Here is a 60948-nt window from a genome sequence, read left to right as displayed (position 1 = left end):
GCACAATACTGGTGTAAATTAGTTTGACCTTTCATGATTCCATCCTTCTATTAAAAAATGTGATGTTGAAGCCAGTCTTATACACAATCATTCTCTGTGATTGGTTCATGCTATTTTACTTCCCCTTAATTTGCTATGAGTCATTTGATTGGCAACTGTAGCTTTAATGAGACACAATACTGGTCCAATATCTGACGGTGGACCTTGGCACAACAGTAAGGTTGCTCCATTGCAACCTAGTGGTCACGGGTTTGAGTCGGGAAACAGCCTCTCCACAAACCGGGGGTAAGGCTGCGTACATTATGACCGTCCCCAGACCTCGCAGTGGTGGAGCCTCGTAAACTGGGTACGCCCTTTTTTTTAAAATAATGGTCCAATATCTCTATCCAGCCAAAATGATAGACTGATTCACCCATATGGCAACTAAATTTCACCTTTGAGAGTACAAAATCTGGTGATAACTTACACCATTGAAGAGTGTATAGATGTATTCTAAAATTGATGCTAAGATTGGAATACAGTTTTTCTGTATTTCAATTGATGTTTAAAATTCAAATCAGGGTTGAAAGCCTCCTTGACCTCATGGTTCTGCATGATACCTGTGGAGTAAATGGACTTGCTAATGTGATGCCAGAATATTTTCCCATTTGAGAATCAGAAAAAGAACAACTTAAAATGAAGAGTTCTTCTGAGTTCGAACATCAAGGTTTAGCAATCAAAAGCCGAACCGTACAATGCCATTTGGATTGACAAAGGAAAAACCGATTTCTTTTCCAATTTTGCTATTGCTTTTTTGCCACTTTGATGAAAGATACATAATTCAGATTAGTGGAGCAATGTTCAAATCAGAAATTACATTCATCAGCAAAATTGCCCATTTCCTTGGGGTTAACATAAAAAATAAGTTGGAGTAACTCACTGTTCTGTCTTGATGAAATGAATGGTGAGTAGCTTTGAAACTGTAAAGCCATGGAAAGAGTCGACCTCAAAGAGTTCTTTAAGCTTCTCATCACATATTATCCTCCTCTTATCAGATGGATCCTTCATGGACAAGCATAAATCATTGAAAACGAGTTTTATTTGAAAATGAGAGAAAGATTAAAAGATTGTAGGGTTGTAAATGGGTAGTCAAAAAACCAGATCGATCCAAATGTGCTTCTTGCTATGTGGATAACTGGAATTGAATAAGAATTAGGACAATGAAAGTTATGTGTATAATACTATAATAATCAGATACGAAACTTGACCGAGATATGTCCACTCCGATTACAATCTGTATTATAAGATTATATTATAATTATATTCAATATAATATATTTTGAATTCATTTATAGTTACTTTATTTTTTAGAAGAAAAGGCAATTTATACAATAAGAACTACTAAAAGAATAATTGATTAGATATGCCATTGGATTTGAGTTCAGATACTTAAATGAAACTCCCGTTAGATTTGCCATCATGATAATGATATACATATACTATAATTGAATTCGAATTCAGATATTGGTATATCTGCTTTAAATTCAATCAATTTACATTCCACACACACACACACACACACAGGAAAACTTCACATAATTTGATATCATCTTCTATCCACAAAATACTCAGATAAGCATAGCAGACAAAAGTGCCTAAGAATGAATTGACAGCATCTCTAATTTTATTAAAATTACTCAACAGACACAGCACTACTATTTAGCACCTCAAAGTGATTATTCTAGCTTCATCCCAGGAACCATGTTAGCCCAGAAAGTTGAGACTTCAGTGACGGATCCTATTTAGATGACCAATGTCCAATAACTTGATGCATAACCCAATCTCTGAATGCTTGATGGACACAAGCTTCCTTGCAAATTCCATAAAAAGAAGTCCGTGAAATGGCTGATGTGGACCCATAATCTAGCTCAATTCCAAAGCAACAATCAGAACTAGTACTGGGCCGATAACATGTACACCTTCCCTTATTCCCAGGATACATATCCTTTTCTTCACAAGGAAAGTTATGGAGAAACTTGGTTATTAAGTAGCTTTCCCCCCCCCCCCCCAGTCTAGCAGTTTCTCCTTTAAATTGTTCAATCAAATGGTCCACAAAAAAATTGTTAATTCATGCTACTCAATAATTCAGTAGACTCTCTTGAGCTGTATGAATCTGTAAGGATTGCATTGCTATAAGATGTAAGGGAACATTTAAAAACATACAAGTTTATGCAGCACTCTCATTGTGAGTCTGATATCATAGTTTGAAATTTTCCATAAAATTCTCTTTCTAATGCAGTCCCGGTTCAAATGTTGGTCCTGTTTTGGTGTCTATTGGGGCTTTTAATTCCTTGGGGTTTTAATTGCAATGGGCTGAAATATATATATATAGGGGGCTAAGGCTATCTTTGGTATCATTTATGTTTTTCCTTTTTCCAGTCTTGGTAACATTTTCATTTTTTTTTGATATCATTAATATATCATTAATAGCGTGTTTTTATTTAAAACAAATTAGAATAACACAAAAACCATAAAAGGCTCAGCAGCCATTTATGTGTTATGGCCAAAAATCATTTTTCTCCATTTATGCACTCAACATTAATGAGCATAGAGCTGCAACAGGGTTGGGTTGGGATGGGCTTTTTAAACCCCGGCCCCCTTAGCTGGGTCCAGGCCCGACCCGGCCCTGACTCAAGGCCTGAAAAAATCCAACCTTGATCCGCCCTCAGGGTCGGGACGGGCTGACCCTTATTGGCCCTAACAGTGAACAACCTTAGACATGAGGAGTACTAATCTGGGCCTTCTGAACTGGCAATGCCGCCAGGTTTGTTGGTTGATTAGAACTCACTAACTCAAATAAAGGATTTACCAATTACAAACAAAAATACTGGCACTCAAACATGTGCTAAAAAGATTTACGCACCTCATGCCCACCCTTGGAACTGGAAATATGTACAAAACATCATAGGCTTTGAGATGTCATATCGAATTCAACAGGAACAGTCAAAAAGGCCTCAACCCTGGTCCAGCCCTGACTCAGGGCCAGAAATTCCCGGCTCTGACCAGCCTCAGGACCAGGGTATCTCAGCCCAGACCCTGTTAAGGCTCGGGACATGCTCAGGCCGACAGGGCCAAACTTGCACCCCTAAATGAGCACGTGTTCTAACAGCTAAAAAATGGGGTTAAAATGGTAAAAACATATTCTAAACCATTTTCTTCCTACAACTCCGATACCTCCCCTCCATCAAAACATCCTAGAAACCCTAGAATCATCCTCCGCTCCATCACTCCAGACCCTTGGATTAATGATGGCAACAGAAATTACAATCCAAAATATTACAAGAAGCATCGTAAGAAGCCTCTCTCCAATAATGACGCTCGTCAGATTATCAAGGCAAAGCTCGTTACCTGAGTGTACTGAGGAGGAATTAAGGCTCCCGTGCTCAGACATCCAAATGGATTCAGAGGATACCAGATCTGATGATTCAGTACCTGGAAGACAATAGTGATGGGCATTTGTATGGGAAACACGTCGTTGCTGCGATTCGAATTGTTTGAAATCTCTCGACAAAGCCTGAAGGGTCATACAATATGGAAAAGTAATGGATTCTTTTGTTACGAAGTTCACATTCCGGGAGATGTGTGTCATGTTGAAGGAGCGGACGTGGTGGAGGCAGGTCTGTGATTTCTTCGCCTGGATGGAATTGCAGGTGGGTATTTGGTTTTCTATTTATTATGTAGAGAAGCTAGAGAAATGCTGTTACAATTAGACACAGTTTGATTTGGGTTTCCATTGATATGTTGAACTTTGTTCTGTCAATTGTTATGATGAGATTGAATAATCGATTGTACGAGAGCATTTGATTGACGCGCTTCACAGTTTCATTTTGATTGTACTTGACGTGGCTGAAGACTTGGTGGAAAGCATACAACGAAAGGAGGTTTTTTTTTTTTTTTTTTCAAAAATAAAATTTTGATTGTGATTGTGGTTCAACAGAGAATGTACTAATCATTTCTAATAGTTATCAGTCCGGTGTCATTGTCTACACAATCATTTTGTGTATGTATATCCAAGTTGGAAAGATCAAACTTGCTGGACAGACATTCTTGAAGATGCTTGAAGCAGGATGTGAACCAGATGAAGTTGCTTGTGGTACCATCCTCTGCCTACGCTAGATGGGGACACCATAAAGCTATGTTGGCATTTTACTCTGCTGCAAAGAACAGGGAATAGTACCCTCTATCTCTGTATTTAATTTCATGATCTCATCTTTGCAAAAGAAATCTCTGCATGGAAAGGTTATCCAGCTGTGGCAGCGAACCATTTCACTTATACAGTTGTCATTGGTTCATTTTCTAAAGAAGGTACCGAAAATAAGGCTTTTGAACTGATTGGGTGGAGAAGTCTTGATTTGTTCCTGAGGAGGCAACTTACAGCCTTCTTATCCGCTTAAGTGCCAAACAGGCACACACCGAAATAGAGATGAAGCGCTGATACTTTACAAGGACATGAGATATCAGGGGATAGTTCGAAGTAACTACACTTGTGCTTCACTCCTAACTCTATATTATAAAAATGGGGACTATTCTAAAGCTCTTCCCCTCTTCTCAGAGATGCAGAACAATAAGACGTTTGGGGTGCCTTTTTAACAGGTTTTGTTTTAAATCAAAATTATTTCAAATTTTACCCTCAAAAACCAGTGTGGGGTATCCTAAACATCCACCCGTCACCACCACCACCACCCACCGTGATTGTTCCTTTTCTGATCATGGTGAAAGGTTCTTGTTGTTAGGTGAAAAAGACGAGTGAATGCTATTAATGGCCAGATTTTTTTTTTTTTTTGAGTGGGATCAACTGGGATTGTTAGGTGTTCGAGCCTGAGAGAATTCAACGCCACTATTCCTTACCGAGCCTGAGAGGGATCAACCGCCCCTACCGCTGCAGCTTCTATCAATCCCCATTCGCTCCCTATGTAGATTTGTGGGTATAGCGTGACTGGAGCCAAACCCCTCCCACCCCACATCCCCTCACCCCCGCTGCCCCTCCCCCCCAACCATATGAACCCCCTCACCCACACCTCCCACTGCCGGTTGGCCATGGTCTCCGCAGTCCACACCTCCGCCCTCTCTCTCCCCTGCGGTCCACCGCCTTGCCATTGGGATCCTCCGGTCGAACTCTCTCAGTCTCTCTACACACAAAGCACTCGAATGGATAATATTTGTGATTCTGTTTCGCGTAAACCACGACTGGTTCGACTGAATCGGTGAAGTCAAGATCCCACCTTGCTGATCTCATCTGCTCAATTATCAACTTTACAAATCTCCGAATGGATTTCCCAACATAATGTAGAAATTATAATCAAGTGCTTGGGGTTTAAGCCTGACAAGTGGAGAACATTGAGGAGAACAGAAAGAGTGCCAATAGAACCACTTGGGCTTGGGTTTAGTTTCTTCGCTAATGCTCTGTTCTGTGCCTCGGATTCCTCTAGTTCCTCCCTGATTAAGGTAATCTCACAGTACTTTAGAATATACCCATGAATAAACAACAGTTTGAGTTTCCTTTCTCCTTCAGAATATATCCAAATTCCTCTCTCTCTCAATCAAATAAAAAAGAAAAAACATTGGTCTGTTTCTCGTTCACAATACCCCAAGCAAGTGTCCATAATTACAGGTGGGTGGGAGCGTTTTAGTTGGGGGCTACGAGTGTAGGGTGGGAGGAGGTGAGAGTTGTAGGGGGTTGATAGAAGTTGCAGCAGTAGGGGCGGTTGGCAGCCGAGGAGTAGGACTGAATGCATTGCATTCCATGTCCGTGGCTGCATGATGCGGTGCCAAAGTGGGGATATTGATCAAATCTAGAATTTCATATGTGGGAGGTTGCATGCAGTGGGAATAGAGGTGTGGCGGCATTTGCAAATGTGTTGCAGCAAAGGAACGATCATGGTGGGTGGGGGAGTGGTGGTGACAGTGACGAGTGAATGTTTAGGATACCCAAAACTGGTTGACGAGGGTAAAATTGGAAATAATTTTGATTTAGAACAAACTTGTTAAAAAGGCACCCCAAATATCACATTTCAAACTTAGGGTATCCAATACGTCTTTTTCACAAACTTAGGGCACCTCAAATGTAACTTACCCTAAGAATTATTTTGCACATAGGCATAACAAACCTATTTCTTATTCCATAATCTATTATGTCTACTAGTTACCAAACACTTTTTATTTTTAAATCGAAAATAATTTTCATTAATGAACTTTTACAAATAGATCATAAACAAAAACATAAATGATACTGAATATAGCCTATGTAATTTAGTTTAGAAAGTTCTACTATTTCTGGTCTCTTTGTTAGGAAGTTTCAATTTTTTCTAGAGCCCCAAAATTTTAATTTCTTTCTAGGTAGTTTACAACAACAACTCGGCCTTATCCCAACTAAATGGGGTTGGCCTTTCTAGGTAGTTTCTATTTTTTAAAATATCTGAGTTTTATTAATAGTTTAATACATGTAACCCTCCACACCTCCACCCCTAGCAATTGAGATGAAGAAATACAGTTTTTGATAGCTATCTAATCACCCATAGGCTAGGGTTAGAAAACCAATCAAATATCTAGAACCGCAGGTCAAAACAATGGCCAAACCAGATAGAAATCAACAACCAGATCAAAATGGATCAGATCTGGCCCAAGTTTTGGTCGAACTCGAAGGCCTAGTAGGTAGCTGAGGTTAGATCTCAAACTTAGCAGTTACAGAAAAACAGTAATTAAACCAAAGTATAGCTAGTGATAACCAAAATAGAAACATGGAACAGATTTAGTAACTAAGGAGCGAAGACAAGAATAGCAAGTGAACCAGAATTAGTAACATGCAGAAAATAGGAAGTAAAGAGAGGAGCACTGCTGTAGCAGCACTCAGGAATAGACAGAGAACTGCCACCAAAGCTTGGGATCGATGGACTGTATTGGTGATTATGTTGGCACTAGAACCTAGTTGGAAAACTGAGAAAAGAACTGACAGAGGTTAACTAACACCAAACAACTTAGGGACCAAACAGAAACAGGGAAACAAATATGTGCAAAAAGGGTAACCCTGAAAACTGACCTTGAAAAAGGAGAAGGAAGGAGAGGATATGGACTAGGCCTCTCACCTAGAACTTGACCAGCATCTCACCAGTTCACGCGGCTTCTCACCAAGGTTGATAATGAATCTCACAGATATCACATAAATATAATGCTAGGGTTTTTGTCAAAATCGTGGGGGGTTCTGGGCCCTTTCTCCTATACTTATATATTTAAGAAAAATAAAACAAGAGGTATGAAACCCCATGTATGGGATACGGTATTCCTTATAACCTAAGATTCTTTCAAAATAAAAACCTTCTAGAAACTTAAGAAAAATAGAAATAGACGGCAAATTTCATATAGGCCTCAAATCCATATTATGTGGGCTTATAGAATTGGCTCATTACAATAGAAACCCAAAAAATACTAAGCCCATGACCCATATAACCCATTGGGGTCTTAAAATTAAGTCTAGAACCAATATTGTACTGTAGGTTCAGGTTGACCCAGAAAACAGAACCAAACTCAAGAACAGGCTCTTCTTCTCTTCTATATTACAATCTGTTCTTCTATTTGCTGTTAATCTGTTTGTTCCTGCTACTAGTTCTCTTCCATTATTCTCTTTTCAGATCTATTTCTTTTTCATACCAATAACCTGTAATCTTTAAACATCTTAGACCTGGACCTCCCAGCAGCCTTGATTAGGGTGTCTGATTACAAAGAGCTATTCTTAGAAATTATTAAATAATGAAGAATGTACATCATTGGGAGAAACTTTTAGAGAAAGGGAAGACCGGCAATGCTTTAATAATACTAGAGGGCATCCAAATGCCAGTCATTAAGGTGTGACTCATTAACCAGCTATTCCAGCATATGGTTCAACCGAGAGGAGTAACAAAAATGAAATACCTGAAGATTGTTTTGTTTTATGTACTCCCACATTCTCTTTACAACATCAGCCCGTGACAATGCACTCTCACCGGTACCAATGAACTTCACCAAGGAATCAGAAAGTTGAAGGGGAGCAAGAAAACCAGAATTCCCTCCCTTTTGCCGTTTTTCTTTGGGTTTGGCATCATTTGGACCTGATTTGTAAGTACACATTTGGATAATTTGTTTTTAATTCAAGAGCAAAGAAGCTTTATCAAAAGAATAAGCAGAACTGTAACATATGCTGAATTGCTGATGACATCAGGTGAAAGAAATAAAAGATAAAATTTACTTTGTTAACCTCACCTTCTTTTCTCTCTTGCTTTCGTTGCTTTTCCTTTGGTGTTACTTTGTTAACCTCACCTTGTTTTCTCTCTTGCTTTCGTTGCTTTTCCTTTGGTGTAGACCTGGCTTGCGCTGTTAATTATATTGATAACCATTATCAGCAATATCTCAAGCAATTATGGATATGTCAATAGTACAGGATTAAGGGTGATGTGAGTATCATTATTTATTTATTTATTTTTATTATTATTATTTTTATTTTTTTTTATTTTTTTTATTTTTTTTTTTGGAGGGGGAGGGGAAGAACCACAGAGCACACCTGTTTGAAATATTCTATGAACAAACTAAATATGTTAAAAGAATCCAGGGACAGATACAAACAGTTGGGCTTGAAAATAGACAACTATATGAGAGTCATAGAGTGTCAATGATTCAACAATCCAATTAACTGCTTTGAATGTTTACTGCCTAAACGTGAGCCAGAATCCAGAGAGTAAAGAAGAATTACCATGACATGCCCTGCTCCAAGGAGTTTAGTCAGAGGAATTATGATGCAGAGGTACCAGTTTAGAAAAGGCATTGTAAATGTCCTCAACAAGACCTGAACTTTTCAGTCCAATTTGTGGATTTTAACCATTTTGTTGTGGGCCTCATGACTACAATCTAATGCAAACTCAACTCAACTCGACCTCATCCCAACTGAATGGGGTCGGCTAGATGGATCCTCTTTCTACAGACAGCTCTATTCAAAGCCATACTTGTTACTAGTCCTAGCTCCTAAGCTATGCATGTCTTTCTTCACCACTTCTCCAAGAGTAAGTTTAGGCCTACCCCTGACTCTTTTAGCTCTTTCAATCTGAATCAAATCACCCCTCTGTTCTGGAGCATTCAAATGCCTCCATTGCACATGTCTGCCACCACCTCAATCGACTCTCTCGTGACTTATCATGTATCGGAGCTACTCCCGAATTAGCTCTAATTTGTTTATTCCTTATTTTATCATTTCAACTACAGTTTAATGCAAAACTAAAAATAAATTGGGGTGCCACACAAATAAATGGTTCAACCACGACAAATAGGTGAAGAGGATCATTGAATCATGCAGTAATACAAAGTTTATCAGACTTCGATGATAGAAATTTCTTGATGGATCTTTCCTCAAATGTTTCTCCTTTTACCAGGTCAAAATCAGGATTATCAGGTACTCATGAAGTTGGTCGGTTCCATATTTTTGAGGATTGGGAGGAAAAGCACTGTCAGGTTCTCCTAGAGTCACTACCACGCCCAACTTCACATCACATGCCAACCTCTTTTCAGTATAATGTGGTTCCACTGCAAAAACTTTTCCCATTTTGGTGCTTGGGGGAACTAATTCTCCTTTGCAGGGATTCTATGTATTGCTTTCTAGAAGAAATATACCTTAAAAGACGCAATCAAGAACGGAATAACAATGATTTTAGAAAACTGGAAATCAACAGCAACCACAACGTAAGGAAAATTTTGCAGCTCTGGATAGAGAGGAAATTGTTCCCTTTCTTCGAAAGAAAAGTTCAACAGGCCACCCTAAAGGAGGAATTAAAAAGGTTAACGACAATGGAAATTTTCAGCTGGAAGCAGAAATCCGTTATCCACTTTGTCAAGAAGAGCCATAAGAGCATAGTTGACTTCAACAGAAAAATGATCCAATTTCATCACAAGAATTAGGTGGCTGATGAAGATGAGCAAGGAGGTATGTGGAAGGATTCAATTGTGAAGTTGAAAAGTTTATCAGGAATATTCCTTTCATTCTCTCTTTCTACAAATAGCCTGACATTCTCCCTTTCTTTATGTTGTTCTGTTTTGGCATACAAAGATTCATCATTTTTATCCAAGTCAATGAGGTGAATGAAGTCAAACATTGGAAACTATTTAAGACTTCTGGTTTCCGGATGAGTTTCAGGTTATTAGTACTCGAACTTAATAAGAGTCACAGTCCCTGGTTTCTCTATTTTTACTGGCTGCACTAGGCTGTGTTTGACAACTATTGCAGTAATACCAAATAACATTAAAAAATAGAGTTGACATCCAGATGCATATCTAACTCTATGAATAGAACCCAATAGAAATTAAAAGAAATACCATCTTCTGAATCTAGCGGCCAGATATGCTTTGACAGAGCCTTATTCATTTGAAACATGTTTATTTTATCTACCCGAAAAAGTTCATGCAGTGTTTCATCACAGATTATGTTCTGCCTATTCTTTGGATCTTGCAAATTGTTCTCACGAATGTAGGCCCAGATTTGCTTGACAACCTAGAACAACGTAAAAGAGCAAGAAAAGTTAAGAGCAAGAAAATTCCTTCATGCTCCAAAATGACCAAATGACAAAGGTTCAACGAAATTTCAAGTACTTTCTAAAAGTCTACCTCAGTTCTGGCCAATTCCGGTACTCCAACGAATTTTTGAAGTTGAGGAGACATAGTACATAATTTGGTAAATCCTCCTCTTTTTTTGACATCTTTGGTAGGTTTGCTTGACCTGCTTAATAAGATTAAGCAACACTTATTTAGCCTTCGTAATAGATAATAGCAATACCTAGTCAAGTAGTATTTCTGGCGAATTATTGAAATATACTATCAATAATGAATAATCTGCCAAAAACTAGAGTACATCAAACAAGTTTCTCTATAAGATATTAAACATATTATTTTCTCTATCAGATATTAAACATAGACAAATAAGAAGGTAAGCTTCATTAGTAACGTCTCAGGATGCACAAGTCATTGGCACTGATGAGTAGTGGATCTCGGCAGTTGGATTGTTCACTGTAAGAGGAAGGGCCTTAAACTTTAACAAGGTTGCAGAGTTTCAGCATGATCTTTGATTTTGATCACTCGCATTTCTTTATCAACAAACTGTAAACAGTACTCATTTTCTCACATACAGCCAATTAGCCAAATATTTTAAGTAAGCTACCATCTGTGGTATACTAATTAGCACCAATTACTTGTTGAGGAAAGGACCTCACACACTACTTCATATCATGGTTTTGATGATAACAAATAAACCCTTGTGTACTAACTCTTGTTCTAAATGCATAAGAAGTCTACATGCATGAGAAGCCCTCTACAAGAGCATGGCAACAAGTGAGGGGGAGCACCTAAGTTCAAGAGTACATATACACAAGCACTTCAAATTATTCTTGGAAGAAATTCAAGCTAAGCAATGACGTACCCAAGACATGAAGCACCTAAGACTTGAAGTACTTTTGAAGTTGTAATAAAGTTGTAAAAGATGTATTAAGGTCTAAATCAATGTATCGCACACACACACGCATGCATACATGAAGAAAAACCTTAGGAGGTAAAAAATAACCCAATTCCATGTGCCCATGCCAATTGGATATCACCCCATATTAGTCCTTTAAAGGACTTGCAGTATTCTTGCAAAAACTGCTGATTCGGTGTACCGGATCTGAAAACGGCATACCGGATCAAAATTATCACTACAGATATGGATCCAACACACCAAATCCAATTATAACCGTTGGGTTTTGACCGTTGAGTCAAAGGCTTTAATTTCAGTAATTGGGTGATCCGGCATACCAAATTGGGAAACGATATAGCGGATTAGCTCTGTCTTTTGAATCCGATCTTAAAACAGATTCCTAATTAATTTGAGCTACCTAGCCTATAAATAGGCACTTGTTTAAGCTCTAATTAATACTAATCACCATCATTAAGAGACTTCAATACAAGCTCTAAGTGCCATAGCCTCAAGTGAGCCTTCATTGATTTCAAACATCAAATCATCACAAAGCTCACACACTCAAGCTCCTCTACCTCATCTAGCTTCAAGCTCCAAAGGTGGAAGGGAGCTTACACACTTACTAAGGTTGAGGTAATCATTTTTCTAGTAATTTTTACTATATATGTTAATTGAGTTCCCTTGCTCGGAATCAAGATTGGTTGAATCCTCTTGCTCGGAATCAAGATTGGTTGAGTCTTCTTGCTCGGAATCAATAGTGTTGAGTCCTCTTGCTCTCAATCAAGATTTGTACGAATTCTCTTGCTCATTCTCAAGATTGTTTTTAGTGGAATTCTCTTTAAGGTGAGAGGAGTGGATGTAGGCAAGTTTTGGCCGAACCACTATAAATCTCGGTGTTATCTTTACAATTTATTTGTTTTATATTGATAGAATTTTTATTTCCGCAAAAATTTTTATTTTCCACTACGTTCACCTATTCACCCCCCCTCTAGGTGAATTCACATTTGGTATCAAAGCGGGAGCTCAAGACCTTGATTATTTTTAATCTTATTAAGAGTTAAAAGACCATGGGATCCTCTGCAAATCGAAAGATTGAAGGATACAACATTAATAGACCACCTTTCTTTGAAGGAGACAACATTAATAGACCACCTTTCTTTGAAGGAGAAGAATTTTCCTATTGAAAAAATCGCTTAAAAAACTTTGTGTGTGCTAATAATATTGATGCTTGGGAGGTCATTGAAAATGGACCAAATACCATAGACAAACCCAATGAAGAATGGACTATCGCTAAAAAAGCAAAAGTCCAACTTAACTATGTAGCAATTAGCTATATTCAATGTGCTTTGGGACAGAAAGAATACAATAGAACTTGCATGTGTGATACTGCTACGGAGATGTTTGACAAACTTGTTGTAACTTATGGAGGTACCTCGGAGGTTAAACAATCCAAAATAGATATGCTTGTGAATGAATATGAACTATTTAAAATGAAAAATGATGAAGATATGTATGCTGTGTTTACTCGTTTTACTATCATTGTGAACAAGTTGAAAGGTTTAGGTAAGATCTATACAAATGGAGAAAACGTAAGAAAGATCTTGAGATGTCTTTCCAAGGAATGGAGACCCAAAACAACGGCTATCAAAGAATCAAAAGATATTGACAAGTTGAGCCTAGATGAGCTATTGGGATCACTCCAAACTCACGAAATAGAACTCAAACTAGACACCAAGGAAGAAGAACCAAAAGAATCTAAGAAGAAGGTCGTGGGTTTCAAATCATGCTACGAAATTAGTGATGATGAAGAAGAATTTTCTGATGACGAGATTGCATATCTTTCCAAGAAGTTCTCAAGGTTCCTGAAGAACAAGGGCAAAACCTCATTCAATAAGAGATCTCTAAGGACAAAAAAGGTAAGAGTGTTTCCAAAGACTACTGATTCTTCTTCAAAAGACATTGTGTGCTTTGAGTGTAGAAAACCAGGACACTATAAAGGAGACTGTCCGAAAATAAAGATATACAAAAAGGCATACAAAGTCGAACATTCATTTGACTCAAGCAATGAAGAAGAAAAAGACGAAGAATCTCAAGAAGAAGAGCAAACCAACCTTGCACTCATGGCTCTTGAAGATGAAGAAAACCAAAATGAGGTAACCCCCACATCTCCATCTCATAAGGATAAAGATTTCTTAGAATTAGAAGAAGCATTTGAGGATCTTTATCAAAGTAGCATGGAATTGGCAGCCACAAAAAAAAATCTCTTAAAAGAGATCAATTCCCTTAAAGACCAAAACATGACTTTAACTTCTCAAGTTAACGACTTGAAGAAGAAAAAAAAAAGTTGTGTAAAGCCGTAGAATCTTTTACTAATGGTAAAAAGAACCTTGACATTTTACTTGGATCTTCATCCAAAGTACCTTTCAACAAGGGCGGGCTAGGCTATGATGTGAACAAGAGTTCAAATCAAACCAAAGACCCAAGTTCAAGTAAACTAGCAAGTAAAAGAGTAAAGAAGAACAAATACTGTAACTACTGCAGAAAGAAGGGACATTTTCTTGAGGAATGCTATTCCAAGAAGAAAGCCCTCAGGCTAAGAACCCCAATCCCAAAGGTAAGACTCTAAGTCCAAAAACCCCCCAAATTGTTGTATACAATAACTGCAACAAAAAGGGACATACAATTTGGGGCTATCATATGAACCAAGCATTTTATTATCCTAGAAGACCTTATAACGGTCAAAATAGGAGAACTCCTCCAAAGATGCAAAGACCATCTAAAACTCCACCAAAAATGCAAAAACCATCTAAAAACCAAGGATCATATAAAATACCCCAAAACCAAAGACCTTGGAACCCCCAATCATACAAAAATTGGTATGGCAACCAAAAGGTAAATGGAAACCAAGAGGAATGTATGATACTAACAATGACGGACCCAACACACAATGGGGACCAAAATTTTATTAAGCATTATTGTTTTGTAGGTGCACAAGAGCAACATGGAATGGTACATCGATAGTAGCTGCTCAAAGCACATGACACCTAACCCCAAAACTTTTCTCCGAGCTCAAGAAACAAAAAGGAGGATGAGTATCCTTTGGAGACAACAACAAAGGAAGAATCATTGGGAATGGCTCAATCAAGTTTGGAGGTACAATAATCTCAAATGTTAGCTTAGTTGACAACTTGAAATATAACCTACTAAGCGTAAGTCAATTATGCAACAATGGATATTTTGTGAATTTCAATGCCTCTACATGTGAGATTAAAAATTCTGATGATAATGTGATTCTTGAAGGATGTAGAAGAAATAATGTTTATACTTGCATATTTAGTGTAAACTCACATGATACATGCCTTTTATCTAAATTTGATGATGCTACCTTATGGCATAGGAAATTGGGACATATAAATGCTAAAATAATTAGATCCCTAGCTTCAAAGAATCTAGTGAGAAATCTACCAAAGTTGAACTTTGATAAGCAACACACATGTGGAGCATATCAAATAAGTAAACTAACAAAGGTTTCTCACAAGGCCATAAACTCAGTTGCTAATTCTAGACCTTTGGAACTACTTCACCTTGACTTGTTTAAACCTATCCAAACTACAAGTTTAAGAGGTAAGAAATATACTTTTGTTATAGTAGATGATTACTCTAGATTCACTTGGACCCTCTTTCTCAAGCATAAAAATGATGCATTTGAGGAATTTGTATCTCTGTGTAAGAGAATACAAAATCAGAAGGGTTATTTGATCACCTCTATCAAAAGTGATCATGGTGGTGAATTTGACAATATAGATGAATTTGGAGACTTCTGTAGAAAACAAGGTATAATTCATAACTTTTCGGCTCTTAAAACACCACAATCAAATGGTGTGGTTGAAAGGAAAAACAGAATAATTAAGAAACTGCAAGGACAATGCTCAATAAGTACTCTTTGCCAAAGTATCTTTGGGCCGAAGCCGTTCATACGGCATGTTATGTGTTGAACCGAGTTTTAATAAGACCTATACTTTTGAAAACTCCTTATGAACTGTTTCATAATAAACTTCTTAAAGTTGATTACTTTAAAGTTTTTGGTTGTGCATGTTTCATTTTAAACACAAAGGACAACTTAGGAAAGTTTGAAGAAAAGGCGGATGATGGTATATTCCTAGGCTACTCCACAAATAGTAGAGCTTATAGAGTATTCAATAAAAGAACTCTAGTTGTAGAAGAGTCTATGAATGTCAAATTTGATGAATCTATGGCCAAAGATAAATATAAAGACTTAGAAGAAGAGGAAGATGAAGATGAAGTACTTGAAATTAGGAAAAGAGTTGAAAATGTCTCTTTAGAAGAACCTAATGATCATGTACATCAACTTCCAAAGGAAATAAGGACTGTCAAAGATCACCCTCTTGACCTTGTTATTGGAAACCTAGAGAAAGGCATACAAACTAGAAGTAAAATTCAAAATGTTTGTTCAAATGTAGCCTTCATCTCTACCATTGAACCTAAGAATATAAAAGAAGCCTTATTGGATAGTAATTGGATAATTGCTATGCAAGAAGAGCTTATTCAGTTTGAAAGAAATCAAGTTTGGGACTTAGTGCCAAAACCTATGAACACCAAAATTATTGGAACTAGATGGGTGTTTAGAAACAAACTTGATGAAGATGGAAACATAACTAGAAACAAGGCTAGATTGGTTGCTCAAGACTATAACCAACAAAAAGGCATTAACTTTGATGAAACATATGCACCTGTAGCTAGACTTGAATCCATTAGAATGTTACTTGCATTTGCATGTCATAAGAATTTTAAATTGCATAAAATGGATGTGAAAAATGCATTTTTGAATGGTTTCATTAATGAAGAAGAACATGTCATCCAACCCCCTGGATTTGAAGATTCTAAGTACCCAAACCATGTCTAAAAACTCAAGAAGGTTTTGTATGGCTTGAAACAAGCCCCAAGAGCTTGGTATGACAGGTTGAGTAAGTTTCTTATTGATAATGGTTTCTCAATGGGTAAGATTGATACTACTTTATTTGTTAAGCATAAGAAAAATGATTTGATTATTGTTCAAATTTATGTTGATGACATTATTTTTTGTTCTACTAATGATGCACTTTGTCATGAATTTAATAAATCAATGAGTAGTGAGTGTGAAATGAGTCTAATGGGAGAATTAAACTTCTTTCTAGGACTCCAAATAAAACAAACTCCTAATGGGATTTTCATTAGTCAAACTAAATATCTTAAGGAACTCTTGAAGAAGTTTGACATCAATGGACAAAAATCCTCTAGCACTCCAATGAGTACATCTGTAACCTTGTCCAAAGATGAAGATGGAACTCCTGTTGACCCTACAAAATATAGAGGTATGATAGGTAGTTTACTTTACTTAATGGCTAGTAGACCGGACATAATGTTTAGTTTCTATGCTTGTGCTAGGTTTCAAGCCCAACCTATGCAATCCCATTTGAGTACTGTAAAGAGAATCTTTAAGTACTTAAAAGGAACTTCAAGCATTGGCTTTTGGTACCCTATGGACAATGACTTTGACCTAATTAGCTTCTCCGACGCCGATTTTGCCGGGTGTCATGTTGATCGGAAGAGTACAAGTGGAACTTGTCACTTCCTAGGATCATGTTTGGTTTCGTGGTTTAGTAAGAAGCAAAATTCAGTTGTTTTGTCTACCACCGAGGCCGAATACATCACAGTCGGACAGTGCCGTGCACAAGTGTTATGGATGAGGCAAACTCTCCAAGATTATGGAATCAAGTTGGACACTTCCTCTATCCAATGTGATAACACCAGTGCCATTAACTTCAGTAAAAACCCGATTTTACACTCAAGAGCAAAACATATTGATATCCACCATCACTTCTTGCGTGATACAACTCAAAGAGGTGAAATCCGACTTGACTTTATAGAGACCGAGAAGCAAGTCGCAGATATTTTTATAAAACCCCTGAGTGAGGAGAGATTTTGTATGTTAAGAAGAGAACTAGGGATATGTAACCCCTTTGAATAATGATCTGTATTTCTGTTTTTCTTGAAAATTGTGAAATTTGCTGAAAAACTCGATTTGGCATACCGAATCTAGAAACGGTATACCGTTTCCTATTTTTTCCAACAGATGTGAATTTCCCGAGAGGAAACGGCGTACGCCGGATCTGATTCCGTCTACCGAATCACCTTTTTCTGGCAGTTTTTTGGCCGTTTTCTAGCCATTGGAGACTAAGCTTAGCCTATATAAAGGGCACTATTTTCTAATGTTTTTCACATTATTTCACTCACAAATCACTCCCCTTGTGCTAAACACTCCTAATCACTCACTTTCACTCATCTCTCTCTAATCTCTCTCTCTATCCATCAAGTATGAGTCGTAAAGGAAAGCAACCAATGCCCCAAGATGCCCCTGCCCCACCTTCAAAAAGAGGTCGTCATGGAGGTCGATTTGCACCAATTCGTGGAGCCTCTTCGGCAGCAGGAGCTAGTGCAAGTAGACTCTTTCATAACGACGAATTCGTGAAACTTGGCCTCTCTTCCGTGATAGAAAATTTGAAGGAAGAGATGTGGATGTTCCCTCTTTTCAAAGCTTGCACCTTGAAGAAAAATTCAAGGATATTGGTTGGGATTCCTTTCTTCACCTTTCGGAACCTTGCTACCCAAATCTTGTGAAATACTTCTACAACAACCTCCGGTTTAGCGCGACGAAAAGGGATTTGAAGATTAGTACCTTTGTGAAGGGCAACCAAATGGACATTTCTATTGATGACCTTGCTAGTTTCTTCCAAATCTCTAGTGAAGATCCTTGTCTCTTTTGGGCTCCCAAGAGTTCTTCCTTTCGAGATCTCATCAATCATCAAGAAGTGTACCCCAACATCCTCGAAGAATATCTTGGAGATGAGGGATCGGTTCCCATTTCTCGCCTCAAGCTCATCCCTCACGTCATTTCATACATCATCCAATATAACTTCATCCCAAGAGGAGAAGATCGGAGTAAGTACTTGACCCCTCAAGCTTATCTCACCTATTATGCCAACACCACTACTCCCATGTGTCTTCCTTACTTCATTATGCGGTACATGGAGACCATTGCACATCCAAGGAGGTCCACAAACCTTCCTTATGGCCGCCATCTCACACGCATCTTCAAGGCCTTTGACATTGACCTTGATCGTGAGGTGGAATCTACTACTTCATTCCTCCCTATCACTCGGAATTCTTTCCACACCATTAACATTCCGGACTTTGATGAAGAATATGAGGAGGGTGACTCGAGTAATGAAGGAGAACGGCAACCAAGGAGACAACCCCGTCAACAACCTTGGGCATCCGAAGTTTTTCAAACTTGGGTTTCCAACTTGGAGGATTACATGGAGGAGACCAACACAAGAGTGATTGATCTTGAAATGGGACAACAACAACTCCAACAAGATGTGGTTTCTTTGCGTCAAGAAGTCTAAACAAGCTTTGAATCGATGAACTCTAAACAAGATCGGATCCTCACCGCGGTCCAAAACTTGACTTTCAATCTTGGCTTTCTATCTCTTGACACTCCGGGAGCCACTCCCCAAGCTGCTCCACCTCACAGTTTTACACCTCAAGGTTTTCGACCATCATTTCGGGCACCCTACCCCGGAGAATCGAGTTCTATTCCCTCAATTCCACCATTTCCCGGGATGGCTTCTCAAGATCCACCTAATCCCGAAGCCCCGTAATTTTATTGTTCATTTTTTTTGATAATGTCAAAAGGGGGAGAAAACGTGGAAAATGGTTGTAGTAATCTTGAAAGTTTTTGTATTCCTTAATTTGTAATCTATATATGCAATTTCAATTATGATTCTTAATTATGATATGCATTCTTACTTTTGTGCAAGATTACATTATTTTCCTTACTTTGTTCGATTATTTGTCATCATCAAAAAGGGGGAGATTGTTGAGGAAAGGACCTCACACACTCCTTCATATCATGGTTTTGATGATAACAAATAAACCCTTGTGTACTAACTCTTGTTCTAGATGCATAAGAAATCTAAATGCATGAGAAGCCCTCTACAAGAGCATGACAACAAGTGAGGGAGAGCACCTAGGTTCAAGAGTACATATACACAAGCACTTCAAATTACTCTTGGAAGAAATTCAAGCTAAGCTATGACGTACCCAAGACATGAAGCACCCAAGACTTGAAGTACTTTTGAAGTTGTAATAAAGTTGTAAAAGATGTATTAAGGTCTAAATCAATGTATCGCACACACACAAGCATGCATACATGAAGAAAGACCTTAGGAGGAAAAAAATAACCCAATTCCATGTGCCCATGCCAATTGGATATCACCAAGGACTTGCAATATTCTTGCACAAACTGCTGATTCGGTGTACCGGATCTGAAAACGGCATACCAGATCATATTGTCCCACAGATATAAAGTCACAGAGAGCAAACGGAATGATCCGGATTTGAATCCGACATACCGGATCGAAATTGTCACTACAGACATGGATCTGACATACCAAATCCCATTATAACCGTTGGGTTTTGACCGTTGAGTCAAAGGCTTTAATTTAAGTAATTTGGTGATCCGGCATACCGGATTGGGAAACGGTATACCGGATTAGCTCTATCTTTTGAATCCGATCTTAAAACAGATTCCTAATTAATTTGAGCTACCTAGCCTATAAATAGGCACTTGTTTAAGCTCTAATTAATACTAATCAACATCATTAAGAGACTTCAATACAAGCTCTAAATGCCATAGCCTCAAGTGAGCCTTCATTGATTTCAAGCATCAAATCATCATAAAGCTCACACACTCAAGCTCTTCTACCTCATCTAGCTTCAAGCTCCAAGGGTGGAAGGTAGCTTACACACTTACTAAGGTTGAGGTAACCCTTTTCCTACTAATTTTTACTATATATGTTAATTGAGTTCTCTTGCTCGGAATCAAGATTGGTTGAGTCCTCTTGCTCGGAATCAAGAGTAGTGTTGAGTCCTCTTGCTCTCAATCAAGATTTGTATGAGTTCTCTTGCTCATTCTCAAGATTGTTTTTAGTGGAATTCTCTCTAAGGTGAGAGGAGTGGATGTAGGCAAGTTTTGGCCGAACCACTATAAATCTCGGTGTTATCTTTGCAATTTATTTGTTTTATATTGATAACATTTTTATTTCTACAAAAGTTTTTATTTTCCACTACGTTCACTTATTCACCCCCCCTCTAGGTGAATTCACATTGCTTTCATTAAAAAAATTAAAAAAGAAAGAAAAGGAAACCAAGTGTCTAAAGACAAATCCCTAGCCATGTGCCTTGGAAACTCAAGAGACAATACAAATATATGAGCAACAAGAGAACCTGGCACAACCATGTGCATTGACAAGTTGATGTAGATCAAAACATGAAGAAAAGGCCAAAACACTGTTCACTTGAACAGTGTCACAGCCCCATATTTTGCCTTGGTGAGAACGCTACTAGAAGGATCCTGTGGGGCCCAAGACCAGATTGCATTAAGACTTTTTAGAATAGTCAATTTTGTCTATGCGTGGGGATTTAGAAGTTTAGTTTAGTTTCTAATTTCAGATTTAGAAAGTAGGCTTAAGTTTCTATTTTAGTTTCATTATTTGTAACCCAAGTCTCAGCCTTATAAGGGACTTTCTAATTTTTAGTTTCTATTTTGGAGCTCAATCCTTGAGCCTTTATATATTGTAACCTGTCCATAAAGGCACCCCACGATTTTATGAATTAATGAAGTTGCTTAGATTGCTTTGTGCAAGTTTTGATTATCATGTTGTGAGGACCAAGGGCAGGGAGTCTGTCTGGTGAGAGCCAAAACCTATGAAGGGTTGAGAGAGAGCCGAATCTCCTTATCCCTTTTCCCTTCTTCTCCTATCTTCTCTTCTTTTCCCATGGATTCCTATTAGAATATATGTACTCCAGAATACCGTGGGGGTATTCTGGTCCTTTTGGGGTATCTTTATGTTATTAAGTGTACTTAGCTTATGTTGGCTATGTGGGTTTTAGTCCCACATCGCCTAGCTTAGACTATTTGTAATTTCCCCTCTTATAAATAAAGGGGCTTACCTATCAATACAACAAGTCATTCCATTATTTTATTCCCTCTCTGACCCATGGTTCAACCAACATGGTATCAAAGCAGGCAGGGGTCACGGTATCGAGTCCCCCTGGGAGCGGGCAGGTGTTAAAAAATTATTTATCCACTCGTATCCCCCTTTGGATAGTCCGCCGTGTTAGAGCTCCTGTATGATATACATATTGTTTCCTCCCTTTCCTACAAGGTCGGCCTTTTAGAGGAAGTGGTTCTAACATGGTATCAGAGCTGGTCTGATCTAGGTTAGAGAAAAGAAAAAAAAAACCCTATTTCTCCCTACTTCTCCTCCATCGATCTCTCTCTTCTTCTCCCTTTCTCGGTTTTCTCCTTCTCCTGTTCTTCTTCTCAGCCTGTAAAGGGGCAGCACTAATGAGGTAAACATAGTATATCGATGATTTAGTTGCTGCCCCCCCCCCCCTTTCCTTTCAACTTTTTTTATTTAAAAAATCTGCTGGAGCCATATTTGCGATTTGGAGTTTCCCTCTTCTTTGGAGATCAAATCTCTATCACCTAATGAAGACTAATCCTCCACTTTTGAAGCATCCTATGCAGTCTTTTCCAGCCTTTTTCTGCCCTATTCCAAAACCTAACTTCCCTTTTTTCTGTCTCTCCATCTTTATTAAGTTGTCCAAGCACAATCCCCAAATCGATCTCACCTTGTCAGGGTTTTATTCAAAACCCTGACTCCAATCGATTTTGGGGCTTCCCTTGTCAGATGCAGCTAATTTTTCAGGGATAATTTCCTACCACTACCAGCCTTAATCGACCTCAGTTTGGCCACTATCTGATGGCTGGATTTGTACCTACAACAAAACCTTCTCAACCTGCTATTTTTGGTTACCTGTTAAAACCTGACTCAAATCGACATTAGGGTTACAGGTTTCAGTTTTTGCTGCCTTTTGGAGGGATGCTTACTCCACCTACAAGGATCACTCGACCTCAATTTTAGCCTCTTTCCAAGTGTTTGAAGACCCCCAACCCCAATCGATCCTTCTTTTCAGGGTTTTTTCAAAACCCTGACAAATATCGATTTTAGGGTTAGGGCTGATTGCTGCTATTGGAGTTTTTTGGGAGGTGTTTCTACCATCAAGAAGGACATCCTACTTCAACTATTCCTGACTTGACGAAGGTCTATTGCACATGATACCTGCTGCCCTATTTTTCTGCAATTTTTGGTGTTACCCCCACGTGAAGATCAAGTCTCAATTACCAAGGAGATTGGTTATTCGAACTGGAGATCCATTCCAGCAGTGGTGGTCAGCATCTATTACCAGAAGACATCACCTTTGACAAGTCATCATCACTTTGTTGAAGCCCCCTTCCCTACAATCGATCTTCCCTAACTATAATCGATCTAAGGGTTAGGGCAGTCCACTATTGCTGATTTTTTTAGGAGAGTTTTATAAAAATCAGAGGAGTATTCAGCCCCTACTTCAGCATCATTCATCAATTCTTTTTGGAAAAATTCAGGTTCATTCTTATGGCTTGGTTTCTCTAATTATCAACCTATTTTTCTTACTTGTTCCTATATGGCTGGCTGCTTCAACTACCTATGGATCTGTCTAGTTATTTATCTTACATTTGCTGGTTAGTTTGAGCTTTACTACCTACATGAGTGGTATTATTGTTTGGCTTTTGTAAGCATGACTGGTTGGTATGTTACTGCTGCCTTTATGTGGTATCCTGCTGCCCTATTATTGTGACTAAGTTTCCTACTATTGGTGATCGAATTTCTTTCATTCTTGAAGACTCGAATCTACTATCCTGGAGCTCAGTTTATTTGGGACTACAACAGTGTGTTCCACGGTTCTTGGTTGCAACTACGAACCTATTCAGTTATGTGAAGCTTTTCTGGTTCATATCTGGCTCACCTTGGAGCTTGAATCCTAGCATTGTTACTAATTCAGATCTGATCCAATTTTTGTTGAAGCTTCTACAATCCGTTGCTGTCCAGATATCTTCGTTTGTTCTTTTAAGCATGTGGGAGTTTATACATTAGGGTTTTTGCACACTTGATCCTCCTTGTTTGAAGATTGATCAAGCCTTGAAGAATGGAGCCTTTCCTTACTTCAAATCAGATCTGTATACTTGTCAGATTTGAATATTGGAGTTAGGAGTTTCTCCCCTGCAGGAGTTTCCATCAAAAGTGTTTGTTTGATCGTTTGAAGATGGTTGGAGATTTATATGTTGCATTACTTACTCCGTACTTCATTATCCCACTGCTTTTTTCTTCACCACCTCCCAAACCATACCTTTGGCATAACCCATAACCACCTTGGAAGTTAATGGTATTCTCTTCATTGTCATTTCTTCCTTTTCCATTACCCTTGGCAGCTCTTGGAAAATTCTAGAATATTATGTTTTGCCCTATATCTTAAATCATCCCTGTTATGTCCACGTGTATTACACGTGAGGGGGGGATTATATACAGAATACCTGCAGCCATTGCAGCAAGCGGAACTTGTAGGAACACTTGGTGCAAAACATAGAAGGTCAGAGGTTTCACCATTGCCAATGGGTATCTACTTTGTTATTGGGTTGAGTTTGCCGCAAGGGGGAGGTTGGTCTTAAAATTTTGAAGATGTTTGGTTATTGCCTGCCTATATGAGGTTCTACAGTTGGGTTGTTTTTCCACTGCTTGCTCTTTACTGCTGCTTGATACATCTGCTCGCTACCCTAGTCACTTATCTTCAAGATTATCAGTCCGAGATTCATCACTGGACAGCTGCTGAAGATTGGTGAAAGTTTACTGATCAAGTCTGCCCAAGTTTTGAACATCTAATTTTACAAGTTCTTGAAGGTTTATTTGGGAGCTGCGTTCATCTTGAAGTTGGATTCTGCTACAACTTATCTTTTCCCATTTTATTCAAGCTGGGCATTAGTACCTTGTATGCGCCAACTTGAGGGGGAGTGTTAGCATTGTTATGGAGTTTTTTTTTCCTTTAGTCCAAGCTAGATCATCTTTCTTTAATATTAGTATAATCCAGCTTGAGGGGGGAGTGTTAGAATATATGTACTCCAGAATACAGTGGGGGTATTCTGATCCTTTTGGGGTATCTTTATGTTATTAAGTGTACTTAGCTTATGTCGGCTATGTGGGTTTTAGTCCCACATCACCTAGCTTAGACTATTTGTAATTTCCCCTCTTATAAATAGAGGGGCTTACCTATCAATACAACAAGTCATTCCATTATTTTATTCCCTCTCTCTGACCCATGGTTCAACCAACAATTCCCTTGTGTACTATTCTCTGCAGCTCAATACCATTGCTGTGAAGATCAACCAAAGGCTGCTACCAGTCTCCAAACACAACGAAAGTTGCTGCTGCAGTTTTCCCCATTCGATTGAGGCTGCTGCTGCTCCTGCGATTCAGTCCTGCTGCTGCAACTTGTGACGATCATAACTCAGCAACCACTGATCAGAACTGGCTGAGGTTTGGAGGGCTAATCCCTGTCAAGGAGACCTACATTCGATCCCAACCTGATACCCTGCTGCTGGTTGGTTTGGCCTGTAGGCCTTAACCTACTATTTTGGTGCAACTTCTATATCTCTCAACCTCACCATCAGAATTGATTGAAACTCTCAGCAGTGCTTCCCCTCTAAAAAAAACATCACTCGACCTGAGTCTTGTTCCATTCTATTGGCTGGTTTGGTTTTTACACACTGATCCATACTCTCTATTTTTGCTATCTGTTGATAACTTGTGATCTGGGCATCCTATTTTGTTCTTGTTCGGAGGGTTTGCTGAATACTCTAGGACCTGCACTCGACCTTGCTATCAGCCCTATTGAGTGGCTGGATATTAAATTACAACCTAGGCCTTACATCTGAGTTTCGGCCCTTGCTTAAACCCTGCTGTTGGGGTTTTTTAGTTGACTGCTGTGAATTATTGTGGGTTTACTTGGGACTAAATTAACCTAATTTAGTATTACATTATTTGGTAATTAGAGCTATGGAAGAGGGGAGTTCTAACAATCCCAACCATGCTCCGTTAAATGCTGATGATGATCTTATATTAGCTGTACGACAGTTGATTGAAGAATTTGCGTCTATGAAGAGAGAATTCCAAGAGTTCAAGGCTGAATTCTATCCCGACAACCGTCCACCTCCTTTGAATGCTACTATGACAATGGAAGATATTCTGTAGATGTTAGACCAACATTTCAACAGTCCTAACGAGGAGGTCTATGTCAAAGCCATCAAGGTATTAGAGACGCTAATTGGGCCTCTAGAGCCTGTATGGGCACACTGGCCAATGGGAGAGCATGCACAAGCATCGACTTGGGCGGGATTTCTGCCTTTTCATGGGGGCAGCATGGCACTTTCGTGCGCTTCTGTGTCTAGGTGCAGGAGCCACGAGGGCCACACGACTAGTTAGCGTTCTTTTCCCCATATATATAGTGTACACTACCAACCTAAAGTCCCAAGTCAAACTACCATTTTGGAAAACTAAGGGTTCCACCATGTATGTAGAGCTTAAAATAGTCTGTCTTGCAAGTTTCATGACCTAATTAGGTCATATGGCCCCCGAAACCAAGGGCCGAAGTTTGAAAAGACAAAACATTAACTCGACTGAGATCTTGGCAAGTTACCGAGACAACTCGGTTTTTGGGCTGTGATCGTAACCAGCCGAGATACCGAGACCTAAAACCTGGAGAACCAATACATGACCAGCAAAATCAGAATTCCCTTCATTCAAAATCCTCAATCATAGGTTACATACAATTCCCTTCATTCCCCCACGATTTCAGCTAACAAACTCAATAAGAAATTAAAGGGTAATTTCCACATACCACCCCTGAGGTATGTCGAAAGTATAATAATACCCCCCAGTTTTGGAAAATTCTGCATACCCCCCTGAGGTTCACAAACGTTAACACATGCACCCATTCCGTCAGTTTATGACTAACAGTGTTAAAATTAAGGGGTAAAGTGACAAAAATGCCCCTTCAAGGAAAAAAAAAAACAAAACTGCAACTCATCTTCCCCAAATCGTTTAGGGTTTGAAAAAGGGGAAGATGAGTTGCTGGTATGTATCATGTTTTTCTTGAAAGATCAGACTTTATTCATAAATGGATTGAAGCAGCATCCTCAAATGCAACGTTAAAAGCGATTGATCTGGTTTTGTTTGCTGAGCTATACTCACATGGTTCTCTGTCTCTCTCTCTCTCTTCTTCGCTGCTCGAATATTATTCTCAGAGCAATTGAAAAATGTTCAGAAGAGTCCTCTCTGAGAAAAGGAAAACTGGATCTATCCCTGTATATCTCGATGTCTACGACCTCACTCCTATCAATGGCTATGCCTACTGGTTTGGCCTCGGCCTCTACCACTCCGGTGTTCAAGGTCAGCAATTTCTTCATTTTAACTGTTTTCACTTCTGTATCCGAGCGTGTGTACTTGATTAAAAAACTAGGTTTAAGTTAAATGTCCTTTCAAAATAAATCATGAGTTTTTCTGGTTATTTTTCCCGTGTCTAATCCAGATCTAGTGGGTTTAAAGTTTCAGTTTTGATTTGTTGGTTGAACCGTGGGTCAAAGAGAGCAAATAAAATAATAGAATGGCTTGCATTAATGAGAGAAAGGCCCCTCTATTTATAATAGAGGGGAAGTTACAAATAATAGAAGCTAGGCGATGTGGGACTAAAACCCACATAGCCGACATAAGCTAATAACACTTAATAACATAAAATTAACCCCAGAATACCCCCACGGTATTCTAGTGTACGTTATTCTAACACTCCCCCTCACGCTGGATTATACAAATATGAAAGAAGGAAGATCCAGCGTGGACTAAAGAAAAAAAACTCTCTCCATAACAATGCTAACACTCCCCCTCAAGTTGGCGCATACAAGGTACTAATGCCCAACTTGAATAAAATGGGAAAAATAAGTTGTAGCAAAATCCAGCTTCAGAATGAATGCAGCTCCCAAATAGACCTTCAAGAACTTGAAAAAAAATAGACCTTCAAACTTGGACAGACTTGATCAGCAAAAAAGGCATCTCTCACCAATCTTTGTCCAATAATGAATCTCTGAAGTATAATCTTGAAGATAAGTAGCAACAGTAAAGAAGATTAAGCAGCGGAAAAAGAAACCAAACTGTAGGATATCATATGGGCAGGCAATAACCAAACATCTTCAAAACTTTAAGACAAACCTCCCTCTTATGACAAACTTTAACCCAATAACAAAGTAGATACCCATTGACAATGGTGAAACCTCTGACCTTCTATGTTTTGCACCAAGTGTCCCTGCATGTTCTGCTCTCTGCAATGGCTGCAGGTATACTATATATAATCCCCCCCTCACGTGTAGTGCACGTGGACATAAGAGAGATGATTTTAGAGATAGGGCGAAACATAACATTCCAGAATTTGTCAATGGCTGCCAAGGGTAATGGAAAAAGAAGAAATGGTAAAGAGAATACCATTAACTTCCAAGGTGATTATTGGGAATGCCAAAGGTATGTTTTGGGAGGTGGTGAAGGAAAAACAGTTGTGGGATAATGAAGTAGAAGTAACTTATGCAATATATAAAGATCCAACCATCTTCCATCGATCAAACAAACACTTGTGATGGAAACTCCTGTACGGGAGAAACTCCTAACTCCAATACTCAAATCTGACCAGTATACAGATCTGATTTGAAGTAAGGAAAGGCTCCAGTCTTCAAGGCTTGATCAATATTCAAATAAGGAGGAACAAGTGTGCAAAAATTCCAATGTATAAAGTCCCACATGCTAAACAGTACTAACGAAGATATCTGGGCAGTAATGCATGGAAGAATCTTCAACAAAAAATTGGATCAGATCTGAAGCAGTAACAATGCTAGGATTCAAGCTCCAAAGTGAGCCGGATATGAACCAGAAAAGCTCCACATAACTGAATAGGTTCGTAGGTGTAACCAATAATCGTGGAACACACTGTAGTAATCCCAAATAAGCTGATCTCCAGGGTAGCAGATGCGAGTCTTCCATAACAAAAGAAATTCGATCTCCAATAAGAGGAAACTCAGGCATAATCATAGGACAGTAGTATTCCACATGAAGGCAGCAGTAACACATCAACCAGTCATGCTTACAGAAGCCAATCAATAACACCAACCAGGTAGGGAGTGAAGCTCAAAATAACCAGCAAAATAAGATAAATAACCAGACAAATACATAGGCAGTTGAAGCAGCCAGCCATAGAAGAATAAGTAAGAGAAATCGGTTGACAATTGAAGGAACCAAGCCAACAGAATGAACTGTAATGTTTACCCCAAAAAAACTGATGTAAGATGCTGAATCATGGGCTAAATACTCCTCTGATGTTTATAAAACTCTCCTAAAAAAATCAGCAATAGTGGACTACCCTAACCCTTAGATCGATTATAGCCAGGGTTTTGTAAAAAAAACCTGAAAGTGAATATCGATTGTAGGGAAGGGGGCTTCAACAAAAGTGAGGATGACTTGTCAAAGGTGATGGCTTATTGTAATACATGCTGACCACAACTGCTGAAATGGATCTCCAGTTCGAATGACCAATCTCCTTGGTAATTGAGACTGGATCTTCATGTGGGAGAAATACCAAAAAATCGCAGAAAAGGAGGGCAGCAGCAATGTTGTGCAGTAGACCTTCTTCAAGCCATAAATAGTTGAAGTAGAATGTCCTTCTTGATGGTAGAAACATCAACAAAAACTCCAATAGCAGCAAACAACCCTAACCCTAAAATCGATATGGGTCAGGGTTTTGAAAAAAACCCTGAAAATAAGGATCGATTGGGGTTAGGGGTCTTCAAACACTTGGAAAGAGGCTAATACTAAGGTTGAGTGTTCTCTGTAGGTGAAGTAATCATCCCTCAAAAAGGCAGCAAGAAATCAAACTTGTAACCCTAATATCGATTGAGTTAGGGTTTTAACAGGGAACCATAAAAGGCAGGATATAAAGATTTTGCTGTAGGGACAGATCCAGCCATCAGATTGTGTTCAAACTGAGGTCGATTAGGGCTTGGATTAGTTGGGAATTATCCCTGATATATTGGCTGCATCTGACAAGGAAAACCCCAAAATCGAGTGGAGTCTGACAAGGTGACATCGATTTGGGGATTGAGGCTGGAAAAAATTAAGAAAAGATGGAGATAAAAAAAAACGGAAGTTAGGTTTAGGAATAGGGTAGAATAGGGCTGGAAAAAGGCTGCATAGGGTGTTCCTAAATTAGAGGATCAGGTTTATAGAGATCTGATCTCAAAGAAGGGGAACTCCAAATCGCAGATGAGGCTTCCAACAGGGTTTTTTAATAAAAAACGATAGAAGAGAAAGGGGGGCAGCACTAAATCATCGATATTATGTCTACCTCATTAGTGTTGCCCCTGTTTTTGGGCTGAAAGGGAGAAGACCAGGAGCAGGAAAAAACGAGAAAAGGGAGAAGAGGAGGAGAGATCGATTAGAGGGAAAAAAAGGGAGAAAATAGGGTTTTTTCTTCTCTCTAACCTAGATCAGACCAGCTCTGATACCATGTTGGAATCGCTTCTTCTAAAAGGCCGACCTTGTAGGATAGGGAGGAAACAATATGTATATCAAACAGGAGCTCTAACACGACGGACTATCCAAAGGGGGACACGGGTAGATAAATTTAACACTTGCCCGCTCCCAAGGGGACTCGATACCGTGACTCCTGCCTGCTCTGGTACCATGTTGGTTGAACCGTGGGTCAGAGAGAGCAAATAAAATAATAGAATGGCTTGCATTAATGAGAGAAAGGCCCCTCTATTTATAATAGAGGGGAAGTTACAAATAATAGAAGTTAGGCGATGTGGGACTAAAACCCACATAGCCGACATAAGCTAATAACACTTAATAACATAAAATTAACCCCAAAAGGACCAGAATACCCCCACGGTATTTTGGTGTACATTATTCTAACACTCCCCCTCACGCTGGATTATACAAATATGAAAGAAGGAAGATCCAACGTGGACTAAAGAAAAAAAACTCTCTACTAAAGAAAAGAAAAACTCTCTCCATAACAATGCTAACATGATTTTTGTTTGTTTAGTTCATGAAGTGGAATATGCATTTGGGGCGCATGATTTTCCAACTACGGGGATCTTCGAAGGGGAACCGAAGCAATGCCCTGGATTCACTTTCAGGAAATTGATCCTAATTGGGAGAACAGATTTAGGTCCAAAAGAATATCACCTATATTTCCATTCTGTTTCAGGTACTAAGAACAACAGCCTCTTCTATGTGGTTCAAGCCACAGATGTCTCCAATGGCCCGTGGCCATTCTGCTTTCGGAATAGCAAGTTTCTCACGCATTTCCACTGGTGCGGTGTGAACACTAAGCCCTATAACCACAATGCTTTTCCTTTCTTTTGTATACCTTGACAGATTAAATATGGAAACCCCTTTAACCAGCAACTCATCTTCCTCTTTTTCAAACCCTAAACGATTTGGGGAAGATGAGTTGCAGGGTTTTTTTTTTCTTGAAGGGGCATTTTTGTCACTTTACCCCTTGATTTTAACACTGTTAGTCATAAACTGACAGAATGGGTGCATGTGTTAACGTTTGTGAACCTCAGGGGGGTACGCAGAATTTTCCAAAACTGGGGGGGTATTATTATACTTTCGACATACCTCAGGGGTGGTATGTGTAAATTACCCGAAATTAAATTCAAATTACAAATAAATCATAAATAAAAGATAAAATACCCTAGATACCCATGTTGAACCTACAACCACGTTTGGATTTGGTTCTTCTTGGGACAGATCGGTCCAGCTTTGTAACTGCATCAATAGCAGGGACACGCAGAGTGTGAATGAAATTGGGAGGGCAGAGGGGGAGGGTCATCATTACCCATGGATGTTGTATGCATGGACTGCAGCGGTGCAGCCTTGTAGCAGCTCGAGATGCATGCCCAGCATGGGGTGACCCTACCTGCAGCCCAAACACATAGCCATAATGGCATGCAGCCTTGGGGCAACCCAGGCCATCCTCTAGTATGCGACCAGAACACTTCAAGAAAAGATCGAAGGAAGCAGTATCAAACATGGCATGTGAAGTAGTAAACATGCATCACAATTCTCTCGCCTTTCTTCTTCTTATTGTTTTCACCACTGATAAACGTATCTTCTTCTTCTTCACATGACACTCCCACTTTTCTTCTTCTTCCTGTGGTCTTCACCAGCGAGGCACAGAACTCTCTCCTTCACTTCTTTCTTCCTTAAATCCACATAACTGGCTGCATAGCTGCGTACTAATGTATTATAGCCGAGTCTCACCAAATGCATGGTGCAACCACAATTCAACAGGTCTTACTCAAAGGGAGTGTTGTGGCACAACTGCAGAAAAAAAGAATAACTTTTGCACCTGTTTTAGTGCTTATCTGAAAACCCATGAAATCCTGCGAAGCTGCGACTTCCCACAAAATGTGAATGCTTACCTAGTATGCAATGATTGGTTTAATGTCCTGAAAGCAGAAGGTTTGAGATTGGCCTAATCGCCCAGTCCCTATTTCGACACCTTACCTCATTCCATTGTGATTTGAGGAATTTAGCTTTTGACCCCCTTCTACAACTAAGGAGTTCCGTATGATACTTTTCTGTTCCTTGTGTGTTTTTTGAATTTCTACTTCATGCCAAAATTCCTTTGAGTTGAAGATAAATACCCATGGCAGCTGTATGAGATATCCCACTATTCTTCTACCTATGCTTCTTTGAATTTCGGCCTACATGTTGAGTTATTGTTTTCTAGTATGTGAATGAGAGATTGGTGGAAGGCCCATGAGCACTGTAAATAGAATCGGTTGCTGACATGTCGTGGCTGGTCTATGTTCTGGGGATCATCAATTGATCCCAAGCTTAATCAGAGCGGGTACTCCTTGTCCACCATTTGTTTGGAGCAAGTTCGTTCTTAAGTGTATTTGGATTTAGCAGTGTCAGAAGTGAGAGTCATCTAATGTGCCTCCTCCAGTGGTGGTCGGACAGCCAAACAATGACACTATGACAAGGATAAGCTGAAATGTAATTATTGCAGCCACACACGGCAATACCAAGGATCAGTCTTGGGATTTACATGGTAAACAACCACGTGCCTCCACAAGTGTGGTATAGGTGCAGCCAACCTTGCATGGATGTCGCCTAGGCGACAAGGCAGTTCTTGAATGCCTAGTTGACTGGTGGCCATATTGATCAAGGTACCCAGACAGAAAATAGGGGTAAAAAAGACGAGATGAGGTGAACAAGAAGGAAAATAGGGGAAATGGGGAGAAAAATCAGAGAGAACGAAAAAATAAGCAGAAAAAACGGGAAGAAGAAGCAGTAGCAGCAGCCACTGCCGCCAGCCTCCACTGCCATCATAGTAGTAGAAGGAGGAGGGGGGAGTTACATACCTGGAACTCACACTGCGATCACCATCTCCTCCACCGTCAAAGAGGAAAATGAAGACCAAATAGATTTCATTTGTTAAATTATTAACTTTATAGATGATATTTTTTTAATTGTATACATTGTCCCCTCATATTCAAAAGTAAAAGAAATAAAATTTATTTTACAAATAAACCCCTTCAAAATTTCATCTTAGAGGAAAGAAATATCATTTTTTACATCAACCCCCCCCCTCTTTGGTAATTCACGCCTTAGTTGCCTATGCGACAAGGCACCTTGCCACCACCTAAGTTCGCCTTGGCGCCATGACAACTATGCAAGCTTGTTTAGTCTTTCTCTGCAAGCCTAAGAGAAGTATGATCTATTACTACAAAATATATATCTTATGGGAGCCACCTAATCTTCTATATTTCTTGCTCAGGCATCTTCTTCCTTTTCCTCTCCTCTACAAAAACCCTAACACCGAAGGTGTTGCGTGGATTTGTTAGCATGTGCATATGGGAAGAAGTTGCACATGAAGATTAGCTCAGGAAGTGCACACCAAATCTATCTACGTGCTTTGCAGGTTTAGATGTACACCATTCTATCTACGTGCTTTGCAGGTTTAGTCTTTCTCTGCAAGCCTAAGAGAAGTATGATCTATTACTACAAAATATATATATCTTATGGGAGCCACCTAATCTTCTATATTTCTTGCTCAGGCATCTTCTTCCTTTTCCTCTCCTCTACAAAAACCCTAACACCGAAGGTGTTGCGTGGATTTGTTAGCATGTGCATATGGGAAGAAGTTGCACATGAAGATTAGCTCAGGAAGTGCACACCAAATCTATCTACGTGCTTTGCAGGTTTAGATGTACACCATTCTATCCATATTTGACAAGTGTCCTACAATGCAATAAGATCATTGCAAGGGCTGTGCCTATTTAAAAACTAGTGGCCCATGCAAATGGGCATGCCAAGAGTATCAGAGAGGACTACAAATGAAAACTAGTAAAGCAGGCATAAGCGTTTGTGCTGATCGTGTGCTTCCAAGCCTTAAAATAAAATTTCAGAGGTTCTGAATAACAGGTGTGTATGCAGATTTCCCATTGGAAAAGAAAGAAGTGGATTTTGGAAATAATGAGGATCCACCAAAGTTTACATACCAGCTGGAGATGGTGATTAACCAAAGATCTATTCAACATATCTCAAACATGTTCCTTAGTTAAGTTAGGTATTGGGGCTGCAATTCGAAGTTGTTGACAAACGAAATAAGGGGAATAGGGATTCAATGGACATTCAGTTACCACAGCTTACAAAAAGAATAAAGAACTAACCGAAGCTAAAATTTAAAGTTAACTATGACTGCTCTTCCGAAACAAAGGTAAGAGAAATAGCAGAAATCCCAAGGGGTTAGTTTTGGATAAAGTTTAAAATTTTTATTGCAGAATGTAAAGCACACAACTGCATAAATAGGAGAAGGTGGTTTAGAATATGAGCAGAAGTAGGAATTTTGACACTGTTATTCTTCAACAAGACAAAGTTCAAATAGTAAATCAAAGGTTGATTTCATATATCGAGGGTGGAAGAAATGGTAAGTGTCCAGGCTTTGCCATTGGCTGGCAGAGTAGGTGGGACCAACGAAGCTTGGCACCAGGATGTGATCAAAGTTACTGGAGTTATATGGGTGATGCCTCACTCACATTCTTGGGGCTCTCTTGCATCAAAGGATAAACTACAGGCAACCAAAGGAGAGCTCTTTAGGAAGAGTTATTTCAGTTTAGTAGAATTTGGAATCTTAATATCTGATATGAGAGATGTTAATTTTTTATTAATAGAATTTTTTTTTCAAAGGAAAATGACAATTGTCGGTAAATAATTCCCATCAATGAGAGCCACTTCATTTGGTCATATTTCTAAGAGAAATTCTTGTCGAGTAAATTGAACTTTGTTTTTTAATAAGTTCAGGTTTCAATTTAATTCAAAGTGAGAAGGCCATAGTAATGTGACTACATTCAAGTGTGGGAAAGGCCAGCTCCAACCACACCCCAGTTGCTCTAATGTGAAACTAAAGAAGAGGCTACTCACTTCATTGATCTTGTAAAAGGCTCGTTTAAATCATGTGAGAAGGCGAGCCAGTCATGTACTATGAATGGAGATTTAAGTCCTTTGATGAAATTGAAAGAGTAGAACAAAGAAGATCACAAATGTGTAATTAGCCACCAAAAAAAAAACATTTTTTTTATAATAAGGCAGCTGATGTGATAAATATCAGACCTGGATAGCATAGAGGAACACGATTAACCCTCATAAGAGAAAAGGCTAGCACAAATGGCAGGCAAACACTAATTCTAAGAGAGTCTAATAGTGGGAAAATAGAAAGCAGAGGTCTGGAGTGTACTGTTTGCTGTTTGATGGAGAAGGACAAGCTCACAAGGTATCTTAACAAAATCAAATGGTTGGATATTCCGGGAGGATACTTTTATAGACTTCCTGAGTTCTGCATAAATAAAAAGGGCTTTGTTTTAAATTTTTTTTTTTTTTTAAAAAGGACTAACAGTAACTAATTAAGATGCAATCAATTCCGTATAAAACAACATATAGAAAACGATTACAGTAAATTTATTTCAGCCAGTTCAGAGAAAGAAGCAAATTAAGGGGAATAGATTGTTTTTTTCACTGAATGATAGTGAACTGAGCAAACGCTACTGGACAATCAATCTCCAATGCCTGCAATATCCATGTACACCTTCAACGGATATGCCCTAGATAGAGTAGAACGACGGACCTGAATTCTTAAACTAGGCATAAAGCTTTGTTGAATTCAGTTACATGCCAGAAAAGAAGAGCAAAACGTAGACATATGAACTAGTCACTTTCCCATCTCCTAATTGAACAAATATTATTCGCCAGTAAACATGCATGTAATCAGAATGCGGCAAAATACAACTACCACAGGCGCACCATTCATATAAGTATTTACGAATGCACAATGGAAATCACATTCTTTTCAATACTCCAACTGAGAAACTTCCATATCAGTGGCAAAACCAGGACAACAAACGAAAGCACAACAACAAAAATCTACAGGATACAGCACAGAAGCGGAAAAAAAATCCCAAAAAGGAAAAGACAGATATAATCACTCACGCTCCTTTCCCTCTGCCCCTTCCAATACTCGTTTCTTCTTCTTCGTCTTCTTCTCCTTCTTCTCCTTCTTCGTCTTCAGAATCGGAACCACTGTTCGCTTCTGATTTTATCTTCCGCTTGCCTTCGTTATCTGTTCCTGCATTTCCCTCCTCTTCTTCCTCGGCTTTATCCAGCTGGCTCTGCAGAAAGAGGTCTACTTGCTCTCTTATGAATGCCTTCTTGTCTGATAAATCGATTTCAAAATCTTCTTCGAGCTGCCGGCGCACGATAGCGGTGGTTGTGGTGTTGAGGTCGGAAGTGCGGAGAAATTCATGAAGTCTTTCGACGAGCTCCAAATCGGACACCATTTTTACTCTCTTCCGTTCACTGTATCTCTGCTTCGTTGGCTTCGCTCCTCCTTCGCCAGAGGAGTATTTGTAAATTTCTGACGAGAGAGCGTTTTTTCTGCTTTCGTGATATGGCGATTCTGGGCTCAGATGGCCAAATGAGGGAAGGACGAATTTAAAGAGGTAAGCGTGCGATGGAGCCGTGGAAAGGACAATTGCGGAAATACAGAAAAAAATCGTTATCCTGAAAGCGAAACTCCCGACACCAGTTCTTGTCGTTTCAGTGAATTACCCTTTCTACTTAGGCCATAGTGCCATTTCCCTTGCGAATGGCTATCCTTTATGATTTCCTGACTGGTGCGGTTTTCTAATTCCTCTCACAAGAGTGAGGTGGAATCCAATGGAGCACCTGACCAAGCATTCTGTCCGGTTGGAGTCCACCCTCCTCTTGTGAGAGACACTAAGAAATTGCACCGATCAGAGAACCGCATAGGTACAAACTTCCTTGCACACTTTTGGCATAATTTTAAAATCAGACCGGGCATCGAATAAAAATATGATCTGACCGATATTGATGGGTCAAATTGTGGTTTAAATTAGAAAAGAGAAATTAATAGCGTTGCTAACTCTCGGGCTCTGGCAATTTCATGTACGATAGTTTGATCAATTCCACTTCGTGGCTTCTAAATTTATGCAATAATACAGCTATGCGGTTTCATGAAATTCAATAAATTAGGGAACAATGCGGAGGGGTTTTTTTGTTTTCTTTGTGCACGGTTTCCTTCTTCTTACCCAAAAAAATGAAAAGAAAATAAATTAAGGAGATAAAATAACCACCCGATCCTTGAGCACTGCAGTATAGCTGAATAGAGTATTTATGTATTATGCACCAATCCTAATTAGCCTAGGTTTTTATACGGAACTGTTTGTATGCAGGTTCTTTTCCATGCTCTCTCACAAAGTGAGGGTTTCGCCCACGGTAAGCAATCCAACAAGTGATTGTAAACTCTCTTCCTCTAGATTCTGTTTTGGGAAATTATTAACGCCACCTCCTGACGTTTGCTTATATTTTAAAGCACACCCACTAACTACCATAATATCAAATCTGATCAAAAAACTAAAACTAACGGTGTTAGCCTTTTACCCGTTAATTAGTGATATCAGCAGATTAGTTTTTCTTAAAAGACAAAATTGCCCTTATTAGGAAATGAACTGTGGATGTTTTTGTAATTTCACCTCTTCCCCTCTATCACTCCCACTCTCCCTTTCTTCTCTGTCTCCGGCTCCCATGGCATCCCTCTCCTTCCAACACTTCTTCTCCCTCTCCCCTCCCTTGCCCGCTCCGGTTCCGACTCCATGCCTCTCCCCTCCAAATGTTCTGACAACTGCTGGTGATCTTTGCATGGATTAGAAGCACAAGAATGGCGAAGGCACCATGGAAAACCATATACTGGCAGGTCAAGAACACGAACAGGGTCACTAGATGATGACCAATGAAAAGCAAATCGCTACTTTACCCAGCCATAATCACTTGAGTGAGTAACAAATTAGTCACCGATGTTTGTTAAACTATATCAACCTCGCTGAAAACGCGCCATTCATTTGATTGCTGGAGGACTTGGTTCTGTTTTATCAGAAAAAACAGAGCATCAAGAACTAAACTCAAAATCTTTTGCAAATCCACACCCTTCGAAAAAAAACTAAGAAGTATGAGTAATCAATTACATTGTCTATCACCTTAAATGTAATTTCTTTGCAGTTTACATTTTCATTCCTTATTTATACCATTTCGAACTTTAAATCCCTTTACAATTTCCTGATTGAAGAATTCAGGATGATTTCTTTAAACCCCTTTACAATTTCTGGAGAAGTACCCTGCCTCTCTCCAGCTATTCGGACCCTTTGCGACAGTGAACTTATCAACCTTGTCTGCAATTCTGTTCTAACAGTTCGGTCATCAAACCCGTCAGCCTTTCATTATCTTCAGCCACCCTCTCTATCAGATTCAGATCCCTCCCCTTGTTGTGGTTACTGCTGTCAATGTCGTCCCTATTTTCTCTCTGTTTTCGGCGGAAGGAGATTCAAGCAAGTTTCTTACAATAGTAATGCCAGGTTGCGAGTTGGTTTCCTTGACATCTTCGAGTCCCTTTATTGTTTCCTCGTCACCTTCTTCAACCATACTCTGGTGGGAACACTCAGAGGATTCCACCACGTTTCCACTTCGGTATCTTTTTATGTTACAGCTTCACTTTCTTCGAAGGCGTGAACTTCTCTGCTTGCATTGTTTAAGGCTTCAACTGGTGTATCTCTGTCGTCTCTAGATTCATCAGAAGCTTTCGGTTCTAGATTTTGGCATGCAGTAGCTCCAACAAATGGGAGGAAACGCTACTACTTCAAATCCAAAAGATATAAAAATTTCAAATTTCATAGGGAATGAAAGAAATTTCTTTAATTAGGGTTATCCGACAATAATAATTTCAGCAGCATCTGCAGTATCATTCCACAGTTTAGCCAAATAAACATTGAAAAATCGAAGAATCCACTGACCAAATTCGATTCTCACCATCAAGAACATAAAGAAGAGAGAGAGATCTTCGAATTTAAGAGAACGAGGTATTCGTCTAGGGTTTCCAAGAAATTAAGCAAAATAGCTTGCGAAGAGAGGGAAAATCTACAGAAATCGTTCCCTACCCAGTACCTAGCTCTCTAGATGAAAGCTTTGCTTAAACTTTCGCAGGGTTTGCTTCTTAATTTCGACCTTGAAATGGCTTGTGGAGCAGACGGTAGGGGGTTCCAAGGACGGGCGGTGGTGAGGGAGAGCGGTGGGGTTGGGAGTGGAGGTTGCGCAGCAGGGCTGCGATGCCTGAAAATGAGGTGGGGGCCAAAGTTGAGGTGGAGGTGGAGGTGGAGGATGAGCTGGAGAGGGTAAAATAGGAAATTTGTTTGATTTAGTGAAGAAAAATAGTTCACAAATGTATATTAAACAATGGGCACCTTAGGTATAATTTATCCTTTATGTTTTAGTGTAGAGGGTATTTTAGTCATTTGTATGTCACACAGTTAATCCCATTAGTTTTTGGACTAGATTTGATGTTATGGTAGTTAATGGTGTGCTATAAAAAATAGGCAAACGTTAGGGGGTGGCACTGATAATTTCCCTTCCGTTTTCTCATTCTCGTCTTGCTCTCTTCTCTGTCGATGACACTTTTGTGCATATGTGTGTGTAATTCTTAAGGATTCCATCTTGTTCCCTTGAATTTGGAGTATTAAATATCCATTAGAGAAACCTAATGAGTTCATGGATTGTTGCAAAGCTTGTGACATCAGAGTTCATGCGAATCGACGCGTAGGGCAACCAGATCTTTTTTGCTGCATGGGAAACATCAACGAGGTAATACCCTAACTCGTGTCATATCCATTCAATACCATTAATCTATGGTTTGCATTAGGGTAAATGTCTCATGAGTATTTTTTTTATTGGGAGAAAGAACGCTAACCAGTCCTGTGTGCGGGTGTGTATCTACGTCCACACATAGTCCGATGTGAAAAGACCGTCGAACCCCTGGACTTTTTCAGGGGGTGCGGTGGTCTTTTCGTGTCGGGCTGTGTCTGGGCGCAGGTACACGCCCACACAAAGCACTGAGCATTCCTTTTCTACATGTCTTTTATTTATATTGCTTGTATTATTACCTTGAAGATAAATGCTTTGGGTTGGTGGTTCTTTCCCCCACCTTTTTCTTTTCTGGATTTTATTTCATGTCTTTTGTTGTGCTATAGTTTTATTTGCATGTTATACATAGTTGAGCCTAGAAATAGGAAGATCGATTTTTTATTTGGCGGACTGGGGTGCCTAACACCTTCTCTAGACCGTAACAAGAGCCATACCTAAACAACAGTTTCAGTAGTTCCTTGGACAGTCATGGAGTCACTTTTATGTGTGTGGGTCCTAAACCCTAATCTAGGTGACAACTCTCATTTCACTCACTCTCACTTCTCCCAAAGAGGGATGAGGACCCGGATTCGTGTTGCACTCGATGCACACGCGAGAGAGAGAGAGAGAGAGAGAATCAGTTCCCTGTCGTCATTGTTGTTTCACAAATGGAAGGTCCAAACGAGAATGCGTAATGTATTTAAAGTCTATTCCGAAAAGTGTCTCATTCTTGGCTGCGTTCCAGTATTTGAGAATGGGAATACATATGAAAATGACATTTTTTTTAATGTTTTAGAACATGTTCTTAACTCGGAATTAATGCATTCCAAACAATGCCCAAATATTTATTTTTTAAACATATTTTTTGTTTGTCCAATTGGATTTTATTTTTTTTTTCGTTGAAAGTGTCTGAATGACACCTCTATAGGTGTATTTGGACTTGACACTTCTATTATTTGTCTCTTGTTTTATTTTCAATTTTTTTTAAGTTAATAGTATAAAAAGATTTTCAAAAATAAGTTAAAAATGACATGTCGTTATGTCATTATCAAAAAGTGTCATTTATGCACGTATTTGGAGTACACGTATGAAATGACAACATTTATCTTTATCGGAAAATATGTAATACTAAAAAGACCAAAAAACTAAAATTACAAATTATTTGACACCTTAAAGAGTGTCAAATTCTGTCAATAACCCCCCCCCCCCCTCCCTTTTTCTCTCTGTATTGAAGCTCATTGGAAAATTGTGATGCTAGCTTATCATAATAATTTCTACAAATGGTACCAGAATTTGTAAGCATATCAATGCTGCGATTGTAATGTAGGCATGTCAAGACATTGCCTTTAGTAATAGTTTAGAGGATCGAATGCATCTCTCCTTTAACACCCACCGACTTCAACATCCTTCTTCAACAATGCCTTCTTCCCTATGCTCGGCGTCGCCCCTGCGATGAAGTTCCATGGATCCAACTTCAGTTACAGGGTTGTGCATCCTCTTGAGAGCATTTCTAATACAAATGATCTTATGTCCAGCCTTTTGCCAACGTGATTTTGGAGACATCCTTGTGGTATGTTTATGCCAACTGCAGTTCTCAAATCGGAAGAAGTGTATTAATAGTGAAACTACTGAAACGACTCCTATGATGAGGAAGAGACCTCCAAAGCTTCGCATGGTGAGTTGGTTAGTACTTGACATTGAAGTAGCACTGCAATCTGTTTGATTTTCTATCCAACTTTGTTTAATTTTGTCTATTGTACCATCATCAGTAAGATTTAAGATTCCCATTGACATGTAAGGGACTAAAGGAGAACCTTTGGGGAACACCTGGAAAAACAAAAAAAATGAAAGGAAAAAGAAGTCACAATCTTCTAAGAGAAGTCTAGCAATATCAATTTTTTAGCCAATGCTTTAAAAACTTTTTTTTTTTAAAAGAAAAGAATACCTAACGTAGAGAGAGAGAGCGAGAGACTTACAAAGCCAAAACCTTCAGATGAGTAGATGCGTCCAACCGTGGTGTATTTATTACAATACATATTGAGGAAGACAGGGATGTAAGGACGTTCAATAAAAATAGCAGCAACTCCTCCATTTTGTGTTCCAGCAGATAAAGCATCATGATACTCCTCCGGAGTGTGATAACCCTTGAGCTTGGACTTGTCCAAGTTCAAATAGTTTGTCAGGAAATCACGCACAAATGAATCTCGTTGGTGTCCCACATAATATCCATTTTTCATTATGTCGTTAACATCTGTGATTGTTGGCTGCAACTGTCGAACTGTTAACATGGATGAGAGACTCGCTGTGTAACTCTGTGTTAGGATGAGCACAAAGAACACCCATGTGATCATCACACTCCTTGTTAAGTTTCTCTCAATCTTCTCTCCTAAGACCATTAAAAGAGACTTATTTCTTATGTTGTTGTTCCTGTTACTCTCCAACGGTAACAACAAAAGTCCACAAAAAAGAGACTTAGTGGAAGAACAGAAGATCAAATAAAGTGGAGCCCTAAATTCCCTAAGAGGAACAATAATCATTTAACCTTGATCAAGTGTGTGTGTGTGAGAGTGAGAGAGTGTGAGAAAGAGATTTGTTCTGCCGCAGGAAATCCAATTGAAGGCTCATCGCACTGAGACAATGCACAAATTTGTTCAAAGACTAGGATTAATTATGCTCTGCAGGTAATAGAGCATCCTCCTTCATTTTCAACAAATGTGCATTTCCCACCCAGACTTCAAATCTTTTGTAACAGATAAGTGGGTTTCTCCCATAGTTGTCATGGCACCACCATGGCATCATATCGCTGGAATAGTGGGCATATCGACCACTGATATGGGATATGCAAGAATATCGACCAATATGGCCTCCATGGACGCCAAAACACGATATATGGCCATAGATATTCTTGTTCAAGTGTATAAAACTTTAGTTTTTAATAATTTTTTTTTTTTAACCTTCTAAAAGATAATGCTTTTATCAGATTCAACAGAGAAGAGAGAAGGAGAGAGTCATTAGATAGATCTTCGAGACTTCGAACCCCTCCAGCAGTCCAGCGACTACCGGCCTCCTTCATCGGCTCCGGCAAGTTCTCCCAGAAGGTAAGTAATTGTTTATGGTTTTTTTTCTTTGGTAGTTCTTCTTTTTCTTCAGTTTTTCTTCTTATTCTTCTCCTCCCAGTCCTCCAGCAAGCAACTCTCTCCTTCAATTCTTCTTCTTCTTCAGTTCTTCTGACTCACTCACGCACACACACACACACACGCAGCCACTCCAGCAAGAGACAAAGAGAGAGAGTCGTCTTCTTCACTTCCGGCGACTCCTCTTCTCTGTTTTTTTTTTTTTTTTTTTAATATATATGTAACACAGCCACAGGCCAAGGCCACTCTCAGTCTCTCACATCGATACACACACGCAGAGAGAGACAGAGAGGGAGAGAGTCAACAGAGGATGGTTTTTTTTTTTTCTGTTTTCTTCTTCTTGCCTTGCAGAGTTGCAGGCTTGCACACAGTGTCACAGTCATAGAGAGGTTTTTTTTTTTTTTTCTTTTTTCTTCTTCTTGCCTTGCAGCCGTTGCAGGCTTGCACCAAGAGAGGGGTTTTTTTCCCTTTCTTACTTCTTCCCTTGCACACAGCCACACACACACAGAGACAGAGGGAGAGAGTCGAGAGACAGAGATGGGGGGAAGAACAACTCAGTAACATTACCCATATGCATCGATAATTTCCTGAAATGCATGAGTGAACTTGTTGGTTCTAGACATAAATAGATAAAAGAATCTTTTGTATACAATCTTTTTCTTTCTTTCTTCTTCCCTTGCACACAGCCATAAACACAGAGACAAAGGGAGAGAGTCGAGAGACAGAGATAGTGGGAGGGATTTATTAAAGGCAGTAGTTCACTAGTTCACCACTCACACACACACAGAGAGACAGAGAGGGAGAGAGCAAATTTTTTTTTTGATAGGCTAATCCATGGTTTCATACTTTCATATACACTAATGGATATTACACTTTCATGAATTAAACCATAGTAGATTAGTAGTACACTTTCATGTTGATTTCATGTTGATTTTTTATGTTGTAGGGTATATATTATAGCATACTAAATGACATTAAAAATAGAGAAAATAATAAAATAAAACATGGTTGACATGAACGTCATGGCGGGTGACTTGTTGATGTATCGATTAGACACCCCTCCACAGACTTGGATCGCCGTGACAACGTGACAACTATGGTTTCTCCATGCTACGATTCCCTAGTCACATTCTTTTTTGGAAGATGAAAGATCTTCGGTGTCATCTCCAAATTTGGAATGAGGAGGTATTTGGAAATATCCATCAAAACGTTAGAAATGTTGAAGATGATGTGAGTAGGGCAGAGGCAGATTATGACCTAAACCCTAATGACACCACTAAAAGCGTTTTAATTGATGCAAGAAATCAACTTCAAAGCGTTCTTCTCCAAGAGGAAATATTTTGGAGACAGAAATCAAGGGTTACATGACTGCAGGAAGGTGAAAGAAATACCAAGTTTTTCCACACAATGGTGAATGTGAGAAGAAAAAGGTCGGGAATTGAGAAAATTAAATCTAATAATGGTGAGTAGATTACTGGTGTGGAAGGTGTGAACACTGAGGCAGTACGGCATTTTTCTAGTATTTTCCCGGGGCAAGGCTACCAGCGAGAGGAAGAGCTTTTGGATTATATTCCAAGGCTGGTTACTGATGAGGACAACGCTCATTTCCTTCTTCCCCCTTCGTTGGAAGAGGTGAAAAAGGCTGTTTCTCAGGGCATTTCTTTACTTGTTGGGAGGGAGTAGGCCATGATGTTTGGGCTGCAATTAATGACTTTTTCACTGGAGGTTGTCTACCTCAAAGCTACATGTCGGCTCATCTCATTCTCATTCCCAAAAAGGAGAGCCCTGAGGTAATGTCAGACTTTAGACTCATTAGTCTCTGTAATTTTTCGTACAAAATTATAGCTAAAATTATCTCTTCAAGATTGACTTCTATCCTTCCTATGTTGATTTCGGAAGAACAGAGTGCATTTGTTCAAGGAAGATGCATTCGAATCACGATAATATTTCTCTAGTCCAAGAGGTGGTGCAGGATTTGAATAGGAAAACTCGGGGTGGCAATGTGGTCTTAAAACTTGATATGGCCAAGGCTTACGATCGCTTGGAATGGGCTTTTCTTTATGTGGTCCTCCTCAAATTCGGTTTTGATGTTGCCTGGACTGAACTAATCAAGAAAACTATGGAGAATTGTTGGTTCTCTGTGGTTTTAGATGGGGGTCCATCCGGATATTTTAAATCAACCAGAGGCCTACGACAAGGTGATCCTTTGTCACCCAGTTTGTTTATATTGGAGGAAGAGGTGCTTAGTAGGGGATTGAAGGCTCTTTTTATGGAAGGAAGAGACCCCTATTATCAGCTTCCGAGAGGGTGACCTGGCATATCACATAGCCTTTTTGCGGACGATACAATTATTTTTACTGAAGGCTTGAAATCAGCTTTGAAATAGATTATGGGGTTTACCACTAGATACGAGGCTTTCTCAGAATCATAGTTATCACGGCAAGGTGACCATGGCGTTTTAGAGGGTCCAAAAGAAAGGCGACACCATCAAGGCGGCAAGGCATCCAAGGCAACCAAGGAACCTGAACGCCTAGGCGACGCCTTGATAACTATGCTCAAGACAACTTGTCAATAAACAAAAAAGTTGTTTTATTATGAGCTCAAAGTCCTCGGAGGCTCGCGTTCGCATGGTGGGTGTTACTACAGACTTTGTAAGGAAATCCCTGCCAATTGTTTATTTGGGTTTGCCCCTTTACACTGGCAGACTCAAGGTGAGCTACATCGATGAGGTTTTGGCGGAAGTCAGGAACAAGGTTGCAGGTTGGAAAGGGAAACTCCTTGCGACTAGGGGGAAAGCAGTTCTTCTCAAGCATGTGGTCTCTTCTATGCCAACCCACATTCTCTCCACCCTAGAAATCCCCAAATCAGTAATGGTCAAGTTTTACCGTATTTGTACAGATTTTCTTTGGGGTTTTTCAGATTCGGACAAGCACCATCAATGGGTGAGTTGGCAGAAGGTTTGCAAACCATTGAAGGAGGGAGGCCTCGGCATTAGACGTTTGGAGGATATTAGTCTATCCCTGATATTGAAGAGTTTGTAGCGCATCATGTCTGATCACTCCCTCTAGAGCTCTTTCTTCAAAGCAAAGTTTTTAAAAGGAGAGCATATTGTGTTAACTAGCCTGAGAGCAATCAGTTCGAAATCGTGGAAGAAAGCTTTGGCCCAAAAGAATTTTATCCTATCAAGATCCAGGTGGCTAATCGGTTTAGGGAATGTGAATTTCTCGCTAGATAACTGACTTGATCTAGGCCCGCTGATTGATTACGTCAATGGTGCTCTTCATGTAGGCCTCTCAATTCGTGTTAAAGATGTTCTGAATGAAGGAGTATGGAACCAGGAAGTATTGAATGTTATTGATTTTTTGGAGGTTCGTGAAAGTATTATTCACAGTAACATTGTTATATCTAATAAACTTGACAGATTAGTTTGGATTCCATCCAGTGATGGAATGTTCACTACCAAGTCGGCGTGGAATGAGGTTTGGCTACTCCCCTTTGGTGCCTTACTCGAAATGGATATGGAATTCGACTCTCCCTCCTAAAATTGGTTTTTTCTCTTGGCAGCTACATAATGGTAGAATTCCAACCGATGCTGCTTTAATGCAAATCGGTATCCCTTTGGCATCTAAATGTTATTGCTGCAGGAATCCCATGAGAGAAACGTCTCATATTTTGGTGGGGGTGGTACAGCCTTTAAAATTTGGGATTTCTTTTCCAGGTTGTTTGATGTGGAATTGGTTCCCACCTAGGATATAAAATGCAGAATTTTATTCTGGCAATCTCAGGTGACTGCTACGGGGCTACGTGAGTACATTATTGGTTTTTTACCCTCTCTCATGGTATGGGAACTATGGCGCGAAAGGAATAATAGAAGACATGGTGACAGGCAACGTACAACAACGACTATTATTGAGAAGTTAAAAAGTTGGGGAATGTGAAATTCCATACCCGTCCAAGTTCAAGAGAACTTCATATGGATGGTATCAGAGCCATGCTATTCTTGCGGAAAGAAAGGTCATTTTGCAAAGAATTGTGACACCCAAAAAATGAGAAGAGAAGAAGACTGAATCCACTTGCAGAAAGAAAGCTCCAGGTAAGTTCAAGAAATGATTTGATTTCATTCAATTCTGTCCAAGTTGAGAGAAAAGCTTATTCTGCAAGTTCTTGGCATTAACCCTCCTATTGTCAGACTGAATCCCCCCATTACGATTTACCGGTGCCCTCCATTTAATTCAGTACAACTTAATATGGATGGTGCTTGTAAAGGGAATCCTGGGATAGGGGGAGGTGGTGGAATTATTGGAGACAGAGATGGTAGAATTCTCGCGGCCTTTGCAAATTTCTATATATGGGAGTGTACTAATTATGTGGCCGAATTAAGAGCGCTCAGAGATGGTTTGAGATTGTGTGCAACTTTGGGCTTTTCACATTTCTATATTAACTCTAATTCGGCTCTGACTGTGAAATTCGTTTCTCATAAGGTTTGCAATCTTTGGAGTTGCTGGTATTGGTTTCAGGAAGTTCTATCCCTTTGCGCTTCTCTTTGAGCTTGTTTCTCCCAAGGAACTAAAACTCGAGTCTCGGTACCAACTCGGCTCTTGGAAAAACCGAGACGAGTCGAGATCTCGGAGATCTCGCCGAGTTGGTGCATTTTTTTTTTTCCAAATCGAAACCTCAACTTTGGGTCAACCCGAGATCTCGCCGAGATATGTCGAATTTTGTCGAGTTAGGTAAGGTATTTAAGTGGTAGGTGGGTTAAAAAAATGGGTCGTAACCGAGATCCAAACTGAGATCTGAGATCTCATCGAGATCTCACCGAGATATTGTACTTTTGAGACTCGTAGGCAGTCTCGTCTCGGCTTTTCCAAAAACCGAGAAACTCGGCGGCGAGTTCTCGAACTATGGTTTCTTCTCTCATTTAGGGAGAGTAATCGAGCAGCGTATTGGTTAACTAATTTGGCCTGTGAAACAATCAACAACTCTATTTTCTATACAGAGCAAGAGGTCCCTTCGGAGCTTCGTTGTATCACTCGGGAGGACAAAGCAGGTTTACTTGTGTTTAGATTGTAATTTTCTTTTGGCTTTGATTGTAAGGGTTCAGGTTTTGAGGCAGAGAGTGGTTATCTTCTCCTGGGTTGGGGTAAGGCGGGTTAGGTTCCCCCCCCCCTCCTTTGTATTGTTTTTCCACAATTATTAATAAAAATTTTAGGGGCTTCCCCGGGTCCCAGATAATATTCGGGTTAAAAAAACAAGAGTAAGAATACATTCTTCACATGGTGAGAGATGCAAAATTTTTCAAGGCATATTCTCAAATAGCCCATTATCTTCATAGGATGCTAAGGTAAGATTTGGTATAATTTCTACTTCAATTTTGATTGATTTCATGAAATAGTCAACAAATAGGTTTTTGACAAGAAAGTGCAATTGTTTGGTTGCATCAATTTGAAATATTTCAAGAATATGAAATCCATTTGGTAGTTTAATTTCTGAGAATAAATTCTCCATATTTCTTTGGGAGAGGGTGGGGGGGTGGCAGGGTCGGGGCCAGGAAGAGGGTGGTGATAGTGGCGGGGTAGTGGTGGTGATGGCTATGGCTGTGGCAGTGGCAGTGGCAGGGGTGGGGGAGGGGGGCATGGTGGTTATGAGACCATCAGGAGAATAAGGGTGGTGTTTTATTTTTAACATGAAAGTACTGCTTTGCCCATAAAATAAACCGTGTTGTCAAAATCGGCCTTTCGTCACCAACTCCTAACAAGGGACTTGGGAAGAGAACTTAGAAGACGCTAGAGAGACTTTGAAAGAATGCATCTTGAATTGCTTGAAAGCTTTTAGTACAGACTTGATAGCTTGCTTGCTTGATGCCTTGGCCAAATGAGGCCACCTCATTTATAGGCAACCAAGCCTCGATGAATGGCTATGATATTTACATGTGTCCTCCATCCAACGGTGGAGAACCCTCTAGAATAGAGCCTAGAAGAATCCTAGATATTTACAAGAGTGCTCTAGAAACTTGCTAGATCTTTCCTAGCTTCTAGAGGTTCTTCATACTTACAGAATGAGTCTAGCCTCTTCCAAGTATGGAGAGTTCTAGACCTTGGTTCTTCCTTGGCCCAGGTCCATGTCGATGGGCCTTGCAAGTCTTAGCCTTTGGCCATAATTAGGTGGGTTGTGACGATGTGCTTAGTAAAGAGCAAGGGGGAAATCAATTTCAATTTCAAAATTGAAACAGCTCTTCAACTATTTCAGAATTTCTATTCCTTTTGATTACTATTTCACTAAAATAAAGTGTAAAAATCAAACCAAACAATTTCTGAAATAGAAATCATAACAAATCAGGCCTAAAGAACTTTAATTGAGAATAACATGAAGTTAGAGGTTATACTTACGTTGGGCAAATACAAGTGTTAAGAAGGAGTACCATAGGCTTGTCTGAAGACGTTCTCCACTTGAGACCCCAAGCTCGATATTTGTATGACGTTCAAGAATCCACACCACAACCCCAATGTAGATGAAACCAGCCATAGTCATCAACCAAAGATCTAGGCTTAAAGGCTTTACAAACATCCAGAACTCTTTATCCAAATTATCTTTCATTGCCACCACCATTTGCAACCCAGATTCCGTATAAGGCATAGTGAAATCTAAAAAAATAGATCGATTTGCCAAAATCGTTATATCCCCCACTGCTGCATCGAACTTCTGTTTGTTTCCATCACAAGAGAATTAGATTAGCATTTATTTCAATGGATAAATATATGTTAATACCTATCATCAACATGATGGAAAAGAAACTCTCACCTTAAGGTGAACTAGATCTATAAGTTCATTATAGTGCCGGAAAATGTTTCCACTGGGTGAGTAAGGTTGAAATTCATAAGGGAGACCAAATGGTAGCCGACTTGTTACATTACTAAATACGTCTATACAAAACCCTGTGATTAACACCTTATTAGTGATGGGGTCTCGTTCCACTTTCACAAATTGTTCAAAAGCATACTTAATTGGCACCAAAACTTTTAAGCGCTTTTGACCATTTGTTGGTATAGCCCAACCCTTTGGCTTGGTTGTTGAGTCTCCTGGCCATACAATGGCTTTAAGGTTACTCCACATAGAAGTTGAATTTCTTAACTTTGTTGTGTCTAACTGTCTTGAAATGCCTCTCGTTGGGGTCCAATATCCAATCACTCTCTCCCCTTCCCCAATGACATTGAATATTTGGAAAGCATAAGATTTCAACTGTCCTTTAACCAAATGGAAATCACCACTTAGGCCTTTAAATCTAGTGCCCAAGATAGTCTGGAGAAGTTGGGGACCAATTGATGAGTATCCAAGCCTTGAAAGATCGGTTAAATTGTTGTTGGTGTTGCTACTCAGGAATTGAGGATCCAATAAGGTTCCAACTTGTTCTACTGCCATAGCTAATGCCCAAACTGTATCATATGCCCATATCCCATAGAGACTTGGCTCAGATATTTCATAACTGTATGACTCAGTGTTGGATGATGAGTAGAACCTTCTTTTCCATCTAACTTTAAATCCTTCAAGCTCTTTTGACTTTGGTATGTATGGTCTTATACCCAATACACCTTGCATTGATTCAATAGCATTGGAATCCATGGGAGCCAATAAACTTGATAAACCATCAGTGACAATCCAAGCATAACCTTGGCTCATCATTCCTGCATTGTTTGCATTGATGAAAAGCCGAGATCCAACAGAAGAAGACATGTGGACAATGAACACCCTAGTTTGCATGGTTGTCAATTTATGAAGTTCTTCTAATATTTGATCATCATTTGCATCCAAAGGAATGGTACTCCAATATGGCACACGAACATCAATATCTTGGAAGGCATCAATGAAATAGGGCATAACCCCATTTCCATAGTCGGTATCTTCATAGATCAGAACCACTTCCTTCCATTCAAAGGCTTGGATAATGGCAGCAATGGCTTTAACTTGAGTTGAGTCATCAATAGCTGTCCTTATAACATAAGGGTTTTTAAGGGGAGAAAGAGAAGGACTTGTTGCAGAGAAAGACAGAATTGGCACTAGAGCTTTTTCTCCAAGATCAATCACAAATGAAGCTTGAGTTGATTGTTGTGGCCCTATGATAGCTTGCACTGCTACATCTTTCATCAAGTATAAAGCTGCATTTATAAAATCTAGTAAATGAACTGGAGAGAATAAGATCTAGAGCCAATCAAATTAGTATTAGCAACTTTTCTATTGACAAAAAAATACAAATTTTGACTTTAAAAAAAAATAAACTTATTTGGTGCAATAACTTAAAATTATTTACCTAGGAGATGTGCTAGAATGCCATAAAGGAAGGGAATAAAAAAAACAATGGAGTTGATTTTTAAATTACTGTGATCCATACATCTATGACACTTTACTTCTTTCTTTCTTTTTTCTATCAACCATTGTATTGGCATTAATTCCATGTGTGGCCTGTGATTTGAGCGCAGCACGATGGCCGCTCAACCCCAGGCTGCTGAGGATCCAAATCCCTTGTTCTTTCCATGAGCTTTGTTGAATATATTTCCCATTCATGCCAAAAAGCATACCTATCATTCCTTGAGACTACACATGGAGTTTTACCATGCAATAGAGGCATTAAAGGTGCTGGCTAATGCAGATGGTAGGGGTTAGCTATTTGTAACGAAGTCTTGGGATTTAATCCCTCCACTGGAGAGGGAAGTTAGGGTCAGGGGAGTTTTGGGGGTTGGTATAACTTTCTTGAATGACCCCCTTAGCCCTCTTTGGAATGATTTCAATTTCAAATTTTCATAATTTCATTGATTTCTTAAAATAAGTAAAGAAAATTTGTTTGGTTGGATCAATTGAAAAACAATTGTGAATAAGAAATTCATTTGCTAATTTAACCAACAGAAAGGTAGGGTGGGGCTGGGGTTACAGAGAACTGAGTATAGCTTCAAAACCCTTGAATCGGGTAGCTTCCAATCATCAATGGTAAACGTGATAAGGATCATGAGGAAGATGTTACCGACCCATGTGAAAGTTGTTAAAAACGATGCCTGAGGAGACTATGCAGGAGTGAGTGTCCGAGTACATAAGCTTCATCACCAACGAAACCAACGACCGGTTCCAGCTGGAGCAGCGCAAGACCATCATCGCCGAGGATGTGCTTTGGGCCATGAGCAAGCTCGGATTTGAGGTCTACAGCGAGCTCCTCACGTTGTACTTACAGTGTTACCGTGATCTCGGCCGGAAGGAGACCACGACGATTCTATTCGTGGCAACCCATTGATGAACCACAACGTGTCTCCCCATGTTCTCTTCTCCACAACTTGCATCCAGTGAATCGAACAACGCCGAGTGTATCGCTTCAACGTGCTTCATCCTTCCTAAAATCTCAAGTATACCATAATAGGCACCTGTTCTCAAGCACATCAGATCTTCTTCATATTTCTGCGATTCCAACACTCTAAAACAAAAGAGCAACGTCGCCATTCCCATCATGGGGTTGTGATAGCCACCTGGATCAAAAGGCTTAAAGCACGCGGTCAGCTCGACATTAGCACAAACAGGTGATGCAAAAGCAGCTGGATGCAACTCAAAATGAAACCAAGCATGGTCTGGTCCGGTACGGTCCTCCACGGAGAAGACAACGGTAACTCCAAAGAGATTTTCTTCCGTTTTCCGAAGATGCAGTCCATGGCACCAACAGGGCAAGCCATTGTAAAATCTGAAAGATCGATGACGCTGAAACGAAAAACAGGCCAAGCATAGTCGGTACGTTATTCCTGTCACCAGAAATTGGAGATCTGAACCGCCTCGTGCCCTCTCTGTTTCCAAACCTCATCTTATGTTCCCGGATGTTGGTCAGTTTTACAAAATTGCTTATGACGCTGAGGAACGGAGAAGGACAAATGGAAATGGAGCAATGGAGACGTTGGAACGGGTTATTGGTGGGATTTGAGATGGTGTTAGGATCGGCGGGTGGAAAATGAAGAAGAACAAAAATGGGAAATGAAAAAAATAAATGGAAGCAATGGATTTGGTTGAGAAAAATGGAGAAAACGGGTTAGAGATGTAAAACTAGGGTCGATGATCTGATGTAGGAAGAAGATAGAGTGAAAGTGGGTTTCGGTTCTGTAAGGTGGGTTTATGGAGAATAGAAATTGAGAAAGAAGAAATGGGAAATCAGTTAGGATGGAGTAACCTTGATGTTTCTATCTCGTTTGCTTCAACTGCAATCCTTGCCTATGGCCATCAAACAGAAGCAATGTCGAGTTGTGTTGAGGAGGGTCGCGGATCAGTCGGAAGGAGAAGCTTAGATGCGGTGGTGGCCATGGAGGAATGGCGAACAAATTCAGGAAGCTTGAAAAAGAGATTTGCTGGCCATCAATGGTTCTTGAAATGAATTTCAACCGATACACAAGAACAGGAGATGAAGACGATGCAGAGGTTGGAGAAGAGCAAACAGTCACCATCGTCTTCGACGTCGCACCTTCCATCTTTCCTCGATCAAACGCTAATCTGACCCAAATCAGTGGCTGGTTGACGAAAATTTCACGGGGGTGATGATCTGAATCAGTTCGTTCACCATTCGATGTTACGCCAGAAGTATTGTCGTGGCTTGCGGAAATTAATTCGAAATCGTCGGGAACAGAGGGTATTGGCCACAACAGAGTAATCTCTTGATCTTCATATTCGGATTTGGAAGGAGTGATGAGGGTTACAGTGGGATAGGGTTCATGGGAGAAGGTATTGGTTATGGGCGTGATTGAGGGGGTTGTCGGTGATATGATGTAGGTGGGTATGGTGGTGGAAATGGTTATAGAAGGGTCAATCGTGACGGTGGGTTGGGTTATGGGATCGGATGTGGTGGTGACGGTGGGGTTTATCGAGGGGAATGGGAGATCGGAGTGAGCCGTGGTTGAGTTTAAATCGTCAAGCGGCGACGGAGAAGTGGATGAAGCACGTTGATTCACTGGATGCAAATTGTGAAGAAGAGAACATGGGGAGACACGTTGTGGAACAGCCGCTGGCTCACTTTCTAAGGGCCAATGTCCAAGCCACTTATGCCCGTACAATGTTTCACATGAGCCATCACCAGGGCCTATTTGGAGTTGGAGCAGCACCTTTGAGCGGGTACTTCAGGGAAGGCTCTGCGGGATCTTCCTATGTTGCTGCCATGGCTACCCTCGATCCTTATGCACCGTATAAGTGAATGTGAATCTTTATCCTCTCAATGACAGTGGCTGTACTTGACGTCAAGTACATCTAAGTATCTAACAGAGGAGGTGAAAATGACTATCCTACCCCCTGAACACACTGTTCGAGGTGGGGTCCATGTGAGGTTCACCTCCCTCTATTAGATATGTTTGATGTCAAGTACAGGCAGTGTAATTGAAAGGATAAAAATTCGTGAATCACAGGGATTCACAATGCATCGTCTCTCTCATGAACTGACCTAACTATGCTGATAGCTAGTCAAGAGTCACAGTGATCCGACCTCTTGCCGGGGCTTGGTCCTACACTGTTTTGGTGGGTCAAAATCCTTGAGCCCACTCATTTCTTCTTCTAATTTTCTACTTTGAAGTGTCAAATATTGGAAAAAGATCCTGTCCAGCCGTGGCGGCGGGAGCTGGAGCTGGATCATCCAACCCCGCTAAACGACAGCAAAATCAGAGGTGGGGTGGTCATTCCACAGGTGGATGCCCATATGTTAAATGAGAGGACCACTTCCTTGTTTATGGGGGTGGTTTCCAAGCGTTGAACTGTCCAGCTCCCGCCCGGTTAGACAAGAACCAGGTCCCAAATTTTTGATCATATTTCTTTAGAAAGCAGGCGAGAGAAGGAACAAGAGACTAGAGAGAGTGTCAAAGGTTTCGCTGGTAAATGGGCTTTTTTTTGGATTCACAGCCTTACACATGACTAATGTGAGAGAAAGAAAGAAAGAAAGAAAGATTGGCCAAGAGTACAAAAATGAACCTCAGGTTCTCGAGAAGCATTGGCCTAAGCATTCTTGTACGGCCTTTCTAGGGGTGCATCGGTCTTTTTGCATTGGACTATGTCTAGGCTCAGGTGTCGAGGCACTGGACCGGTTAGCATTCCTTTTCCTCAAAAAAAAAAAAAAAACAAAAACAAAAACTTTGAAGAGAAGCAAAATAACCAAGTAGAGATCCTTTTCAAATGGTTGTGTTAAGCAGGGTTAATATTCTCCTGAAGTCCCTATTTACCCTTGTTTTCTTCTCCTCCTTTTTTGGGGAAACTCAATTATTTGTTACTAATAAAACATAAACTAACATGCTTCCAAAGCATCCATTAACATGAGGGAAATAGCCCTCCCAACAGAATAAGGGAAAACAAATATTATGCCAATTTCGATCTAATGCAAGGAAAATTCTGAAATTCAATAAAAACAGGAAGAGAAAGACACTTGCTGATAAGTAGTGGTCCATTGAAGTTACCTGAAGATGCTGAAACTACAACATCATTTTGGGAGTCGATGGTGTGAAGCTCAAGTCTTGTTGTATAATTTGCATGAATAGGCAAATTATAAAAATCAGATAAAGCCATAGAAATGCAGATCTCAGCAGTCTCCCCAATTTTTGATGTTAAGTCAATAACAACTCCTACATGAAAGAAGGTTGTTGATGAATTGACACTTCCATTTTGATGAGCTACAAGTAAGAAGAAAATGAGGGAAAGAAGACATGTTGATTTCACCATTGGAAGTGTATATTTAGTATTAAACCTATCCAACTATCCACCCTTTTCCTAAAAGTCGGTTAACCTCTTGGGATTGGTGTGTGGTTTGTGTGATTACACTTTCATAAAAAAAAAACCATCCACCCTTATATAGACGATTGAATATGGGAGAGGCATGTGTGCTATTTCGGGCTAAGGAAGGGGTAGAATAGGAAACTCAATCAAATAAGGGGGGTTGTTTAGAACTTTTTATCATCCTAAATTGACTTTTGCAAGTTTCAAGTCAATTCCTCTTTGCTTGTTAAGGGAAAGAGAACGCCACCAGTCGCATAGCGTACACCACCCCTGAGCCTAGACACAGGGGCATGCGAAATGATCACCGCACCCCTGGTCATTTCCATCTTTCCAGGAGTGTGGTGGTCATTACGTGACCCCCTATGTCTGGGCGCAGGGGCGGCATGCGCTATGCAACCGGGTGGCATTCTTTCTCCCGCTCTTTAATTACTTTACCTCATCCTTCAAGGCATTAAGATATTAGAGTATGAGAAGATTTTATTGAGCTCAGCTTCTCCAATAATGTGAACAACAAGACAATCCGGGGTAATGGGGGAGGGCAGGGAAGCAGGGGACGGGGCGAGATTGCAGAGGGAGGGGAGTCTGAGAAAGGGAGAGGGAGGAGTTGCGGGGTTACATTGGCTGGATGGGGCGGCCTTGTGCGGAGAAGAAGGAAGGTGGAAGAGGAGGAGGTGGTGGGTCCCACATATATGATTAAAAATAAAAAATTAAATAAAATTTAAAAAATAGAAAGAGAAGATAAAGTGTTAGATTATTTTAGGAAGTTCAATCTTGTTTTTCTTGAAACCAAATGAGCAATAACTAACTTTGGAGATTAAGTAATTTTTTTCAAAATTGAGACTAGTAGATGTGAAACAAATTTTATCTAATGAATCCCGGTAATTTCATCTTATTGCACAAGCAAGGGTGATTATTTATAATGACTAACACCTAATTTAGATGGGTAGAGAGGGGAGGAAGCATATTTCTCCATTTTCCTTTTGGACTTTGTGTCACCATTTTTGTCTTAAAGGCGGTTCAAGAAAAGTACACACTTGTGAACAAGTACCTAGCTCACTTAGTAGCATGTGGTCATTGTGGTGTGAGAAATCCATTATTATGGACTCTTGGGTTCAAGTCTTTGATCCAGCTCTTTTCTAGGGAACTCAAAACCCAGGGCATGCGGGGCAACCAACGGTTGGGCTGTGTTGCACATATTTCGATGCATGCCTAAGAATGTGTGTGACACAATCGAATGACTGGATGCCCCTTAGGCGTACACCCTGGAGAGGAGCTCAATCCTCAAGTCTCCTAGTTCACACCTCCCCTCCACCCATAGAATAAGATAAAGTAAGAATTATAATAAATAAAAAATAAAAAAAAGTTAGTACACATGTAATGTAAGTGCCTCTCTTCTCTCCTTAGGATTGGAAGGATGGGTTTCCGGGGTGCTTTCAAGGGTCTTATTCTCACTACCTGTCATACATACTAGTCTTTTTTTGATAAATACCTGTCAAACTAGTCTCTCTCATTATATAGTTCAAAGGAAGAAAATTCTCTTTTGCCAGGTATTTTATCCAATCGAGTGGAGGAGAATCTCTCTACTGTCCTACTCTATTGAGGAAGGGCACTGAAGCATGGGCATTGCACCGTATTGACCACGCTGTCTCACAGGGAACATTGACCCTAAAAATAAAACAAAGAATATCTTCTTTCATATAAAATCAGGTTTTTTGACTTGATTCGTTTTTTAGAAAAAACTTATAGTAATTTAGCCTTGTCAAACCCGATCAAGATGTATCACGTTTTTTTATTTTTTTAATGCAACAGATATTTATAAATTAAAAAAAATCAGAAAAATACAAAAAAAAAATAATAATAATAAAGGAATCACATATCTATGCATTTTGAGTTTATACCATTGAACAAGAGAAGGGAGTCAAGGAATTGAGGGTTTCTTATTGTTTTAGAGTACGAAATTTACTATTTTACTCCACTTAGAATCTAGTGAACGATCAGCTTTATGGTTTTGTAAAAAACAACTAAACTCGTCGAGTTTGTCATGACTCAAGTAAAAATACAAACTCTTATTTGACTAGGACAATTCATGATCTAGTCTCGTCATTTTTTACCTTGTTCTAGTCTACACGACTCTTAACTAGATTTTTCAAAAATTTGACTTGACTTGGGTTCTCGCCCTAGTCAAAATCCAGTTTTCCAATTATATTATTCCTTTCAATTAATCATGATTAATTATTTGTTAAATAATTCTATCCATCAATCCTTCTGTTCATGTGATACTCTCACTGTCCCTCGAAGGAACTTCAAGGAAATTTCAGGGAAACATTTCCTCTGCTAGTTGTGTGCCCATATGGAAGATTGATTTGACAATTCTAACCGGGGAGAAGACTATAATATGGATCGGAATGACAAATTTCAAAGACAATTAAGTCATACTAACCCCGCTGAATTGGAAAGATTACCTATCAAAGAAGAGGGTTGTTTAATGGTTCTAGAGTGATGAGTTCTTCTCCTTCTAAGTCTTCTAAGCATATTCTTGCATTTAAGGGGGTCTTAGAAGTCCTTTTCTGTGACGTGCAAGGATAACCTAATGAGAAAATAAATAAAAAAAGAGATGACCAGCCGCCGTAATTTGGTTTCAAAGTGTAAACACAACCACCCGCAGAAATTTGATTTAGAAGTCTGAACTATGAACCAAACCAGCAACTATTCTTTTGGGAAGAACACTCAAAGAAAACCAATATGGAGAGTTAGAGATTAAAGATGATTTCTCTCAATCCTATTTATTAGGAAAGATAATTGACTTTGGAGGCTTCATTGGAGGAGTGTCTTAGCCACCACCTTCTCCCCTATATTTTAGGAATAGAAAACACAAGAGGAGCTGCCATCTATAATCTTCTATGGACCATGCTTGGACAAATTTCACAAGGATACAGTCTAACCACCACTCATGCTACATGGATAGCCCTCTTGGATGATTTTGAGAAAGAGAGAGAGAGAGAGATGGTTATGATAAGAGAGACCTCCCCTTGGACGAATTCGAATTCACCATATTTTTATCAGATCTCTTCAACAGCCCCCTTCCTTAATTAAGTTTTATTAATTTTACTATTTATTAATTGTCAAAGAGCTTGGCTTAGGATTTACTTTGGTATTTAATTATTGGGGCGCTATTCTCTGTGCCTGTGCGTAGGTTGCGCCCAGGCACATGGGGTGGGTGCAATGACCATCCTGCCCCTTGGGTAACAGGCCCATGTGTCTGGGTGCAACCTGCGCTGCGGCACAGAGAACATTCTCCTTTAATTATTTTACAATTAATTTTAGCCGTGTAATTTATTAGGCTTAGATATTAGAATTATGTTTTATTTTGGTTTCCTATAAATGTAAGAGCTTTGCTCATTTAGAATGGTGAATGAAATTGAATTTAATTAATTCAACCGTTGAGTTGTTTATTGGAATCTTGAAATGTCCTATCCTATAACCCTAGAAGAAAGTTACATTGTATCTTTGAAGAAGAGTTGCAATATAATCTTCACGTGTCATTGAAGAGTCACGTTAAATCTCTTGAAATGTGTTCTCAACCTTCTCGATTTGTAATTTTCGATGAGACTACATGAGAGAGAGAGAGAGAGAGAGAGAGAGAGAGAGAGAGAGAGAGAGAGAGAGAGAGTAGGACCGGGGGTGGCTTGTCTTGGCTTCTTGGGAGGTAGTCAATCTCTTCTGTCAATATTGGTCATATAGCGCCGGAACCAACATGGGGGCCAATGACAACGTGCACAAAGGGATCTACCTGAATGGGAATTTTATTTCACATGGCATTGAAAAGATTGGATGCCACATTGGGGGGAAGACCTCCACGTTGGAGAGGTCATTGGCCATTGACGGAGCTCGGAGCAACTAAAAAAAATTACGGTTTTTGTCAAATGCCCCCCTCAAAATGTCCATTTGTCCAAATGCTCCTTTATAACTTTTTTAATTATAAATTCCTTTTTATTTTTAACAAATTGTAGCATTTTGGTCCTGTCCGCTAATTTGGAACGTTAAAAGATAGTTTTAGGGTATGTAATAATCAAAATGCCCTGAATCAACAAAAATTAAAATATAAAGTGACCATATTACCCTCTTCTTCCCCCAAATGGTTTAGGGCTTAAAACTGAAAATCAAATTCTATTTACATTCTTAGGATTGTGAAATGACATGGGTTTGTCTTCTCCATGTCAGATGGACTCAGAAACCTGTTGTTCAGGAACTATAAGAATACCCATTTCTCAGCTCTTAGATCCTGTTCTTTGATTCTCCGCCATCTGAGAAAACGCTTTGGTCGCAAGCAAGTTATCATCGAAGTAACGAGCATATCGGTGCTCCTTTGGGACGAGTCGTCGATTCGTTTGGTAATGTTTCTCGGCCTCATCTTTCTTCTGCAGCAAAGTGTAGATTATCCCCTGACAGAGATACGGCCGGAAGTTCTGTTGAAAGGTTACGTTGTTGGGATTCCGAAAGAAACGGATATGGTTTTGAGCACTGGAATCATCAAGTTGAAGGCTCCAGAGGGTTCGGAAGCCGTTGTAGTGAAGAATCTTTACTTATCTTGCGATCTATGCATGAGATCCTTATTGAAGAAGCACGATAGGTTCAGAATTTTTCCTTCCTTCTTACACTCCTGGCTCTGTAAGATTCAAAATCTGCCTTTCTTGGCTCTTTTGATGTATTGTGCCTTTGAATACTGTTTTGTGGAATTTTTTAGTTCTGAGTTCTGCTAATATAAAATTAAATAATTGACTGTTATTTGTTTACTTATTTATTGAGGGGAAAAGGGCAAGTGTGGGGTTCTTGATCCAATCCTGTAAGGATAAAAAAACACAGAAATTTAAAGCAGATCCTTTGAATTTGGGTAAAACTTCTCTACTTAGTTACTGTAATTTCATACTGTAGAACTCAGCCACGGAATCGATATTTATGGATTTGGATTTCGATTCAGCTGGAATCAACCTGAACCCTAAAAATTCATTACAAATTGGCCAATTTCAAACCTAAATTATTCGGGGAAGATGAGGGCAATTTGATCATTTTACTCTTTATTTTTTTGTTGGTTTTAACATAAGGGCATTTTAATCATTAAATTCTCTAAAACTAACCTCTAACGTCTCAAACTAACGGATTGGACAAAAGTGCCATACTATTTTGAAAATAGGGAGGATTTTACAAT

General features: G+C 39.6%; 2 protein-coding genes across 3 annotated transcripts; both read right to left on the bottom strand.

The window, feature by feature from the left end:
• Positions 1 to 731: 731 nt before the first annotated feature.
• On the bottom strand, positions 732 to 36483 carry LOC122657380 (upstream activation factor subunit spp27-like). 2 transcript variants are annotated; one of them, XM_043852070.1, is made up of 6 exons: positions 36094 to 36483; positions 10657 to 10771; positions 10369 to 10543; positions 8329 to 8382; positions 7945 to 8120; positions 732 to 1041 (listed from the first exon to the last, which is right to left on the bottom strand). In XM_043852070.1, the coding sequence occupies exons 1-6, from the start codon at positions 36438 to 36440 to the stop codon at positions 916 to 918; spliced, it is 993 nt and encodes a 330-aa protein (XP_043708005.1). In that variant the 5' UTR covers positions 36441 to 36483; the 3' UTR covers positions 732 to 915. The 2 variants fall into 2 exon arrangements, with proteins under 2 accessions (XP_043708005.1, XP_043708006.1); XM_043852071.1 differs by having other exon boundaries at positions 10657 to 10768.
• Positions 36484 to 41247: 4764 nt separating this feature from the next.
• On the bottom strand, positions 41248 to 55688 carry LOC122659026 (glutamate receptor 2.2-like). Its single transcript, XM_043854188.1, has 5 exons — positions 55427 to 55688; positions 49782 to 51133; positions 49370 to 49682; positions 41826 to 42235; positions 41248 to 41676 (listed from the first exon to the last, which is right to left on the bottom strand). Exons 1-5 carry the CDS (start codon positions 55686 to 55688, stop codon positions 41248 to 41250), a joined length of 2766 nt encoding a protein of 921 aa, XP_043710123.1.
• Positions 55689 to 60948: the final 5260 nt, after the last annotated feature.

Source organism: Telopea speciosissima, chromosome 4 (assembly GCF_018873765.1).
Source record: "Telopea speciosissima isolate NSW1024214 ecotype Mountain lineage chromosome 4, Tspe_v1, whole genome shotgun sequence".
In the NCBI taxonomy this organism is placed as follows: domain Eukaryota; kingdom Viridiplantae; phylum Streptophyta; class Magnoliopsida; order Proteales; family Proteaceae; genus Telopea; species Telopea speciosissima.
The sequence above is the reverse complement of the archived record's forward strand: the minus strand, read 5'-3'. Positions and strand labels throughout refer to the sequence as shown.

What these genes read in the sequence shown, in the direction of transcription:
- LOC122657380 (XM_043852070.1), bottom strand. Translation starts at nt 36,440, where the DNA reads ATGGTGTCCGATTTGGAGCTCGTCGAAAGACTTCATGAATTTCTCCGC. An exon ending in AAAGCAAGAGAGAAAACAAG is followed by an intron (nt 8,121 to 8,328) that starts GTGAGGTTAACA and finishes CTTACAAATCAG; the next exon opens with GTCCAAATGATGCCAAACCC. An exon ending in TAAAACAAAACAATCTTCAG is followed by an intron (nt 1,042 to 7,944) that starts GTATTTCATTTT and finishes TTGTCCATGAAG; the next exon opens with GATCCATCTGATAAGAGGAG.
- LOC122659026 (XM_043854188.1), bottom strand. Translation starts at nt 55,688, where the DNA reads ATGGTGAAATCAACATGTCTTCTTTCCCTCATTTTCTTCTTACTTGTA. An exon ending in TGTAGTTTCAGCATCTTCAG is followed by an intron (nt 51,134 to 55,426) that starts GTAACTTCAATG and finishes TTATAAATGCAG; the next exon opens with CTTTATACTTGATGAAAGAT. An exon ending in TAGATCTAGTTCACCTTAAG is followed by an intron (nt 49,683 to 49,781) that starts GTGAGAGTTTCT and finishes GGAAACAAACAG; the next exon opens with AAGTTCGATGCAGCAGTGGG.